This window comes from Gallinula chloropus (genome assembly GCF_964237585.1).
Source record: "Gallinula chloropus genome assembly, chromosome: 4".
Classification (NCBI taxonomy): domain Eukaryota; kingdom Metazoa; phylum Chordata; class Aves; order Gruiformes; family Rallidae; genus Gallinula; species Gallinula chloropus.
This window is the reverse complement of record NC_140088.1, coordinates 9682106-9754194: the sequence shown is the minus strand read 5'-3', so window position 1 is coordinate 9754194 and position 72089 is coordinate 9682106. Positions and strand designations below refer to the sequence as shown.

Sequence of the window (72089 nt, the reverse complement as noted above, 5' to 3'; positions counted from 1 at the left end):
CCACATTATCCCTGGTCATACTCTTACTATTCATATACCTAAAAAAACCCTTTTTGTTATCCTTTATGTCCCTTGCCAGTTTCATTTCCAGGTGGGCTTTAGCCTTCCTAGTCGTGTCCCTACAGGCCCTGACAACATCCCTATATTCTTCCCAGGTGTTCAGCCCCTTTTTCCACAATTCATAGACCTTCTGCTTCCCTTTGAGGTTACCCATGAGCTCCCTGCTCATCCACACAGGTCTTCTGCCACTCTTTCTTGATTTCTTACTCAAAGGGATGCACTGATCCTGGGCTTGGAAGAAGCGCTGTTTGAATGCTATCCAGCTCTCACCAGTCCCCTTACCTTCAACAGCGTAGCTCACGGGATAGCTCCTATTAGGTTGCAGGAGAGATCAAAGTTAGCTCTTCTAAAATTCAGGGTAGCTATCCTACTTTATGGCTTGCTTCTTCCACTCAGGATCTTGAACTCTACCATTTCATGGTCACTTTGTCCCAAGCTGCCCCCGACCTTCACTTCCTTAATGAGCCCATCCTTGTTGGTTAAAACAAGGTCCAGTAACTGCCCTCCCCTTGTAGGTTCCTGCACCATCTGTAGTAGGAAATTGTCTTCTACACATTGCAGAAATTGTCTGGACTGCATATGACTGGTCCTGTTGCTTGCCCAGCAAATATCTGGGTAATTGAAGTCCTCCATAAGGACCAGTGCCTGAGATCTTGAGGCTACTTCTAGCTGCTTGTTCTCCTAACCTGCTCTGAACACCTCATCCTACTAGTAGGGATAGAGGAAAATATTATTTGAGCTCCCCCTCCCTCAAATAAGTGCCCTAGGTCCCGGAAGTCCCTTTTGATAGCTCACAAGCTACACTTCGTGATCGCATCACTGCCTGCTTGAACTATTAATAATGGGTAGTAATCAGAGGCTCTCACCAGCCCTGGAAGCCTTCTGGTGATGTCTCTGACCTGGGCTCCAGGAGGCAGCACACCTCCCTGCGTGTAAGGTCAGGTCTGCATATGGGGTCCTCCATCCCCCAGAGGAGGGAATCTCCTACCACAATTACCCTTTCCTAACAGAGACAGTCTCAAGGTGTGCGGTCGATCGCCTCACTCTAGGAACTCGCTTCCTCTGAGGCAGAGGGGCTGCCTTCGTGTCTTCACTTACCTCCTCCTCAACTTCCAGGCCCCCAAACCTATTGCTTAGGGGAACCTGGGGAAATGGGGTAGGCAGGCAGAGGGAACTACGACAGTGAGCCGGGACTGTCTTCCAGCCCTCCTCGGGGTTCAGGTCACTGTCTTCTGCCTGACCAGGACAGGGCAGGGGGACCATCACCAGTGAACAGGTAGGAGGTCTGGGACCTGGTGGCTGTGATACTTTGAATATCCCTTTGAGTAGATTCCTCTACTGCTCTGATGGTAATTCTGTTGCACTTGCTTTGGCTTTGCTTGAGCAATTTTGGAACTCTCAGGCAGACAGAAGACATGAGAAACTCTGAGCTATTGTTGTGTGGAGCATATGACTATAGAAGAGGGAAGGAACATCAAACTAAGGAAGAGGAATGCAAGGATCCTCAGATAAGAATGAAGCCAAGGACAGTATTTCACAGCAGCTGGGGCACAAGGGGCAGATAGCAAGAAATTAGTCAAAACTAGATAACCATAAGAGAAGAAACAAGCCACCTGGATTAATCCACACTGCGCATGCTTTGAGAAGTTGTTCATGGAAAAGGACATTTTCAAACCACTAGGAACCACCAAAGGACCACCATAGACCCTCACATAAGACACCCCAAGGACTTAAAACACAAGCACAATGAAATGAATATGCCTGTACCAGAATGATACAAGCTTTTGCTTCACAACTAAGGGTATGCACATTAGACTGGAGTGATCCCCTGTGCATCCAGCACTGCAATAAAGAACTTCTGCTTTCTAAAACTCCTAAATTGAGTCTTACAGACTTTCTTAACCAAGTTTTCTGTTAACAGCTGGAGAGAGCCTGGGTCTGGGTGTCAGGTGCTGCAGAGATTCCCAGTTTGATAGTCAAATGACTAGGGAAATATACATCTGGACCTGGTATTGGAGAAACCACATGGGTAGAAGGGGGTGAGGTGGGACATCTGCTAGTGGTGCCATCTGGTGGGTGTTGCACTGGGGACACCTGCTCAGCATTCTCACCGCTGGACCCCGGGCCCAGGGACTGCAGCAGCCCAGCTACAGCAGACAGCAAAAGAGCTTGCCTAGACCCCAAGACCTGCTGGACCCAGCTTCCTTTTGATGCAGTCCGTGGCAGCATCATTCAGATGTCAAAACACCAGTGGTAACATCAAGGACAGAACTTTAGTTGGGAAAATCTGTGGTACTGTAGCAAATATAATTGTGTCCAAGTGGGTTTCCCATCAGGTATGGGTAAAAATGCAGGTCAGTGATGGAGCTTTGCCGTGGGGTAGCTTAGGTACATTGAGAACAAGCTGCAAGAGTAATTTTTAAAGGGGAAAAAAGAAGAGTGTATTTCTCAGGGGAAGGAAAAAAAAAACCCAAACAACGTTTTGTGTCCTCAGGCAAGTACTCCAAAAGCAGCTTTCTGGAAGAGACTCCCTGGCCTCACGGCAGCGAGGGCTGGGGGTGAACTCCTGCTGCAGAGACCCTGCACTCCTCAGGCCAGCGGTTACCGATGAGGGCAGGGCAGGTTCCCGCACGTTATCCCCTGGCCACAGCCCCGTACAGGGCTCTGCTTCTGCGCGGCGGCGGCGCCGCTCTCCCCGGCGTCCCGGAAGCCAGACAGCCCCGTAAAACACCAGCACCGGGAGCTCTGGCCTCCTCCAGCAAGAGTGAAGCGGCAGCGCTCGGCACCGCCGCAGCTCCCCACCCCTCGCAGGGCCCGGCCCGGCACCACAGAGCCGCCCGCGGGCCCGCCGCTGAACTGCAGCCGGAGCGCGGCGGACCAGCCCCTCCAGTCAAGTACCGATCTCCAGGAGCGCACGTCGGCTCCTGCTAAGCCGGCGTGCCGGGCAAAGGTGGCCGCGCGCCGATGCAACGGATGGCGAGGGAGGCGATGGGCGGGGCGGGGCGGGGCGGGGCGGGGCGGGGGGCTGGCTCTCCGCTTCCGGAAGGGCGGCGGATGTTTGGGTTTGAATTGCCTGTCCGTTACGGCGGGAGGTTCGCTGCCGGGGCGGCCGTCGGAGCGCGTCTTTAGCGGGGCTGTCTTCGGGGTGAGTAACACCTGAAGTAGGGCGAGGCTTCGCCCTGCGGCCTCTAGCGTCGGGCTTGGCTGGGCGCGGGGTAAGGAGGCGAGTGCGAGGAGGGACGGGTGGCGCGCCGAGTTCCCGAGGGGTCGGTTAACGGCGCCGTGGCAGAGCGGCGGGAGCCCCTGCTTCTCCGTGAGGACAGCCGCGGCTCCATAGCCCGTGCTTTGGGAAGCAAGCTCCCGCCTCTTGGCTGAGGGCAGAAGACAGGGGAATAACTGTTTCAAGAGGAAACCTTCACGTCGCGCTTCTGGGAGAGAAAACTAGCGGGAGGGACAACAGTGTCCCGGGGGGACCGGCCGCGGGAGGAAGGCGGGACTGGGTGGCCTTTGCCAATAATGGGGCCACGGCTGCCGTGCCTGCTAATTGCGTTTCGTGGTTGAGCCCCAGTAAGCCTTGGGACAGTTAGGTGACCACGTGAGTCTCATGGTGAGTGGCTGCCGAGGGATGGGTTACTGTCAGGGCACCGCGTCGTGATCCTCCCCCTCTACTCTGCCCTGGTCAGGCCCCACCTGGAGTATTGTATCCAGTTCTGGGCTCCCTGGTATAAAAAAGACGGGAATCTCCTGGAGAAAGTCCAGAGAAGGGCTACGAATATGATTAAAGGAGTGGAACATCTCCCCTGTGGGGGTAGGCTGAAAGAACTGAGGCTGTTCAGCCTTGAGAAAAGAAGGCTAAGAGGGTATCTTATTAATGTTTATAAATATCTGAAGTGTGGGATACATGGGGAAATGGCCAGCCCCTTTTCAATGGTCTGTGGAGACCGGACAAGGGGCAGTGGTTTCAAGTTGGAGCATAGGAAGTTCTGCACCAATATGCAGAAGAACTTTTACACAGTGAGGATGACAGAGCACTGGTACAGGCTGCCCAGGGAGATTGTGGAGTCTCCTCTGGAGATGTTCAAGACCCGTGTGGACGCCTACCTGTGCGACCTGTCCTAAGGGAGCCTGCTTTGGCAGGGAGGTTGGACCCGATGATCTCTTGAGGTCCATTCCAACCCCTACAATTCTGTTATTCTGTGATAAGCCTCGAGGTGAACTGGAAACCTGGTCAGATGTAAATTCAAGCCCCCCCAGCAGGAACGGGTGGAATCCGGGAGGGGTCCGTGCAGCCGGAGCCGGAGAAAACGTGTGCCGGAATGCATCCTTGCCTCTTGGGATTGGCCTGGCGGGTTTGTTTTGGGGTTTTTCTGTTTGTTTCTTTAGGCATTCTCTAGTTAAAAAAAGTACTTTAAAGCACCTGATGTTCTGGACCAGTACAGAGGTACAGAACTTGGCAAAACCGAAGTACCGCTCTAGGGATTTACTTTTTTTTCATCTGTCTAGGCAAAGTAGATACAAGTTGCTTACAGTTCGACTTTTATAAACGTTGGGTGATGATGTGTTCTTGTCTTGCAAAGAGGCCTATTGGGAATCGCTTTGTTCGTGTGGAAAGCCCTGTAGGATTTATGCATGCAGCCTCAACTGTTGTTCTCGCATGTTCTTTAACTTGCAAATTTGAATTCCGGGATTCATTTCCCTGTTGTAAGGGTTTAAAAGTGAGGGGAGGGTACAGATTTGTTTTGTTTTGCTGGAGCCGGGGGAAAGTGCTTTTTCTTGTTTTCCAGGCACATACGTGCTTTCCCCACCCGGTAGGGCTTTTTACAGCCCAGCAAGGTGAAAATCTGGTCCTCTGTGGTCACGCGTAGATTGTTGTGTTACCCTAGTGGGTTGCGGGCTGGGAAACCGTGCGTCCTTGGGAAACCCCGAGGAGAAGGGGCCGTGTCTGCTCCCACCCCACCTGTGGTAATGTAGGTGGATGGAAGTGTGGTTCTGGGGAAACTGCGACAAATTATTTCATGTGTGGTCTTGAGAGCCTCTTGGCTTCTTCTGGTTCCGGCTTTGTTTACTTTATGCTTGTTTTCCTTCTAAGCCGTTTTCTGGCAAAGGGCTCTTGTGTAGCAACTGCTCCGGTTCCCTTTCCTACGCGTAGAGCAGTTGCCTTGTGTCGGCGACTTGTGCTTTATTTGCAGTAGCTTGGATCAGCCTGGAGTTTGCTCCTTTAACGTCTACCTGGCACTCGTCTGCAGTTGCCAAAACTCGAGGAGTGACGGAGGGTCTTGTGTTTGTTGGCGGCTGCCGCCGGCTCGCTTCGGCGTGCGGGAAGGAAGCTGTCCGCCTGCCTCAGGTCAGGCGTGGGTCTGCAGGCAGGCACCCGTGCCTCTTGTTCTGCAGAACTCGCGCAGTGCTGTCTTCGCCTGCCTAAGAGGTCTGAGTGATAGGTTTCCAACAGAGTTCAGCTTTGCCCTAGAGAAACGATGATCGCCTCAGACCTTCGGCGAGGAAACGTGGTTTATTTTTTCCGGGGTGGGCTAGGATGCGTGGCGTGGCACGCAGTAAAGGCCAGCTCCCGTAGATCCATGCCAGTGCATCTTGATCTAACCTGCTGGGACATGGGAGGTTTGAAAGAACCGTGTGTTAGGTCAGTGTTTCTAAATAAATTGCTCTTCACTTCAGAATGTAAAATAAGTAGTTCTAAACGGTGCAAATCATCCCATTCCCCCCTTATGCATGTCCTTGCCGATTTTCACTTTTTATCTTGGATCAGGATTTCTTTTACTACTTCATAGTTATGTTGTTATCCTACCTGGCTAATTTTTTCTTGCAAGTTCCTCATGTTAATACAATCTTGAGCAGGAGGCACTGGTTTCTGAACACTTGGGTCCTTCTTTCCAAGCGCCCACCTCTCACGCTGAATTACAATATTTGTGTATTCTTTATACCCTTTTTAATTAACTGAGTTGGGGGGTTAATTTAAAATAAAACATCAAAGTGGAATGTAATGGTGATTGTTAATGCATTAGATGTATTTAACATCTTTTTCATTATAGACAGCCAGAACAACGCATTAGGATGAGTAAGACCAATCATTTTAACACTGAAAGTTCAGGTAAGTAAGGTAGTTATTATAGAAATCTTAAATCTGGATATATAATGCAAATTGTAACTTCCTTGCTTTAGGCTCAAAGAACAGGTGGATTTTCAGTATTCAAATTGCGTTGGAAACACTTGTCTCAGGGAATGAAAAAGAAATAACTTGTAAACTTACTTGGATTTGTTTGCTGTAATTGGAATGTTTAAAAGTAGTCTTTTCTGCAGACTTTCCTACGAAAGTCACCTGCCAAATAGTACTCAGCTGTGTTTTGAGATACATCCTTCAAGACTTTCTTAGGCTGAAGCAGTACCTCTGTTCTGTCACTTGTATGACTGTTCTACTGAACACGTATCTGATACTACTGAAAACGTATCTCTTAGATCTGTTGAGAATTGAAGAGATTAAATGTCTCTGGAATTCTGTTAGTGGGCTAGGAACTGTAGAAAAGGGGAATTACTTGAGATTTTAGCTGATTCCAGTGCCTCAAATCCTTGAAGGTTTTCAACTGGCATATGTTTAAAAACACTGTTGGTGTATGACAGTCAGAATACCATTCATATGCTTCTCATAAAGATTATCACATAGGTATACAAGTAACATAGAGCAACAGTTTAATTGCCTCATGGATTCTAATATGGTGATGTCTTTATGTACAATACTAAAATCAATTAGATTGCATATTTCACTTGCATCTGGATGTTGGCCATTTGATAATTATATTTGAAGTATTCTTCCCAAATCACCCACTTTGGAGCATAGTTGGCTTGTGAATTTGGCTTAGATGATAGCCCTCTCTGCAATCAGCAGTCAAGTGGATCTAGTGTTTTCTTTTTAGGAACTATAGAAGGAATAAATAGTACCCTTTTTCATATTTACTGTGGAATTCAACACACTCTCAAAATCTAGTCACCTTTATCTGGTAATCTACTTTAAGAGCATGTGGTTGAGAGATCAAAGTTAGTACTCAACAGCTGATCCATAGCGAATCCAGTATATTCACTGTGTTTATAAACATGATTCTATATTTCAGTCTGTGTTCTCTGTGGACGGACAGATGACTGCCCTGAGAAGTATGGGGAAAAAAGGACTTATGTGGAATACAATCTCACTGTTCATAATTACTGTTTGGTAAGTATGTGGTATTGACCTTAAAGCTTATCTGTTTTAACAGGAGGGAAAAAAAATGCAGCAAGTATTAAATAGTAACAAACTGTCCAAATAGTTGTGGTAACAGTTTTGTTGTCAGCTTTAACTTGTAGCCTTGATAGCTTGTACTTCTCAGGAGCAGCAGATGAAATAAATCCCAGCAAGCCTTTATTCAAAGCTAAATTTTGTTCATGATCCGTTTAAATTAGTTAATTCTTCCAGCCTATCATAGCAATGAATGTACGTGTTAAGAGAAAGGGAACACATTGCCCCTTCATAATCACTTCTGTAAATGAAGAGTAGTTTCAAAATTTGAAATATGAAAGTTCCACCTCTTGTGGAAAAAGTAAAGGAAAGTCGTCCCTTTTTTTCATTTTTTGTTCTTGTTTGGCAGTGAATTATTCCCTGACATTACGTAGGATGTGGTAATAACTTAAAAATACATACCTTAGCATTCATATATAGCTACAGTATTCCTAGGTAGTAAAAACTTATTTCAGCAAAGCTATGGATATAAAATAAACCACAGCTGAATATCTTACCACATTTGACATTTTCCAAGGTGTGTAGTCTTAAAGATTTACTTAAGCTACCTTTCAAACTTAATTTTTGCAGGTCTTTAAAATGCTTTGACTACTTTAGAAATAAAATCAGATTGTGTTTCATTTTCTCAACTGGGTTTTGATTGCAGGCAGCTTAATAGGTTGGAGAGTGAATTTTCACTGGGCAGAGTGGCAGTTTTCTGAGGTTGCATAAAGATAGATGGGGGTTTTTTTCTTACATTTTGAGCAGCTGGAATGAAATTTAGATCTGTTTGTGATAGTTTTGTCCTGCATAAGGCCATATGAAATGAAGGGAAGAATCCTTTCCTGATGGAGCAGAACAGCTAGAGAAGGGTATGCTTGTAATGCTGAGCCTTAGGGTTCATGAGGTATTTTACTGTGGTGAGCTGCCTGCATTCATCTTCTAGGTTTTGGTCTCTGCTTCTTTTTAAAAAATAAAAATAACCCATGATTTAACTTAAATGTAGTTAATATGATGTAAGAAAAGGGTTGTTCTAAGAAGATGGCGTTTAGTGGTGCTCTTAATTTTCTTCGTGAAATCTCATATGTTCCTATTTGATTTTGGTATAAAAACACATTTATTAGATTAAAACATTGATAGAACTAGTTAGAAAAAGATGCTGTGTTGAAATTATAAAATAACTATAAAATGAGACTGTAAAGAGTGTAGGAAGTTGTGAAACTGGTTATCTGAAGTTTGTGATGTAATTAGAAACTAAAGTAAATTATCATCAGGCTCTTCTGACTTGCCTAGTTACTGTATTCTGTTTTTACTTAATTCTTTAAAGTGAATTACTTTTCCTCTTAGGTTGCACTTCAGTACAGGTACTTCCTACTGTGCTTCATTATCTCCACAGCACAATTGTCATTCATATTACATAAACTAATTTTAGTTCCCCTGAAGCTTTAAATGCTGAAAGTAATTGTTTGGCAATTATCTGAATAGTCGGTATACTTCAAGATGGAAGGTAAAATACACCTTATCAGGATTTTTTTGGTGTTACATAAGACTTTGATTTTACAAAATATTTGTTACTCATGAATATTCTTATTTCATCCTATCAGACAAAAATGTATGGATGCTTTGGATCAGGTTTTTAACTATGAAAATGTTTGCACACGAGCTTTGCATACACTTTTCTCTTGACAAATGCATTGTAGGTAACTTTAAATCTTTAGGTAATTGAATGTTTTAAAATAATTTGCTTTCATAGTTGATGTCAAGTGGCATTTGGCAGAGAGGAGAAGAAGATGAAGGTGTAGATGGATTCTTAATCACGGATATTAGAAAAGAAGTAAATAGAGCTGCAAAACTGGTAAGAATTAAATCTTTGGAATATACAAGGGGAAAAAAAGTGCACTTAGTATTACCTGTGGGGCTTGTTTTGTTTTCTTTCTCCAATGGGCAGTGTGTCACAATTGCAGTCTATTGGCCATTATTCTTTCTTACACACTTCATGATTTTTCTAGTGGATTACTTCCTGTAATTTTACTTGGACCTTAGATGTCAATATTCCGTTATGTCTAAAATAAATCATTCCTAGAAATGTAATATCTGCAAGAAGAAGGGTGCTTCAATTGGATGTGTAGTTCCCAAATGCAAGCGGAGTTACCATTTTCCCTGTGGGATACAAAAGGAGTGTATTTTTCAGTTCATGGAAGACTTCAGGTGAGTTGCTTCTCCATTTTCAATGCATTATATTTGTACAGGGGGTGATTTGTTTTTTCATGGGTTGTCATTGCATGGACATTTAATTATAAATGACATCAAGGTTATCTATGAAAAAAATACTAGATTTGTGGAAAACGTGAAGGCCAAGCAGTTATATTGCATACATAGTGTCTATAAACTAAATTATCCACACTTTTAAAGTGGATAATTAAAAATTTGATGCTTCTGAAAGTAGTTAAATTGTTTATAAAATTGTTCATTAAATCATAAACTCTGAAATAAGCTGCAAAATGGTGTTTTGGGTTTTCTTTGTCTTATCCTGTGCCTTTGAAATGGTGATGGTTTGGCTTCCTGTCAAAACACACTGTATGCCATTCCGTTGTGTTTTCAAAGCACAAGACTTCTGGATTTGCCTTTTGGAGATAGACTGTAGAAGAAATGTGGTTAATTTCAAGCATTTAAAAAACATTTTGTCTTCTTTTGCTATCATCTGTCCATCATTGTGGCTGTTGTCGAAATACTATTGAGTGCATTTGATAACAGCATTATTTTGCCTACTGTAAGCTGAGGTTTGGGGGGATTAATTCAAGTCTGGCAGGCACTTCTTAAATAAATGACTCCTATTAAACCAAGCATATATAAAAATAAAGTGGTTTCAACAAGGCTTCTTCTAGAGCAGCATTTCTTGGCTGTCTTACATGAAAATGTGTTAAATTATAAAACTTACCATGCTACCTGGACTCTGCAGAATCAATGTGCAAGCTCAAAATTTTTTTTCTAATGTCATACAACATTAAAATATAAGAAGAACTTGAGGTTCTGAGGACAGTAATAGTGTTCTTTTGGCCCAAATAAGTTTTGGGAGATGACGGCTATATGATCTCTGTAACTTAATGTGTGTTATGGTTTAATAATGATAGCAAAGTACCACACAGCTGCTTGCTCATTACTCCCAGCAGTATGGGAAGAGAATTGTTAGGGTTACAGTGAGAAAATTTGTGGGATGAGGTAGTGTAATAGATAAAGCAACAGCTGCTTATCAGAGCAAAGCAAATTCCCTGCTTCCCATGGGCAGGCATATGTTCAGCCACATCCAGGAAAGCAGGGATACATCATGGGTAGCAGTTATTTGGGAAGACAAATGCCATAACTCCAAACTTCTCTCCTTCCTCCTTCTTTCTCTCAGTTTTTATTGCTGAGCTTGACATTATGGTATGGGATATCTCTTTAGTCAGCTGGGGTAAGTATCCCAGCTATGTTCTCACGCCTACTCACTGGTGGTGTGAGACACATAAAGAGCCTTGACTGTGTGTAAGCACTGCTCAGAAATAATGAAAACACCCTGTGTTATCAAGACTGTATTCAGCACAAGTGCAAACCACAGCACCGCACAAGCTACTGTGAAAACAATTAGATCTGTCCCTACCAAAACCAGTATGGGCCTGCCTTTTTAGCTTGTTGCACAGCATTTAGTTATGAAAAGCAGATATAATACATTTTGCCATCTTCAAATCTTACGTGGAAGTGTTTTATATGTTGTTTTGACAAAGGAACCTTAAATTATTATTTTTAGATCTTACTGTTGGGAGCATAAACCAGTCCAAAAGCTTCCAAATAAAGAATGTAGAGGAACTTCACAGTGTACAATATGCCTGGATCTGGTTGAACAGCTTCCAGCGTACAATGTATTGAAAAGTCCTTGCTGTAAAAATGCTTGGTTTCATCGAGAATGCTTGCAGGTAACACCAGGTTCTCCCGTTCTTTTCTCTTTGCATCCACAGAGATGGCATTTCTGTTATGCTTTAAAATAATGGAATAGTTGTGTAAAATTGCTTAGGGTTAATATTGGCAGCATGTGTGGAAACAGAGTAGGCTTGAATGACAGTGCTAAAATTGTATTTTCGAAACTAGTGTGTTACGGGGGGTGGGGGAGTGCGATGCAAGAAGGAGGTTGGTGTTAATCTTACCACCTTGCCCTCCCCAATGTTTCTACATGTGTGATACACTTGATGCCTTTAGCTATTTTCAGGAACTGGAGTCCAACCTAGGTAGTCACCTTCTTGCAAGTAATTATGTTCAGAATCTAAATGCTAAGAAGTTGTGGATCCACCAACCATTCTCCAAGTCCAGAGCTGAAAAGAGTTAATAAGGTTCTTTCTGTAAACTCCTCCTAAATCTGCAGAGTTTGACTTAAAAGGATTGTGCTTTTTGTGTGTGAACCTTATTCTAGCACGTGAGCTCTTGTCCTTCAAAAGAAAATACCATTTGCTTCAAGTGTGGCATCATGATTTATGTCAGCTTTAAATGTCAGGACAGTATCCCTGAGTGCAATGGTTAGAGATACTAAGGCATTATTTAGTGGTATCCTAAGGATGGTAGTAAGTCAATAATTGGTTTGGTTTTTTGTTGTGTTTTTTTCCCTTGATGCAGTATCAAGCTTTGAGTGCTGGGATATTTTTCTTTAGGTGCACAGTATGTAATAACAAGGACAAATTTCAGAAAGAAATGTTGAGAATGGGCATACACATTCCAGAAAAGTAAGTTTGTAAATAATCACTCTTCTATTAAAACTTTGATAGGGTGTTAAAACATTTATTATTTATTCTGTAGACCTGTATCAATATGTGAAGCCTTTGTTCTCCTTCAGTGGAAGAATGGTTTGAGTAGCCTGTTACCTTTTTAGTAATGTGTAAAAACTGTCAAAGGCGAAATTAGTCATTCACAAATATAAAACAGAATGCTCTGAACGGTATTTTTTAATGCCATGGTTCAAACAGGGACCTAATCAAAACACTTAAATAAAACAATTTCACATCAACACAGAGGTTGCTGAGAAGTGTGTTTTCTGTGCCAAAGTTCTGTCCAAACAGTGTAATTGACTGTCTACTCAGCCATACAGCTTCCATATTCTGCAAGGCATTGCTAAGCATCTATTAAGGACAAGAACTGCCTCTGAAAAACAGTTCGAGTTTTAGAAATTTCCACCATTTGATGGAGCTCAAAATTAGACAGGATGTTCTAAGGATGATGTTTCTTTAGTAGAAATATTCTTTAATAATATTAGTCCCCTCAGAGACCACCATTAATTCCTTTCAGAGACAGAAGCTCAAGATTTTAGAGAGGAAGAAGAGTCAAAATACCCAATGAGCTTTGCCACACTGGCTGGACTGAAAAATTGAGTTACTTGTCATGAGGCCATTTTCAATGGTAATTTGAGTAGACCGCCAAAACAAATATCCTTATCCGCTGTGAAAGAGAAAGCAGAGTAATATAAAACAGAACAAATATGCTGTGGTCATATGAAAAATAATAAATACTTTAGTTAAAGCAATTGTACAGAAGAAAAAGTATGTGTTTTACAGTATTATTTTTCTTCCTAGACTTGTTTCTTCCTCTCTAGTTTAGCGGTTGCTTAAAATGTTACATGACTGAAAAATCTTCGTGTCGTTGTTATGTTCATCTTTGCCAGAGTGACCAATTTAAAGCATCAGAAATGCAGTTGTAATGGATCTGCTTTGTTTATAGGGATGCATCTTGGGAACTTGAAGAGAATGCATATCAAGACTTACTGCATCATTATCAACACTGTGATACTAAAACATGTCTCTGCAAGAAAGGAAGAGACTACAGTGAACCCAATAGGTATGATGCTTTTGCAGGAAGGTATAACCTAGGATGGAGCAGTTCTTTGGTGTTTTTCTGTTTGAATTCTCTAATACTTTTCAGTATCAGGTTTTACGTCAAGCCAAGATGCAATGTCCAAATAAAATGGCTTTGTTTACTCCCTATAATCCTAATGCTTCCATGTTATTTTTATCTAATCAGGTTATAAAAGCCAAGAAAACAAAAAAAAATCAATTAATGGTTATCTTGTCCTTGTTCACATTTGATACGAAGCTGAAGTAGAATTTCTACATCCACATGTAGAATAGTATGTGCCTAAACTAGTCTTGTGGATCTCTTATTCAAAGTTTAATTCAACAATTTAATCGTTACTAGAGTACTTAATATCTTTACAAGAGATCTAGTAACGTACTAGACAAGAAGTTAATTTTCTTCATTCTTATTTGTTTTATCTGTGAGCTTCTGAACTGTGTATCTTCCACTAGGATGAGTATACTCACAACTCTCAGAGCCTCTACTTAACAGTCTTTTGCTTCTGTAGCACCATGGTAGGCTACTCCTTGTAGACATTACCTTTGCTTTTCACAGATTTGGCCAAACATTGCTTGGTTCATTCGTGGTATATATGCACTTCAGGATTTACTTTGCTTTTAAGAGTTGTACCTTAGGCTTCCAATATTTGAACTAGTATCAGTCACATCATAGTATTGTAAGTTTAAGCAAAAGTGGAGAAATCTAGCAGATACTTAACCAGTCATTAATAAACAGTCTTATTCAGAATATGTAAAAATAATCAGATGTGCTGCTTTTTAAAATTTTCCGTTTGGAAAAGCTGAATGGTGGATTGTCATAAAATACAGAGGATGTTGCTGACCTGCAACATGAGGAGAAAATACTGGCTGCAAGCTATTGGCTTACAGGCAGGGAAGCACACTCATAACCTCTTTCATAGAGAGAGGTGCTGGAACATGGGTAGCTTTATTCTTGTTGCAGCCAGAAACTGCGAGGGCCTCTTAGGTCTGAAGACAATTCCCCTTGATTATACCCAGTCTTACCAGATTGGTAAAATTATACTTTGCTAGTTTAGTGTCTGACTTATACTTACTGCTGAATATTCTTTAACTAGCCTCGTTCATCTAATTCTAAATACATAAGTCTTTAATTTTAGTAAATGGGAAATAAAGCGTTGTCAGTCTTGTGGTTCCCGTGGAACTCATTTGGCCTGTTCATCTATGAAGTCATGGGAGCAAAACTGGGAGTGTGTGGAATGCAGGAGTATCTTTGCAAAATCAGGTAAAGTTATGGATGTGGCAATGGCTTCTTAAAAATATGCATTTCGGTAGTATTTTAAGCTAGCAATTTCACTAAATTGATATAATTTAATCATACAGGGAGCTACAGCAAACAGAAAAAGCGTTCTCTGCCTGCCTCTGAAAAGACAGATGAGACAAACTTCTTTCTGGAAGAGCCATCTCCAAAGTGTCCTCGGCAGTCACCTGGATCTCAACGCAGTTTTCTCCTCCAGTGTGTAATTTTTGATTTTCAAGCAGAAACTGATTGTAACATGAAATAGTATTTAAACAGGAGGCAATAATGACTTTTCTATAGGAAAAACTTCTTGCACTGAATTGCAAGTTGAATAAAATCCGAGTGAATGAAACTTTAAGCCATAAACTTAGGAATGGTTATTCACATTTGGTGGCACGTAAACCACGTTTTAGTTTGACAAAATTAGGTTCTTCTAAAAGAAATCTTAAACAATTTAGAGGTAACTTCGAATGTACAAATGGAAAAACGTAATCTTACTAGTCATGTTCCTTGTTAATAGTGTGCTAAAAATCTAGTTACAGGGATGTTTATATAAATGATGTTTTCCTCTGTTGTATTAAAAACTTACCAAGTCTGTAGAAAGTAGTATTTTTAGATTTTACTTACTGTGTCAGTAGGCACTTCCATTTCATGTATAGGATGCAAGAAAAAAATGGATCCTAAAATGGACATATAAAATACAGAATTATTTTCAAAATTGGAGGTCAGGCACTGATAGACTTAAAGTAAATGAACATACAAGTGACATTCAATTCTGAAATAGGGAGTTATTATATTGCTACTTTCAAGTGCTCATGCATTCTTCAGTCATTTCTCTGATTTGTGTATAGATCACCAAAGATGATGTGCCAGAACAACTCCTCACCCTGCTCACACCGGGAACTTGTATCATCCAACAGAGTGTCCTTATCTCCACACATGTCAAATAGGAAATGGTCCCTGAGGAAAAGGTATTTTCTTCTGTTTTTCTTATGTTGAAGAGTAATCCAGCACATGGATTTATATCATATTTCCTACAGAACATGGTGTGGCTATATATATTTATGTGTGCATATCTAGTCTCGCTGGCAAAATGGAATAAGCGTACTGAAGAGCTGAAGTTGTAACTTGATAAAGGCCTCTGCTATCTCTAGATGTTAGAGAGGAATGAGGAGAAATTAATTACACGTGTTGAGACTCTTCAGATTAGGTAGTGTGGGGATCAAAAACCAGAAACACTATTTGTACTTAGAGTAACATGGCTACCATTCTTTAGGAAAGGGGGAATAAAAGGAATTCAAACTACTTTCTTCAAACTAGACATATCCTGAATTTTCAGTGTCTTTGCATTTTTACTGTAAGAATAGTTAGAGATTATGCCCAAATCAGTGGTTAAATAACATGTTTTAAATACATAGTATTCTGTATAAGGATACAAAATGCTTTGTCTTGTTGTGAATACTTAATTTTTAAATTCTGTCTGTAATGCAGTAAAAATTCTGATGAGGGAATTAGTTATCATAGGTAAGGTATTCAAAGTTGTTTTGATTTCAAGTTAAACAAAGAGGTCTTATTTTTTAGACTGGGGTCTTATTTTTTAAATTAGAACTGCAACATTTATCAATACTCAATTTTTTTTAGCGTAACAAAGATTAAATATTAGTGAATAGTTGACAGTGGTTGCAAAACATCTCTTTAACACAAACATAGTAAGCTCTTCAGTTTTTCACTTGTTTCACACTGTTCAGGCATAGAATGATTGTGTGGGAATTATTTTGTCCTCCGTTGGTGTAATTAAATAAGAAAATAACTTCACTTTATGCCAAAGTCAATATTTCTACCTCCTTTTTTTTCGAGTTCTTATTGGTACTTTAAACTATGCTATTACAGAGTTAACATTTGAAGAATCTACACCAAATATTTTACTGATATAACTTAGGTAATACTTAAAGTACTAAATTCATTACAGAGGTATTTTTCTTTAGGTTTTAGGATGCTTCCTATGTAACTCTTGCTAATTATGAATCTCAGATTTAATCTGAAAATAAATGCAATTCTGTTGTAGGGAATTAAGAAAGCAACAAAGAGAAGTTTCTAATATATTGAAGGAGTTAAATCTACAAGTTAGTTCAAAAACTACAAGACTTAACATCAATGCAGAAAATATCTGGAATAGTGCTTTAAAAGGATTTAGACAGCGCAAATTCAGTCCTACAAACAGCATTGAAATAAAGTTCACAAACTGCAAAAATAGACCAACAAAAGATACTTCTGCTGCATCAAAACACCGTTTCTTCCAATTATTAATGCTTCACCTTCAGGACTCATCTCTGTTTGAGGGCTCTTCTGCAAAGAACTTGTCCCTTGATTTTCAAGGTAATGAAATACGTTGTTCAAAAACGCATTATGAACTATGTAACATGAAAGCTTTTTAAATCTTCAGCCACTATGATGTCAATTCAGAATTACAGTCCTGATGGATATAAACTGGTTTTTGAATTTTTTTGTTTTTCAGTTCTAAAGGGGGGGTGGGGTGCAGATTTTTAACAAAAAAATTTAGTGTAGTTGGAAAAGTTGATGACAATGAAGGAAAAAAAAAAACCCAGCATAGTTATACTTTGAAATCTAATATATTCTCTGCAAATAAATTTCTATCTATTTATATGTATATTCTCTATTACTTTCTTTCCCTCAAATATCTAGAATGTTCTCTTACAGCATGCTCCCTAAAGAGTGCCAAATTAGCTTCTTTAAGTTCTTAGGCTTCAGAATTGAATGTGCATTGGGTACAAAGTGGAGGAGGATGTTGGATCTCCTCCCAAACCTTGATGGTGTTTGAAGATTTGGGAGTAAGAGAGTATGATAAAAATACTGGTAGTATTGGTTCAACCAGCAGGAGATAGAAAGCCTTATTTGTTGCATCTCCCAGTGTAAGAAGGAATTGCATTATGAGATTTTTCTATGAAAAAAATAAGGATTAAGCATTATTTTAAGTCACATATAGTGATTTTTTTTATTCTCCCTCTTTGCAGCTGTAAAAGAGAATCTTTATTTTGAAGCTGGTAAAATGATTGCGGTTTCTCTGGTTCATGGTGGCCCATCTCCTGGTTTCTTTTCCAAAACACTGTTCAATTGCCTTGTGTATGGTCCAGAGAATGTAAAGCCAGCTTTGGAAGATGTTGCTGATGTTGATGTAGCACAAACAATAAGAATGGTAAATAAACCTAAACTTACTGGCAAATTCTTGTTCAAAACTCTATTTGGAGATAAAGATGATGTTGAATATAACTTTAGTTCAAATTCAAAAGCTTATATATATACACACATACACATGTAATAAACAAATTCCTATGTTTTGTCTTCTGATACAGATAAAATATGCAAATAGTCTGTCTGGTCTACAGTCTTCCATACATGACTCTTATGAATTCCTTGCTGCTGCTGGATGTTTAAGACCTATAACAGCTTTGTGTGATAAGAATATGCTGGTGAATGACATACTTGTCTATCACGTAATCAAGAGAATTATTTCACCCTTAGAAAGGTTTGTTTTGAGTTTTCAGAATTCCTGGATTTTTTTCTCCCTAAAATGCTGAATAATGTAGCAGACAACAGAAGCCACGTGAAGGCTGTTTTTAAGACATCTCATGTTGCCTAGGGACAAAGAATTTAAACTGTTTTCTAAAGGAATATTTGTAAGAAAGAAATTCAGTGTGTACTCACATAAAAATGAAAATAATCTGTGCTCACACAGTCAAGTACCAGCAAATTCCTGTATATCGCTGGTATTTCTTTCACCTGCCCAAAAAGATCCACAGAAGCATGTAGATATTAAAATGAGAATTAAATCAATTTTCCAAGATTAAAATAAAATGGGATGACTTTGCACCTTATTGATAAGACTTAGGAGACTGCAGATGGGGCAACTTCGTTGTGACAATTTTTATCTTTATAAAATGCAGAGTGCAGTTGTTTACCTACTGGCATACTGATGCATGCTTCCTCTGTTGTTTTTTCTTCCTCCTCCTAGCTTTAGGCAAGGTTTGAAAACTCTTGGTGTGCTAGAGAAAATGCAGATGTATCCAGATGCATTCTCTAGTATATTGTGCCACAAACCCGAAAGACTGTCAGCAGAAACTATTTGTGATCTCTTTACAATCCACTCCTCATCAGATGTAAATGAAGTTGAATGTGCTGATTTTTGGATGGGTTATTTGCAAGATGTGGAAAGTAAGTAATTTTTTTTTTCCTTTTTCCATGTTTAGGGTCTTTAGCAGCTGGTATACATGTGGGGGTTTGATTTTTAAGAGTTTGGTGGGGTAAATAAATGAAGGTTTTGAGATCACTGTCAGTTCCTAATTGTTCCTTCCCCTTTCTTACTGACTGTAATTCCTGTAACTTGCCCAATTTTAATCAGACTTGAGAAGGGTAAAATTTGAAAGACAGGTACTAGATCTCCTGTGATTTAAAAAAAAACCAAACCAAAACACTAAAAAAACACCCCTTAGTGGTACAGAAATATCCTTTACTCTGCTCTTCAGCTTTGCTGTGAATTTCTTACTAGGTAGTGTCTCAAAGATAGAAAACAGTGGTCTGTTCTTGTTGAAGAGGGGGTTTTTTATCTGTTCACTTAAATTTTTTCAGAACTAATCCCAGTATTTTTCTTTTTTTTTTTTATTTGGCCATATAACTGCATATTTATAGAGCATACTGATCTGAGGTTTCCTGAATTTAGCGTTTCTTTCCTCTGACACTTAAGACATGGGATAATGGTTTATGGGTAACGGGCAATAAATGATACGACCTAATCCTGTGGGGTTTTTTTAGGTGGTGAGTCTACAGTAACATTGGAGGATATTCTGCTCTTCGTAACAGGCTCTTTTTCTATACCACCCATTGGATTTGATCCTGAACCTACTATTAAATTTTTACATATAAGGTATCCCATTGGAAACAGACTCCTTAATTGCTTAGAGCTCCCTATAACAAAGACATACAAGCAGTTTAAAAATAAAATGGAGTTCACTATCAGAAACACACTAAAACTTGAAGGAGAATAAAAAAGAGACTATATTTGCTATGAAAGTGGATGTTGGAACCTACGCTTTTCTGTGGGGACATCTCTGCAAGTTGCTACCACGTTTTTTGGAGACCATGCTCCTGGCCTTTTCCTGCTTATCCTGCAAATCTATACTAAAAGTAGTCATTTTCTAAGATGGAAAACAATTTCCAAATGAAAATATGCTTGTATCTGTTGAATCATCCTCCTGTTTCAAGTTGGCTTTGAGCCAGGACTCTCTTGCAGAAGTACTTTAAATGTCTACTTGTGCTGTAGACAGGTATGAAATGTTACCAAACTGTAACATTGTAGCTGTTGCCCACAGGTAAGTATGTTGATTGTCTTACATACTTCAGTAACTTATTTATCAATGTCAAATCAGGTACATTTTGAAGATAACTGCTGTAGAGCTTTATCTTAGCTAAAACCATGATGCAGTTGTTCAGTTGTTCTATTTGTGTTTTTCAGTAATTGCTTTTGTATTGATGATTCATACAAGCCTATAGTAGCTAGGAAACTTGGGAGTTTTCAGGTCATTGTGGTCAGGGCATTAAATTCACTGAATTCTATTAAGGTCTAGAGAGAGCCTGCGCAAAATAAGGTGCAAGAACAAAATCTGATTGAACTTGAGTTTGTTGTTAATCTTAGACATTTGCACATGTTTCTGCATTCTACTGTTATACCTTAGCTCTTAGTTATGCATCTAGCCAAAATAGTAAAAACTAGAAGTAAATCTAGACTATGCAATAAGTGGTCTTTCAAAGTTAAATATGAGTTAGACAATGTTATTGCGTATAGCGGTATAAGACTTTGTTGCTTACTATAATGTGTCACTTGGTCTTCCATGGAAGTCAGTATTTTCACAGGAATGTGCACTAAAACTATTTGTTAAACTAAAGGCAGTCTGCCATTAAGCTTATCAGTGCCTGATGCTTTTCTAGCTTTTAGGCTTTATTCTTCCTCTTCAGGTGTAGGTGTTTTTATATGGTTGAAGTTGCTCAGAAATGTTTCAGTTCTGCAGTATTTGTATAAATACCATGAGGCCATAAAAGATATGTAGTGATATTCCTACATAGTAACACTTCAATGTTGAGGATACCAAAACTATGTCACTAAAAAGACATTTAAGTACTATTTGTATAAATGTATGCAGGTGTCTCTTGAAATGTTTGGCCACATAGATTACATACGAAACATAGGTTGCCCTATACATGTATATAGATAGGTGCCTGTATATATCTCTGTCCACATTCTTCAAAATACTGAAAACTAATGTAGCTTGTTTTGAATGGACAATATAAGCAGAATTCCTTTTGAATGTCTTGGTAAGAAAATAAATTATAAATGGATAGGTGCTTCTGAAAAATAATACTCCAGAATAATCTGGTTTTAGGTTCTGGTTTATGGTTCATTGCAAGTATTCCTCTAATTAACATGTTGTATTATTAAATGCTACTTTAGTGAACCCATGAACTGTTGAAGTGGCAGTCAAGACTCACTAAATTTGAGACCATGCTCTAAAGGGTTAAAGGACAAGAGGTGATGGGTATTTGGATTACACAGTTCATTTAAATGTATGCAGCTGTTTTGAAATCTATCAAACTACTACAGTTTCTTGATATCTTGGGAAGTGGGCTAGTCTTTTATTCATACAGACCTATTTCTATCACTGCGTAAGAAAAGCACACATGCCAATACTTAAGTTTTTTAATACTATTTTAAAGTCTCTAAACTATTGTAAGGCTTAGATCAGCCATTTCTCACGACTTTCTAATAGCTAAAGTAGTCTAATCTCTCAAAGCCAGGTCACTAGAAATTTAATAATATTTAAAATTTAGACAGGGCTAATGATGTGCTGTTTTTGAGCCAAAAGCGTGTTACAGTCCCCCTTAAAAATCAATCTGTGAGCTCTTGGAGAATGTCATTTGACTGGCTTACCAAGTATTTTCTCATTGTCTGTTTTTTTTCTCAATAATATTCCACACTTGTCTCTGCATAATTTTTGATTGTCATACTTCCAATAACTTTATATTCTTAACATTCAGAATGGTTTACTACCATTAGAAGGAAGGTGATTTGTTGCAAATTTGTTTGCATAATAAGGATGCTCATACTTTCTAAAATACAGCAATGAGTCTCCTGCAGATAGACTACTAGACTTCAAAAACGAGTGGTGTACCCAGTGCAGAATTCCTTCCTGCCCACTTAGACATAAATGTCTTCTCTAATACTATCTTTATTTGTAGGAAGTACAGAACTTACAGAAGTAGCAGACAGTGTGGATAACTTTAAAGGACAATTCTTGGGCTTCTAGTATCTGCAGTAGCAAGGGAAATAGTTTAGAACTTGGAGCTAAATAAACTGCATCTTAAAACCTTCAATGGAAAAAAGACTAATAACATAATGTGAATATAAGACTTCAAAAAGTATCTGAGATGAAAATAGGGGTCACACCTTTTCTTGCTTATTAGTTTTGAATCCAGCAGGTTTTGTATAAAAGTAGAACTAACCTATTAGTTAGAAGGGAAATCTTATGTTAACTTTAAATTCTGCTATACAATACTGTGTCAAAAGTTGGAATTTTTAAAGTCCGCTAGTCTTTAATTTTGCTTGAAAAGATTATTCTTACACAGAACTTGTTCCCGTTTTCAAATACTGATGGGTACACATTCAGGACAAGTTCTCTTCTTCCTTTCTTGTTGGCTTGATGAGCTCTATAGGCATTCTAATATAATCCTTGACATATTCAAGTTGTACTGCTAAATGCTACTATGAAGAAGAACTTCCTCTCTTGTGCTCATTTTCAGCACTTCTGAATATAGACCAATATTAAATTTACTCCAACTGTGCATTAAAATTCCACTGAATAAGCTGACTTCCAATCCATCAAAACAAAGATCTCTTCTATCTGGAAACTGTAAGAGCAATTTCCATAGCTGTAATGACCATCAGGTATTTAACTAACTGATACGGTGGGTCACTGAAGTGCAGTATTATTGGGTAGTTTTCATTTAAAATCTTTAACCTGAGTCACATCTGGAAATTGGGTAAATGAGTGGTGCTTTCAGTAACACAAGGACAATTAGTACACAACTGCTAATGTATATGTAATTAAATTTATTTTTATACAAATTACATCTTTCGTAAGATTTGTCAGGACCGCAAGAGAAGTATTGCAGTCCTCTGTGTTGAGCCAAAGACCTTCACCCTGCTGTTTCCACATCAAACCCTAGGCTTCCATCTGGAATTAGCACATGAATTAAGCTATTTATTTTCTAGGGTGATCATTTTCTAGTAAACTTGTAAAATAGTATTAGTGGGTTTAGTATGGTCTCCTTAAAAAAGCACAAACAAAAAAAAAATCCTGAAGTATTTTACATCTATGTTTAAAAAAAATATTTCTGCAACTTGCAAAGTCACTTTCTGTGACTTTCTGGTGACTTTGACACCCAGGCAAAGGGCATTTACTGAAAAAGCTGTTAGCATTTTTAGTTGCTTTATGAGACAAAATTAGTATCTGTTTATACTTCATCTAAATCATCGTGTACAGTAGCTTTGACTTTTTTCATTAAGATGTTCAATCTTGGGTTTGGAAGACTTGAGGATTTTGAGAAGTACGTTTAAAATGTAGAGCAGAGTTTTAGTCACTAATTCACGCATAATCTGCATGTGCATTTTGAAAATAGTATTGAAAAAGTCTCATCAAATGGAAAGAAATGCAACTCAGGCTACAAAATATGCTTTTAAAGTTTATCTTGATTCTGTATTATATGGTAAAGCATTTTAAAGCTGAAACTTTTTTTTACTTAAGGGACTTGCTCGTTGGATGAAATTGCAAATGTCAAATTATATTTGTACAGAAAATCTAATGTTTGTAAAAGAAAAAAAAACAACCCCATGCAAACCTGTGACTTCATATTGTGTAAGCAATGAGGCTTTAAAATGTATGCTAATTAGAATAGTATGGAAGAAAGTGTAATTTTGTAAATACTTTTAGCTGTAACTTGAACTTCAGATTAAGTGCCTGGAATGTTGCATCTTCAGGCAACATTATACCTAACAGGTGTGGCATCAGTGTTGAAATAATCAGTAATTGTGGGAAATAACTGTCATGTGTATGTTCAAAGTGCAATAAATGGTTAAATTTCTCATGAAATAAGTATGTACCTTTTTTTTTTTTGGTGGTTTAATAGGGTTTATATTCACCTCTAGCATGCTCCCTTCTTGCCCAAGCCTAAGGGAGGATTGCTGCTGTGAGGACCAGAGGAAGGCTGTGTGTTTCTGTATGCTACCTTTCCTTTTCTGTAACTCAAATTTGATTTGGGGCTTACTCAGCTGTTTATCTACATGAAAAGGGCCCCTGGTTCAAGAAGTGCCTCACACCGCCCCTGCTTGCGTGTAAGCTGTTTTCCAGGCAGTGTTTAGTTACATCCTCTTGAAAAGTCTTAATGCGACTTTTTGCTCAGTCTAATGCGGCAGGTGCAAAGTACGGGAACAAACTACATCACAAGATGCACATCTTAATTGCCACTCCCCGAGATCGGGGCTACCTCTGAGCGGCGAGGGCGGAGAGCTGAGCCTAGGAAGCGAAAGCCCCGCAGGCGGCAGAGCCGGTCTAAGGCCGGCTGGGACCTGCCTCCTCACGCCGTACAGGCCGCCACGTCGTCCGACGGTTGCGTACGCGGCGGTAGGCGGGGCGCCGCGCCACGGCCGTGTGGCGGGGCAGGAAAATGGCGGCCGGTATCCGGGAGAAGCAGACAGGTAAGCGGCTTCTCGCGGGCTCTGGCGCGCAGCGCGGTAGCTTGTCCTGCCCGAGGCAGGGAGCAAGGTCGGCCTCACGCTGCAGCCGAGGATGCCTGAATCACAGAATCAGAAGGTTGGAAAAGAGCTTGTGAGACCTGCCTGCCTGCCTCCCCTCCCCAGCTCCGCGCTTTCAGCGGGGCCCCGGGGCGGGATGTGGGCGTCTCCGCGCCGCCTCGTCTCCATCGGGGGATTCGCGCCCTCTCACCCGGCTTGGGTCTTCCGGCAACGGATCGGCGGCTTTCTCTTTCCTCGTACTCCGGTGGCCGCTGAGGTGCCGCTCAGCTGCCGCTGTAGCAGCGGGCCTGGTGGAGCGGAGCTCAGGGGACCTCTGGCCGCAGCTGTTGCCGAGGGGGCCCGACCCTGCCGTGGGGCACGGAGCTGTGGGTGCGCCCGGCCGTGGCGGCGATGTGCCCAGGCCTGAGGGACGGGGGCCGTAGGTGCCGCCGTGGTGTGGAAATCGCCCCGGGGGAGGAGCTTGCGCCGACCCGGGATGTGAGTGGTACCATCTTCCCGTGGCCGTGGGCAGCCGGTTGTGCTTTCCCACCGTTTCAGCCTGCTTTCTGCCCGTGGCAGGGATCAATGGGAAATAGTTTAGCGGTGCAGAAATAAAGCTTCTGTTGTGGTGTCCCTATGCAGGCAATTGCATGGGCCTTGAAGCATGTACTGACCCTCAAGAGGTTGAGAATAAAATATCATCAGTATGCAGGAGGTATTTAGTGCGTTAAAGGGTTTATTATTCACCCCTTCCTTACACCTTACTACAAGCTTTGTCTCTGCCTTGATGCTGCTGCTTTGTGGAGCCTTGAGCCACCTGTTTGGACATAGTCCTAAAGCACAGCCCATGTCACCTCCATCATCCTTTCCATCCCTTTCTTGCTGAAGTTTTTGTGAGTAGTTTGAGCTGTAATCTTGTTGCCTTGTCCTTGATAACTGCAGTATCTTTCTGGTGACATAGAAGATTGCTATGTCAGATAGAAATGTCTAAAATAATCTGACTCAAAATCTCAGTCTGAGTCTGTGTGGACCTTAAATATTTATTTGTATTCTCTATCATATTTTTGTACCAGAAGTTGACTTCCTGTAACCATTCCTGTGGCTATCTGCCATTAATAGTGATATTTAATGTTCCTTTTCAATCCGTTACTTTTATGCCTTTCTGATAAAGCTGACTGTCTTGGAGCCCTTATTCCACACAGCTTTGTTCTTTGCTGTTGTGCTTCACCTTGTTATTTATTTCACTTAGCTTTTACCACTGAACCCACGTTGTCTTTCGTCAGGGAAGTCATTTGCAAGGAAGTAGATTGAACAACTAAAAGATACTCAGAAAAAGGAAAAGACTTCTTGTCATTTAGTCTTTGTATTGCTATGTATGTGCACCATCTGTTGTGACCTTTATCCTGGTTCATAACCAGTCAAAGTATATAATTGTGCAAGCAGAGTAAAACCCTGATCCTTGCCCCAGAGAGTATTCAGCCTAAATGTAAATGTTAATATAACAAAAAAGAAACCGAGGCACTTGCTGAATGTTTGTCATGACTCTCACAGCACAGCACTAGTCTGATCACCATCTTGTGAGGAGAAACTTTTTCACTGTGAGGGTGATGGAGCACTGGAACAGACTGACCAGACAGGCTGTGGTGTCTCCTTCCCTGGAGATACTCAAAAACCAACATGGATGTGTTTCTGTGTGATTTAGTTTGGATGATTCTGCTGTGACAGGGGGGTTGGACTAGATGGGTCCTTCAGGGTCCCTTCCAACTCCTAACATTCTGTGATTCCTTAGCAGAGAGCTTATTCCAAGTTTTAATTTAAATGTTTAGTACCAAAGTGCATCACAATGCAGCTTTACGCAGAAATGCACGTATGGCTGAAATCTGCATTGCTGGCAGTGAGGGAGAGAAGGCTCAGAAGCAGTCTGTAATCACCTTTCAGGATTGCTTGGTGTTAAAAAAAAAAAATAGAGAAAAAAAGTATTAAGCAAGTAGAAGTCTGGATTCCAGGCTGACCCAGCTAGCTAGTTTGCTTTCTCCAGTGGTCAAGTTTCACTGTTGGTAATATGGTTTGAAAAGGCAAGGTGTAGGAGGAGGAAGGATGAAAATGGAAACATTGCTTGGGCCTGAATGAATGGTGTTAGGAAAGCCAAAGTACAGATGGAGGTGAGACTTGCAATGGAAGTCAAGAGCAACGAGAAGAGCTTCTGCTCTGATGTTATTAGTGAAAACATTAATAACAAAACAAGTTGAATCATTGCTAAATGCAGACAGGCATTTAGTCGTGGTAGACACAGATAAGCCTGAGGTACCCAGTGCCTTCTTTGCATCAGTCTTCACCAATAAATTCTTCCAGTGTCACTCTGGAGTTAGTCATAGACTGAATCCTCTTTGAAAACATTTCTCATCATCTGAAGAAGGCAGGCATGGATATATGTATAGTAAATCATGCCTGACCCACCGGATTGCCTTCAGTGATAAAATGACTGGATTTGTAGGCAGCAGGAGAACAGAGTATGTCATTTACCTCGACATCAGCAAGGGTTTTGAGGTTGTGTTCTTGTACCCGAGTTACTATGTTATGGGCTGGAATTGTGGAGACCTTGGTAAGTAAAAAATGGTTGGACGGTCAGGCTCAAAGGATTGTGATCAATCAGACATACTATACCTGGAGGCTGGTAGCAACTGGAGCACCACATGACTGTATCCTGCTTAAAGTCTCTATCAGTGACCTGGAGGAAGTGTCAAAGTACAGGTGACAGCGAACTAGGGGAATCAGTTAAGATACTGGAGGGCAGAGCTGACCCTTGGAGGGACCTAGATGGGCAAGAGGGGCCAGAAGTGACCTTATGAAATTGCAATGGCAAATGTCAATTCCCACACCTGGAAAGGTGGAACCCCTTGCCACGTACAGGTGACAGTGCAGGACACTGTCAGAAGAGAGTATCTCTGCTGAAAAGGTGTGTGAGGACTCTTGGAGGAACAGCCCAGTGTTCCTCCACACAGCAGCATCCTGAGACATTCATACAAGCACAGCCAGTAGATCGAGGGGAGTGATTATCCCCTCCTGCTCAGCCCCAGGAGACCACATCTAGGTACTGTGTCCAGTTTGTGGCTACCAGTACAGAGAAGATGTTTATCCAGATGTTTGTTCAGCAGAGAACTACCAAGATGGTCTAGAGCACTTGCCTTGTGAGGTGAGGATGCAGGAGTGGGGCTTGTTCGGTCTGGGGAAAGGTGCTCAATGAAAGCTCATTCATTTTCCAGAGAGTTTTCCTGATGCAAATCGGATATTTATGTACCCCTTGAAGCTGGAATTTCTTCCCATGTTGTCAAAACGTGCATCGGTTTTAGTCAGGTGAAATCAAGATACTTTTGGACTTGTGTGTATACTGCTGTTTCCCTGGGGTAGGAAAAGCCAGTCGGTGGAATAAAGCAAACGAGTCCCTACCATGCAGAATACACCTTCAGGAAAATACTGGAATACTTTTTAAGGCAAACCGAATACAGCCTGTATAACTGGAGAGATTCTTTCTTCCTGTTTTGGAACATGGTTCTTTCCCTTTTGCAGTGTCTTCCAGAGCCCATAAATTCTAGCTGGTATGTGCTACTTGTCAGTCAAAGCTACATAAAAATAATGAAATTGTGACTTGTTGCATTTATATTTTATGATGGTTTTCCTCTCAGATGGAATGTACAATAAAATTCTGGTAATGAGTTAATCTCTCTTGCTGAAGGATAAAGAGAGTAAAGCATTTTTCTGCATTATTTTCCAGTGGCTTTGAAACGTATGCTGAACTTCAATGTTCCTCCTGTTAAAAACAGCACAGGAGAACCAGTGTGGAAGGTAAGAACTATTTGAAGAGGAACAGCAGAATTTTATAGCACTCAAAAATAAGTTCAGGTTTACAGATTTTAACTAGCTGGAGTATCTTTATGTTCTTAACTTGTTCACAGTATTTTTCCTGTGTGTTATGAATATACAGTACCAAATGTCAGAATTGCTGGGGAAAATACATATTTGCAATACCGGCTGCTTGAAGGCTCAATGATTGATTGTTCAGGCAGTATTTTCATGAGCAACCAAGGGGGGCATTTTTAAAATATACTTAGGTCTTACTGATGCCTGTTGGAAGAAATTTACGTTCACCTCACAGGTGAACTCACAGAGCCAAAAAGAAGCCTGTAAAAAGGGAAGAATTCTTGCTAACATTAAATTTAGGACAAGATGAACTCAAGCTACATTTAGTAGCTTTAAAAAGTAATTTGTGAGAAGTTTTTGCATATATTCTGTCCCTTCATCCATTCTCATCCATTGTGTTCTTTTTTTTTTGTTTTTGCTAGTTCCTTTTTTTCCCTCCGTGCTTCTCCTTTTGTTTCCTCCCCAATGCAGCCAGAGAATGTCTGCACTTACAGTAACAAATTTTTGACAGTAGATTCCTGTTTGACTGATGTTTTTTAGGACAGAGAAGTAATGAATTTCTTTCCTTTTGTCACTGAGTTTCTTTAAAATATTTTTGTGTGGTTTTTTGTTTTGCTTTAGTAAGCAGGAATGTAACTCCATGATAAATTAATGATGTGTTTATAAATCGGTAAAATTTAACACTTTTCAGATTAGGACAGTATCTCCTTAAACCTGAATTTCTGTATCAACAGTATTCTACTGTATCCAATTTTTGCAGCACTTTGTAAAAGACATGTATCTGTTTCAGGTTCTCATTTATGACAGATTTGGCCAAGATATAATCTCACCTTTGCTGTCAGTGAAAGAGCTGAGAGATATGGGGATCACTTTGCATCTGTAAGTAAAAAACCTCAGCTTTTTTTTTTTTAATAAAAAGATCTTTGTTTAATATTCCCTAAAATCACAAACAAAACATTGAAAATTATTTAATGAATAACTACTGAAATAAAGGTTATACCCTGACTTGTTTCTAAACTCAGGTGATATTATTCAGCATCAGGGAGTGGAAAGATCAGTGCAAACACTGTTTAGTAGAGGAGACCCCAGCTCAAAAATAAGAACTACCCAGTACGTGTTTTTGGGAATTTGTCTGTATAAGGCCCTCTTGTTTTCATATATCTTTAAATTATTTTGGCACAGACTGTTTCATGGGACTGTGCATATTTGCTTGTCTTTTTGCACATCAGTTTTAGTTGTGTCTTGTCAAAGATGCGGAATCTTTAATTGTTAAAGAGATTTCCCATTTCTCTTTCTCTAGAGAGCATTTATTTAGTTCGTTGTCGTTCATTAACTGTGGTAGTAGTCATGGAGGATCTTTGAAGACACTTTTTTTTTTCCAAAAGTTAATTGACTTTTATTAAGTGAAAGCTAGAAATGCTTGTTTTAATGAGCAGGAAAGGCAAGTTTAATAGTGTGAGATATGCAGATTTCTTTATCATGTCAACAATTAACAACTGGTATACGAACCTTGTGGATGCAGTATTTTACCTTCTTCTGAATGGATTCATCTATTTTTGAAGATTTACAAAGCCTTTTCTGAAGTTTTGAATAAAGTTTGGAGACCTCTATAAGTCCATTCAGGCAAAATTACACAAATGCAAATTTGTTATTTTTTCAGGTTTTGTTCTTGCTAAAATCTAGCTAAATATAATGAGAAATTGTAGGAAATTAAATATGTCTATACAAAGAAGTCATTTAACTTTTATAATTTTCGCAGATTTGAGGAGGAACACATTAAAGGTGTATGTTTTCTTTCAGGCTTTTGCATTCAGATCGGGATGCTATTCCAGATGTTCCAGCTGTTTACTTTGTAATGCCAACAGAGGAAAATATTGACAGAATGTGCCAGGTAACTTGCATGCTCTGTATTTCAAATGAGTGGATGCACCAGAGTGTGTGAAGTAATGTTGCGCTCACTGGAGTGTGACCATTCTGTATCTAGTTCTCATGCGTGTCTGAATGAACACCTTTGCTTGCATTTTGTATATATTTGTACCTATTTGTCATAAAAATATTACCCAAAATTTTTGACATCCAAAACTTCAACTTTCCAGAAAGCAGAAGGGTAAATATGGCTTCTGTGTCTCAGAGAGAGACTTCTGGGACTGGAAAGCCAAGAGGCAGTGGGTGCAGATTAAAATACAGACAATTCAATTTAAAAATAAGAAAAAGCTCTTTTAATGAGGGTGATTGAATACTGGAACAGATTGCCTGAAGAGTTTGTGGATTCTCCATCTCTGGAGATGTTCAGAACCCAGCTGGATGCAATCCTGCGCCTCTTGCTCTGTTTGACTCTGCTTTGAGTCAGGGGCTGGGACGAGGCTAACCTCAGTTTTTCACATTCTCTGGAAGAATGTGATGAAAGGTGGACATCTCCAAAGGAAGCAAGAAGAGTAAAGGGTATTTTAGTCAGTGGTAAGGTGTGGAGTAGTAGTTGCCGTCTCGTAGCTTAAATTTAATAACCTGGTTTTTGCAGTTCTGTGTTAGGTTACTTATATCTCGTTAGGTGCTCAAAACACTGCATACAGGGCTCTCTGAACAGACAGCTAAGCACTTCCAAAATTTAGTTTGACTGCGGATAAATGGAACATCAGAGAGCAAAGTAAGAATGTTTTTCAGTTAGAAATATGTTAGTACTTATTCAGGAAAAAGGTTGTGTTTTTCCTTCCTTTTAGGATCTTCGAAACCAGCTTTACGAATCCTATTATTTAAACTTTATTTCTGCCATTTCAAGAAGTAAACTGGAAGATATTGCAAATGCTGCCATAGGTGCTAATGCAGTAACTCAAGTTGCTAAGGTAAGAAAATCCCCCAATCTCTCATGCTAACAATACTACCGTTACAGGTGTTACTGCATTCTAATGTGGCCACTTCAGTGCCATACACCACCTTTTCTGACTGAATCATGAACCAAATACATGTTTAGCTAGATTTAGTGTCAGGCATAGATTTACTGAAGGGAAAAAAGGGAATCTACAATCATTGCAGTAATGCAGCTTCATCAGAAGTCCAAGTGCTGCAAGACCTTTGTGCTAAATGATGAGAGGGGAAATAGAGTGTTTTCAGATTAATCTCAATCTCATGAGCTCAATGAATGCATCCAGTGCATGTATCTAGTGGAGTGGGGGTGTTAGCTCCTAAATGCAGTGAAAAGTGCTGATGTGAGTACAGTTGTCATTTTAAATAGTGTACTGTAGAGGTGGATGTTTCACACATACATGCTGTTATTTGTATGCTCCTATACCTTTATGATTTACAGGCAGGTGTCAGGTACGTACCCTCTTATTTTTGTTGTATGCCTGTACCAAAAAAGTGCAAATCATTAATTCTTTTCATATATTCTTTAATACATTCACTTTTCCTCACTACTGTTAGGGTGTACTACTGGCATGAGAGAAAGATGCTGTTGTGAAATGAAAACTACTAGTATTGTTTAAGCCTTAGGTCTTCAGGAGGAATAAATTGGTGTAGTACTCGTGAACTAAGTTTCTCAAATCTGTTTTTCTGTTGTCATGTCCCATTAACAGTGTATGCTATAGAGAGCTTTAATTTTTTCCTGAATGTACAGGTTTGCTACAGAAAGATTCGAATTCTTAAGCTGTACTCTCTCATTATGTAGATACTATAAAAAGCGAATCTATAATAATATAGTGTCCTTCGTATCTGCTTTTTCAATGATGATTGGCTACTATAAACATGTCCGCAGAAGGACTTGGAAGTTGGACTGTTTTCTTTCACCCCTTTTCAGGTGCTCTGAAGTTTTTATGTTATCACTCAATTCCTAATGCAGGCTTTTTAATTCATACATTATATGTTGCATTTCTTTATTTTCATAAATAATTCTGTAAAAGGTTCAAAAAGAAGAAGCAACAAATCACAGATGAGTTTTAGTTTGTTTCAGGGGGACTTCACTCTGGACTGTTCTGACTGTTATTCCTTGATTTCTAGGTGTTTGATCAATATCTTAATTTTATTACTTTAGAAGACGACATGTTCGTATTGTGTAACCAAAACAAGGATCTTGTTTCATATCGTGGTATGTAAATTTTGTATAAAGATTATACCAAAATGTCTAAAGTTGAAGTTTACTTTTGAAGTTGTAGCTAACATCAGGCAATGGTTTTGTTTTGCCTTGATCTGCTCAGAATTCAGGATAATCTGTTAGATGTGTAGTTTAAAGTCACAAAGAAAGCAGTTCTTAGATAATAATTTCAACCTCTTTACAACATGGATACTTAATATTGAGAAATAACTATATATTTTTAAATAACAAATATAGTAAACCAAAACTTCAGTACAGACATATGAGTAGTAGGGCTTTTTGTACCTGGAAAAATATAGGAGAAAAAATCATATTGTTCACCCATGTAGATAGACATTGTGGGTGGCTGCTGAGTCTAGGCACCGCTGTTTAATCATAATCCCTTCTGCAGTTCTTAAGGAGTAAAATAATTTGGTTTTGTGTGAATGATCTGTTGGAAGGTTACTCCAAGGAATGCAGAGCAAGAAAGGTGCAGATTACTAGAACATCAAAAATGAGTACTATAAGCATACTAATGAGGAGGGAATGATATTTTAAAATTGAGAAAGGCAAGGGAGTGAAAATAAAGTAATTTCACCCCTGAAACTGAAGATCATAAGCTGGAGATGATAGCCCCAGTTAATTTCAAAGCTTTGTCATTACATAAGAATAGAGATATTTGGAACAGTTGGCCTTTCTTGCTGCTGATACTTCAGAATCTTTAACTCAGAATAAAAAAAAATGGTGAGGGTGCACTTCTATGGCTGCTGTCAATCTGGCAGCCTAGTAAAAAGTTTGACCTACTAAGTATAGTTGCTGATAGATATTGCTAAATTAATCCATCAGTTCTTAGAGGGCAAAAGCTGGGGGGAAAAAACACCTTTAAAGTTAGAAAAGATTATGCCCACACATAAATTTGAGATGGAAGGTTTATTAATAATACGAGCGTTGAAGTTAATCACAGAATCACAAGGTTGGAAAAGACCTTTAAGATCATCAAATCCAACTCTTCCTGTCCTAAGGTAAACCATATCCCTAAGTACCTCATCTACCCTTTTTTTAAACACATTCAGGGAAGGTGGCTGAACCACCTCCCTGGGCAGCCTGTTCCAGGCCCTGACAACTCTTTCAGTAAAATTTTTTTTTCTAATATCTGATCTGAACCTGCCCTGGCACAACTTCATGCCATTTCCCCTTGACCTACCTCCCGTCACCTGATTGAAGAGACCATCACCCACCTCTCTACAACCTCTCTTTCAGGTAGTTGTAGGTGGTGATAAGGTCTCCCCTCAGCCTCCTCTTCTCCAAGCTAAACAGCCCCAGCTCCCTCAGCCGCTCCTCATAGGATTTGCCCTTCAGCCCCTTTACCAGCCTGGTTGCCCTTCTCTGGACTCACTGGAAGACCTCAATGTCCTTCTTATGTTGCGGAGCCCAGAACTGGACACAGTACTCAAGGTGCAGCCTCACCAATGCCAAGTACAGGGGCACAATCACTTCCTTAGACCTACTGGCCACACTATTTCTGATACAAGCCAGGATGCCATTGGCTTTCTTGGCCACCTGGGCACACTGCTGACTCATACTCAGTCTGCAGTCAACCAACACCCTAGGTCCTTTTCTGTCTAACAGCTCTGCAACCAGTCTCCCCCAAGCCTGTAGCACTGCATGGGGTTGTTATGTCCCATGTGCAGCACTCTACACTTGGCCTTGTTAAACTTCATCCCATTGGTCTCAGCCCATCGGTCCAGTCTGTTCAGATCCCTCTCCCTCCCTACTCTTAGGCAGAACAACACTTCCTCCCAGCTTAGGGTCATCTGCAAACTTACTGAGGAAACATTCAATCCCTTCACTGACATCATTGATAAAGATGTTGAACAAAACTGGACCCAGTACTGAGCCCTGGGGACGCCACTTGTAGACTGGCCTCCAGCTGTATTTTGTTCCATTCACCACCACCCTTTGGGCCCGGCCATCCAGCCAGTTTTTAACCCAGCTGAGGGTCCACCTGTTAAGGCCAGTGGCAGCCAGTTTCTCAATCAGAATGCTGTGAGAAACCATGTCAAAGGCTTTACTGAAGTCCAGGTAGACCACATCCACAGACTTCACCTTGCCCATTAAATGGGTCACCTTGTCATAGAAGGTGATCAGGTTAGTTTGACAGGATCTACCTTTTGTAAACCCATGTTGACTAGGCCTGATCCAGTGGCCATCACACATATGCTGCATGATAGCTCCCAAGATGACCCTCTCCATGATCTTCCTCGGGACTGAGGTCAGTCTGACAGGCCTGTAGTTCCCCAGATCCTCCTTCCAACCCTTCTTAAAATTTCTGAAGAAAGAGCATAAGGCAGGTGATTATATGAGAAATTTTTAAAGGTAAAATAAAACAAAGGAGTATGAGATTTATAGCATGAGTCCTGATATAGCGCTTGACTTCAGACCTGTGATAAGATTAAGTTTGATGTTTGCTGTTGGCTGTTACATTCTTGTCACTGTTAATTATTTTATAGAAACATTGCTGCACAACTCTTGTTCTGACCTAAATTTGTGAGGGAAATCTTTCTATTTGTAGTGTGAAATGGTTTAGAACTTGGGAATGATCCCTAACCTAGAGACTGACCGTAAATTTATTTTTAAAAAAAAGAGGAGAACTGTTACTTCCTGTATGTCTGTTACAGGAGATGGAATTTCGAATTTTTAAATACAGATAGCAGCATGCTGACGTTCTCTTTAAAATACACAAATAATTCTTTAGAATTTTATGTTATAGAAATGGTTTTCAAATTCTGTTTCATAACATGGTTTTCTGCATTTTTAAGAATGCAGAAGTTATACTATACTTTGCTGGTAATAATTAGAGAAGATTTTGTAGTGTATGACCTTATTCAGTGAGCAGTAATGAAGTTCTCCCGAGTTTTTGCTCAAAGTAAAACAACAACAAAAAAGATAAGAATAAGCAAGGCATTTCACAGTTTTATTTCTTCTGCAACAAAAGCTGTTAGCTATTAACAGTCATTGGGTAAGAAGAGGATCGCTTTCTCAGTATTGAAGTGGCATTAACTATTCTTAACTCTTTTCCACATTGCTTTAGCCATTAACCGACCAGATATAACAGACACAGAAATGGAAACCATAATGGACACTATTGTTGATAGCCTGTTCTGTTTTTTTGTTACACTTGGTAAGTTTTCATATTCCGCATGTTTTACTTTTAGAAAAGATCCATATTTAATGACATACCGAGAAGTTTAGTGATTTTACATACAAAATCAAAGGCAGAATTAGATCCATGACAGAAGTCTTCATAGTTCATGGGGTGGGTTAATGATCTTCTCAAAGTATTGCTGTGCATCACTGCAAAAGACAATAGAGGCTGTCATGCATGGAAATTAAGTCTTAATCTTCAGTATCAATGGAAGAATAATACTGAAATGCAAAGGTTTGGGTGTTGCGAGTTCCTGTGTCCAAAATCCAGATGTTGGAAAATAATTTATATCCAGGGAAGTGTAGAGAGACGCACACCAATATGGTTAAAAATACAGTTAAAAGTAATCAGTTCACTTTATTCAAGCCAGTAGCTGCTTATATACATCTGAGGGTTACATAACTAGGAGCCAAAATAGGGGGGGGAAAGGCCATCTGCACTGTATCAGGTCTTTATCACCACAGTGGAATTTCGAAGTACCATGAGATCTCATTACAGGTTCTCATTCCCAACCTTTTCAGTCCCTTGTTTGTGAATTCTAAAGGCTGTTTTGCAAGCACATGTAGCTGTGGCCTTGATCAACTAGCCAAGCTCCCACAATTCCCTCTTTTTCTTTTTGCACAAGCAAAACAGCCGAATTAAGGGCTTTGTTAATTAGTTGTTTAAGTATTTGAATCAAATAAGGTACTGTGATGAGCATAGACAATATTATCAGTAGGATGACAAATCCAGCCTTAGTAACATCTCTGAACCAACCAGCAATTCCCAAGGTGTTAAACCATCTGTACAGCCACCTACTCTCATACTTCAGCTTCACCATTTGTTGCCACAATAAATCAATGCTCTTACGAATCAATTCCGAGTGGTCTGATACAGCACATACCCTGAAAGGCCTTACACACACCCATGCCCATGTGGGAAAAGCAAGAAATCAACAGCAGCTCTGTTTTGCAAAGCAGCATGTCTCCCACTATCTACATCAGTAAGCAGGCCACTAAGAGCAAGAGATGTAGCATTGGTTTGTTTACTCAGCCAACAGCCTAAGTTTGTTAGTTTCTTTAATGCAGCAGCAGCTGCTACCCCAGGGGCTAGTGTTGGTTAGCCTGAGCCGAAGTTTTGCGGACTTAAGTTGGATCAATGTGATGAAGTGCTGAGCTCCTTCACTGAAACACACACAGAGCTTATGTAGGTTTCTATATCAGTATACCAGTTACATTACATTGCTATTGGTTAGATGCTCTTTTCATGTGTCTCACTATTGCTAATAAATGGTTGAGGCTACACAGTCACTTTGTCCCTTTTTAGGCAGTTGCTAACGTTCTTGCAGTTTGTTATCTCGTGGAATTACTGACAAGCTCCTGTTCTCAGACATCTGCTCTCCTGTTGACATGTCTCTGTTAGCTTCCCCAGGTCTGATTTTATGGTGGTCAGAAATAAATCTGGATAGGCCAAAAACACCATTCCTCTCAAAATGCATTACTACATTTGGGTACACTGTTTTAAAAAAATCCTAGTTTGCAAGGAAGATTAGTGGTGCTTTGAGTCTGGATTTGTAGCTCTCAAAAACCGAACCCAACCCCTGACACAAATCCTGCAAAGATCTAACTGAAATAACTCAACAAAGAGGAAGATTATGTTAAATTTACTTATTTTATTGTGAGTTTTCTTGATGCTTAGCTCATAGATTTTTCATTGTGATGACATTTAATCTAAGTTCTCACAGAAATCACTTGGTGTGAGATAGCATTCCTATGAGGGGAGCTCAGGATCACTCTGGGGATTGCAGTCTGTTCAAGAGAAATTCCCTTGAACCTGTTCTGTTCTTTCAAGTGTCATCACAATACAAATTAAATTGCTTAATTACTCAGTAACTCAAACTCTGGGTATTGGAATTTTCATATTTAGATAAGTAAGAAACAGTCACTAAAGATTTTGAAGTCTGAAAGCCAATGGAAAATGTACTTTTGAAAAAAGCATTACCCTGCAGCGTTATTACAGATATGTTGTGATGGTGATGTGATAGGGCTTATTATTACAGTTTTCAAGAGACTTCTAATTTTTTGAAACTAGTTTTTAATGCTTCTGTATGAAGTAGTTTGCCCCCTCCAGAGCACATTAGCTGTCTTTCTACTATACACTGTACTTGTCATAAATTCCTGTGTGAGATATTCACTTACTTTTGTAAAACTTTATTAAACACTGCTATCTAGTATGCTTTGTTTCATAGATAAAGACAGCACAAGACAAATTTAATGTAAGTTGTATTGTCCACTTGAAAAATTTTATCTTGGAACATTACTCAAAATTTGTTTTATGAAATTTATACTTACAATCTGAAAATTGCAATGCAAGTAGAAGTCAATGTATCTCTTATTAGGAGCTATTCCTATAATCAGATGCTCAAGAGGAACTGCAGCTGAAATGGTGGCAGTGGTAAGAAGCTATTTTCTAAACAAGTATCATTGTTTTAAAACTTTCTTAAAACCTTGTTTACTTTTCTCAATACTCAGTCTAGTGTCATTGTATCCTTTTCTTTATGAAGGAAATAAAACTAGAAAGGAGCTATACCAGTTCTTTCTGATTTCAATTCCATGGAACTCATGTGTGGAAATGATAATATTATAGAGTCAGCTGATGAGAAATTTAAACATGAATAATCATTCCTAATCTAGAGTTTATTGAGATTTTCTGGTGGGCATTATAATTACAGCTACAAGCTATACCTACTCAGTTTCAAAATCGGCTGCCTGCACCGGGTTTTTCTGTATGTCTTTATCTTACTGGGAAACCCTCTAAGTACAAGGCATCAAACGCAACTGACTTCGAAATTGATCATGAGTAGGGGTGAAATTACCAAACTAAATCACAACTAAAAGTCACTACAGCACTGTCTTCGTTAGGAGTCACTGTGCTTCATTTCTTCCATCTTCCTCACATCGTTGTCAATGAAGCCATAGTGCTGATTAAACCTAAGTATTCAGTGTGCGTGTATTCATATTTAGGATAATCTCCTTTTTATGAACACGCAGTATGGCAGTGTCTGACAGCCCAATTTGCTGTTTCTGCTCTAGCTCTCTCTTGGTGCCTCCTACTGGTATTTTCTTTGGGCATTTTCTAGGAAGAGGGTGCTAATTGCATCATAGGAGATTAGTGGGCCTAAAGGAAACATCTTCTGTGTACTCTTGGGTATAGATACACATGCTGGAGGAATAAAATAGAAGTAAGATATTTCTTTCTTTCCTGTGTGCAGTGGTCCTAGACTTCTTGCAGCTAAGATGTTCAGAAACTATAAAAACAGCACAATAAATCTTTACGTGTTGATAATTTTTGATGTTTTATTAAAAGCTGGTTTTTTTCCTTCCCTGCCCTCCAGAAATTAGATAAAAAGCTCAGAGAGAATCTAAGAGATGCCAGAAACAGTCTTTTTACAGGTGACACACTTGGAGCTGGCCAGTTCAGGTATGGTGTTAGTAATAACTATATGTTCTTATTTTACATATATCAGTTGCCTGAAATATCTCATTAGGATAAGTGACCACTGTACTGAAAACTGTATTTACAAGAATTTGGTCCAAATTATGTATTAAAAGAATTTATGTGCTCTTAAAGGAATTTTCCAGTTGATTAGCACAACTGGTTTGAAAACTTCAGCCGTCACATTTACTGTAGGGTTAATGTACTTAAGAGAAATGGTTGCAACAACGTTCTGTAAATTTGCAGCCTTCTCATCCTCACTGTAAAGTTTCCATGTAGCCATAGCAAAGACATCTAGGCACGTCTGCTTTTTTTACAAAATTGAGTATTGTTGGATTTACCACAATACATCTCAGAAGTTCATGATTTTTTCTTTATGAACTTCATATACAAGCAAAGAGAAAAATGAATTGAAAAACCCTTGAAAGGGAGACTTTATATTTGAGTTTGATAATGGGGATTAAGGTCGAATATTATCCACTCAGTTGTTTGAAACTCAAATGTCTATCCACACAAAGATATATTAATGCCTAAAAGGACAGTTAATGTTTAGTGTTTTGACTTCTCAATATTTATGCACTGGTAATTTCATTTAGTGGGAAAAGAAAATCTTTTTATCATTACATACGAAGATAGTGATTAATGGAATTTCTCTCAGTCATCAGCCCCAGGTGGCTTGGGGAATTCTGCAGTAAGCAGTTTGGCTTTTAACTTGAAATATGTAGAAGGTGGCTGATACCCCTCAAGATGTTACTGGTATTTTCTAAACATGTTTTACAGAAGTACTAATCCAGTGTCATCTTTTCAGCTTCCAAAGGCCCCTATTGGTCCTTGTTGACAGAAACATAGATTTAGCAACTCCCCTACACCATACGTGGACATACCAAGCTTTAGTGCATGATGTTCTGGTAAGAATATAACTCTTTTTGTTACTACAACTATTTTTTTTTTCACTGAGTTTGTTATTAAGCTTAATATCAGCTTCTCTCTCAATCTGAAATTTGTCTGTTTTATTTGGAAGTTGTTGAGGAAAAAAACAACTTGAAAGCTTTTCTCTGGAATGTAATAACTTGGTTAAAAAGTTGAAATCTTGATTATCAAAAAATAGGTAATTCAGAAATCCTTCCTTTTTTTTCCAGTAGTTCAGTTTAATGATCTTTTATGTTATGTAAACTCCAAATTCCATTGAGTGCAATTCGCTTTTGAAAAATAAATCAGTTTAATGAGTTTTTAAACCGATTTCAGTATTTGGTGTCTACCTACTACTGTTTCTCTCCACGAGGTGGTGCAGATGTTCAGTATTGAGATAACAAGTGGTATATGATCCTACTGTGACGAATCCAAAATAGATTCTTTAATCCTTTTTAAAAAATTCAGATAGCCTTAAACCACTTTTATTTTCTCAAGTTTATTTTATATAGCCAGTAGTAGAAATGTATTTGAATGAAAGCAAATGCTCTTTACCTAAGATTTATGATAAATACATACATAACAGAAAATTGCTCAGCCTGAAGATAGGAGTACCTTAAGGCTTTTTGATATAACTTTGCAAAATATCTTGGTTTTATTATTGAGACTAGTAGGGGAATACTTAAGGTATGCACATATGTGTTTGTATGCAAAGTTGTTTGGGAACTGAATAGCCGTACACACAGTGTTATCCAAAAATTTGCCTTGTCACAATGAAAGCATTTTAGCACTAATGGGATGTTTTAGGACACTTTCAAGTTCTATTTTATGTAAACACTGCTTATGAAATATCCCTTGGTCTTAAATGTGCTTTTTACAAACAAACCATTTTTGGCCTGGTTTCTTTAGGAAAGGGGTGTATGAAAAAAACCACTGTATTTTCTCCAGTAACTGTTGAACTGGTTAGAGACTTGCAAATAGTAGTACTGAATTTCTACAGGTTTTTTCTGAAAATCAGTGACAGAGCAGGGGATGGAACCCAAAGTTAATTTTTTTACAGGTGTAAATGCTATTGTACAAGGTCTACACTTATTTCAGTTTGCCAACCAGTGATTCGAGGGATTGTTGGATATTTGTCTGTATTGCATCAAGCTCCAGTAGTTTCTCTGGAACAACTTGTTAAATGTTGCATCTAAATTTTTACTAAATTGGTAGAATTATGAATTTGTCTAGTGAAGTTGTAGCCAAGTGGCCTGTGACTCCACGTCAAGGGCAAAAGTTTTATTTCAGAACCAGTCAAGTTACCTTAAGGTAAGCATGCCAGGTTCTTCATGCACTGACCATAATATTCCATGAAATAACCACAGCAGCCTTTTAAAAGGCCATAAATTGTAAACATGAAAGTGTTACCAGAGTGATGATCATGTAAACTGTACTTTCAAAGAAATTTTATTTTCATTTAAGCTCTCACTTACAGTAGTCCAGAAATTCTGTGGGGTGTTGAACTAAATGCTAACCCAGCCACAAAGTTGTGTGCTGCATCCATTGAGATTATAATGGTGGTGTTTCTACACACAAACAGGCTTGTATGAAGAGACTCCCATTTCTGAATAAAAAAAACCTTTCAGGAGTGGATACAGAAAAATGGGAGGCATGGATAGAAAGCCCTATAAAGACAAAATGGGGAGGTGAAAGGAGGACCACTGATCAATAGGAATCATTTTGGTAAAACTCCTTGTAAATGCCAAAACAAACTTGGAAACACAGGTCACTGGTGAGTTAAATTGAGCCAAAACATGTACCTCCATTAAAAATCACAGCTGCATTTGCAATCAAATGGGGGTTTTTTGTTACGTTTTTATTGAACATACATACTTGAAAAATACTTTTTTGCTAAAGCATTAAACATGTCTTGTAAGATGAGGTTTGTGCTCATTGACTGCATGTGCTTCTTTTGAGTAGCTATTTGGTTTCGTGTCTATTCTGGCTAGGATCATTTCTAGTATTAAATTTTAAGTGTGAACTCTGCCAAGGGCTAACTAGAAACATTTTTAAATTTTATTAAACAGTTTGACTTACAGTGATCGAGTTCTGTAGACTGCGCAATAAAGTGGAGTTTTATTTCTGAAAAAAATACCTATTTTAAAAGATTTGTGGCAGATTTGGTATAATTGAAGATCTGAGTCTCTCTGTCATTATTTGCCAAGGAAAGAGCACCTTTGAAATTTTAAATGTTCTTGGAAAGGGTTCGAATAAAATCATCAAGTGGAGTAAGACTTGTTAGTCTGTGTCGGAAACCAAAAGGAATACATATGTGGAGCTGTCCATGTCAAAAGTAATGGGGGAAAGAAGCAGAAGAGGTACAGAGAAGCGTGCTGACGTTCTATGTGAGCATAATTGTGTGATCTAGCAGAAGGATGTAGTTTCAGGGTTCGTGCGTCTGTGGAAGAAGAAAGGCTACACAGAGAAATAACAGCTTTGTTGCAAGCTGTTGCTTTATCATGCATTATTTCAGTAGTGTTTAAAACGAGGGAAAGAACTGTGACGGTGTAGCTAAATTGTGGATATTCCTCTTGCTGATGTTATGGGCTTCTTTGCAGCTTTGATACATTTGCTCTAGTTGTGTAAGTGAAATTCAGCTTTCAACATGGATTTTGTCTGTGACACAGAAACTTCTGTTACTTCAAAGAGTTGGTCAGTTGTTAGAGCTCAGTTATTGCTAAATAATTTATTTTTCCATACAGAAAACAGTGTTCAGAGTTCAGTGTCAGAAGATTGCTTAATATTTGTTGCTTTGTTTGGTGTTTTTTCTAAAAGTGTGAGTAATTTTGGAGTTCTTACATTGCTGTTGTTACCTAGTTAGTTACTAAACTGTTTCCTGCCCTCTTAGGAAATTCTAATAAATAGCCGTGTTAATATTTTTTAGAAAATAGTCTAGAATGTAGAGTATAAAAATCTGATTAAATAATTAAACACATACTTACCTAAGATTCCTCTCATTTTTTAGGATTTCCATTTGAATAGAGTTAACTTGGAAGAATCCACAGGAACGGAAAGTTCACCAGCAGGTGCTAGACCGAAGAAAAAAAATAAGAAGTCCTATGATTTAACTGCATCAGATAAATTCTGGCAAAAGCATAAGGGCAGGTAAGCTATATAGGCACAGAGTTCATATTAATTTAGTCAATATAAAGTCTTAAGTATTATTCATACCATAATTATCTAAAAATATTGAAATCCGTGAATATATCTTAGAGAGTTTAAGTAAACCTACAGTAAGATGTCGTTGTCTCCAGTAATTTTATACTGCTACATAATTTGCATATTGATATTTATGAAAACATTTTCATTACTGTCTTGATCGTGCAACCTGTCTGTCCCTAGTGTTTCAATTTGTTGATTTAACTGAGTCTAATGCAGAGTATTGCATTAGTCCTTTTCCAGAGGTAGCTGAGTCTGTTCAACAAGAATTGGAATCCTACAGAGCACAAGAAGATGAAGTCAAACGACTTAAAAGTATTATGGTAAGTTTTATCACCTACACATGCTTTATGTAAAGCATAATAGGACTTGTAGAGATCAGCACCCCACTCGGTCACCTCACTCACAAAAACTGTCAGCACGTGCTGAGTTTTAGGCACAATACAGTCCTAAAAGTAGGACTAAGAGTATCTCATGAAAAGGTTCAATTTCTTGTGTTTCTCGGTATTACATTTATTTAGGTTCCATAATAACTGTAAAACACAATCCAGACATTAATACCATTATGCAGAAATTGGTTCTGAAGGTACTGACTGCATTTACCTGTGTGATCTCTGTATTTATTATGATTATTGTTATGCCTCTTCCCAAACCTGTCCCCAAAACCCAGGGCATAGAAGGGGAAGATGAAGGAGCAATAAGTATGCTTTCTGATAATACTGCAAAGCTGACTTCAGCTGTCAGGTGAGTAATCATTAATGCCTATTGTTTAATTATTTGGGAATAATTAGAACCATTTCTAATTCTTTCATTTCACTTTTAATGTCCTTTGAAATAAATAGCTTTAAAAGTAGGCTATTTAGCTCAGTAGTAGTGTAAATGCTTTGCAGTTCTGGCCAAGTCTAATGCAGTGTTGTAGACAAGTACTTGCCCGTGTAACTTCCAAAGCATGTGTGTGTGTGTAAACAGTCTCTACACGTGGCTTTGGAGTACTTACTCAGCAAAGCTGAATAATCTGTCATATTTTTCTTTTTTTTTTTTCTCCAGTTCTTTACACAGTCAGTACTAACCACCTTCCAGCTGTAAGGTCATTAATGGCCAATCGTTGTAGATAACATTTATTTTAAAATTGCTTAAAGGAGGAAACAAAGTACAGTTGCTTAAATTCAGGGTTCTTCAGGACATGCAGTCAATATTAAGTGCCTTCTCAGGCACTGACTGTCCAGGGTGCTTTTGGATGTGAAAGTATATAGAACCTGAGCAGCCTTTCACACACGCGATGCCCAAGTGCCAGCACTGAAAGTCATGTAGATCACCCCATGTTAAGCAACAGATGTTCTACAACGTAAAGTTAACCATTCAGTTTCCCATTTCACAAAAGAAGAAATTTCAGTCCTGGGTCCTGCATAGAGAATTGTGCTGTATGCAGAAGCACCAGTGACAAATTCCAGGACATCCAGAGGCTCTGCAATTTGACAGATACTATTATTTAATATCATCTGACATACATTATTTGGCAGATGTTGACACTTTCATATGTATCAGATATGAACTAAATGTTGATTATATAAGCTATGATTCTAGTAGATTATTTGCTTAGGTAAGCAGGGCATGTATCTGTTGTTGATCACAAGCTTTCAACAGGAATATTAAATTACCCACATTCTGTGTATTTTTTGCTAGTCAAGGTAAAAACCTGTTTTCTTACTTTACATGTGGAGAATGTCATTCTGTTATGACAATCATTACGTCTATATTTTGTCATGTTTTAGTTCTAATCCTACTTTCTAGGTTTAGATTTTAATTATCATTGAAGTTCACTTCTAACCTAAACTGTTCTGTGATTCTGTAATTTTTTTTTTACTGACTGTATATAATACACAATTTAACGAACTAGGCAACTCAGCAGGTTAGTTTGTATTTAATCTCTTCAGCTCTCTTCCAGAACTTCTGGAAAAGAAGAGGCTCATTGATCTTCATACAAATGTTGCAACAGCCGTTTTGGAGCATATAAAGGTATGATTGCTGTCCAGCTTCAGTTTTCTATCAGTAGTGCTTTTTACCTGGAGAAATACATTTGAGCAGGTGAAGTAAAATAAGAAAGTGAGTCTTCTCAATTGTGCTGCCATTTACAGCCATCATTGTATAACATTACTTGGTGTTGAAGGGTGAGAGGGAGCAGATTTTGAATGCTTCTTCATGGAAAGCCAAGCAAACATGTCCATTTTTTTCTTATCAGAATTTACTAGTATACTCTCATTTCTTTGTGATGGTCACAACATTTATTCTGGATTGAAACCTTTCTAAAATAAGTTATGGCTTCAGGATGAGCAATTTTCTGCTCTGTACGTATTTATCAGAAGAATTCTGTATTCTGTTCACCAACAAAAGTGATGCCCAGAGGTGTGGCAAGAATGCTGCTGGTTACTAAACTGGTCTTTCCAGCAGGATCTGGGTTTGATATCATGTGCATAATTTAAGCACATCAGAAGGATGCTTGTCCTCTCCTGTTTTTGTCTGATGCTCTTGTGTCAGAGAACTTGCAGATGGTTTCAGGAGCAAATAAAGGCTATGGTTACTACTATGAGGATAACTTGAAAGGTGGATGTGTTTACACAGCATGAGAATAGGAATTAATAGCTGAGGCTTTCAAAAACACTGATATTCTGCTTTTGAAATTGTTTCAAGCACCAAGTTTCACTGAAAATGGATGGTTAGAAAATTTTACCTCATGCTGTTTATATACCCATGGAAGGCAGTGTGTTTTGAAGCTATCCTTAACATCTGTAAAGTGCATACTAATCTGTTCTCAGTTATTGCTGCTACAGATTTTTTCGAAAAAAGTACTGTAATTGAATAATGGATTCATTCTGAATTTTAATCCATTTCATGTATTTAGAAAATTGGGGAGGACATAAAAGTATGTGTCTATGTTTGCACTAGTTTTTGTGCTTTTTCAGTATTAGACATGTCAATTTTCATACCTGGCAATTTAAAAGCAGTACATTAATACCACTGGAAAGGGACAATGTCACTATTTTATTTGATCCCCTGTCTGTAAATTCACTTTTCTAAGAAAGGTAGGATGATGGTATGAGATGGTAATGGCAGTCCTACACTAGTAGTATTTACATATTATTTGTTGGACAGAAGCCAGGTTTTGGAGCAGGGTGTGGAATGGCAGTAACATCAGTTTTGATTGCCAGTGTCCTTTGGCCATGGACTGGAGTCAGGTGCGCTTGTTTGATCTCCGTTAGGTGGTAGCAGCATGTTTTACGTTACCTAGAGGTGGAAGGAATAGCTGTCGGGGCCCTCTGCTACAGCACGCCACTAGCCCTGGGTAGTGCCTGGGTAATAAGCTAGTGAGGCACTATGCTTTTCTTCAGGTTACCACTGTATTTTCACTTTTTAAGTAATCTGGAAGCACAATCATGCTTTAAATTAGACTGTTTGCATTGTCCATTTTGGTTTTTTACTACATTAAGTATTTGGGCATTTTTCTCATATACAAGAATCTGCAAAGAATGCACCAAGACCTGCTTTAGATATACTAAGTGAATTTCATTTTTCTCGTGGTCTTATTTTAGTGTTCAGTTTACAGCTGCTTTCCACATTTTCTTGGATCATTTTCTAAGACACAGCAAGAGGAAACCAGAAATTAATCACATACTTAGGGGTTCTGGCAGTTTTTTGGCGTATCTGAGAGTTTAGTGAAATAATGGAAGGAATGCATCACTTTTTTTCATTAAGTGAACCATCAAGTATTTATTGTCAGTGCTTAGAACAATTGCATGCTTGTTTTACATTGGTTGTTTTTCCTCTGAAGAAGCTGGTGACTGAAGGACTTGTACCTAACAGATTTAGGACTAGAATTATAGGTATCTTTCTAGCTGCTTTAGAGTTCCAAGTAATGGTTATCTTTGCATGTCATTCTCATAGGAATACCAGGATTACAGAAGTGTGTTACACTGTGGCATATAAAAAGGTGTACACGTACACTTTTCTAAAATGATCACTTGGAGAGGGGGGTAGATCAGATACCGTCTTGCTAGAGTTCTGTACATACCAATATAAGTGGCAGATTTTTATGTGAATTGTTACCTATCTTGGATTATTTACAGTTGTTTGATTTAGGGTTTTTTTTAATTCCTACATAAATTTCTTATAATGTATCTCCAGTTTGGCTTGATTTCAAGGCCTGAGATCCGTTATTGGGATTTCCAGTAGCCTTTCAAATTTTCAAATTCCTGTTTTGTAAAGGAATTCCACTATTTTAACTACTCTGTTTTAAATTGTTACATTTTTCTCTTACCATGTGAACAGAAACATTATGTGTTTGTGAAATAGAGACATATGTCACAGTGGTCCAGGCTGGTTTTCTGTAGTTCACAACTGGTAATTGAGAAACTTTCCAGTAAAGTCAGCTTTTTCTGAGTTCAGTTACAGTGACCTTTCTGTCACCATTCTGTGCAGTTCAGTAGAAGGGAGCTGGCTGTGGCTGCCACTTTAGCCATCTTGCAGAGTTTCTATTTCTCTTGATAGGAGCACACTGAAATTGCCAGATAAACCTCACTCATTCTGGGGACTGGTATTTCTGGTTGTTTTCTCTCAGTACCTTTGAGAAGTTCCCTGCAGTAGTTTCATAGAAAAATTCTTTTCTCTTCTTCTCAAAAGAAGAACCTTTGTACTATCAGGAGGATAGGAGAGTCTCCTGCAAGCCCTTACAAAAATCACTCTCTAAGTGATTTCAGTGAGTTCTGCTTCTCTGCTTAAAAAAGAAGGAATTTTGTGCTTTGGTAGAGATTCCCAGGTGCTTCAATAGTTTTCCATAAAACCAGTTTTGGCTTATGAACAGCCTGTTTGTAGAGATGCTGACTTCAAAGCTTTCACAGATCTATTAAAAAAAAAAAAAAAAAGACTAAGCAAGCTGAAGTGTAGTGCTTTAAGAGATCTTACCCCTGAATTGGCAGCCAGAAGGGTCTCCTGAATGAGGTTGATGTGGAACAAGATGTCATAGCAGCAGTAGAGACAGAATAACTGTAAATGTAAATGCATCTTGATTTTATCATTGTCATTCCTCACCTTGCTTGCCACTTTGGCACCCACAAGAACCTCTTCTTAGCTGTCTTTTTAATTGAATCTGCAGGATTGTTTAGCTCCTGACCCCTAGCTTTTTCCTCTTTCAAAATATTAAGATGTTAACTCTAACTCTAAACAGAGTCGAAAGCTGGATGTGTATTTTGAATATGAGGAAAAAATAATGACCAAATCCACTCTGGATAAATCTCTTCTGGACATGATTTCTGACCCAGATGGTGAGTACTTTAAATCTGAACTTGTTATAAAATTTGTTAAGATGTATGACAAATCTGTACCAATGCTGGGATATCTGGCTTGGTACAGAGCTTATTGGCTAGCTGTGCAAGACTTGTACAGAAAACTTTTTAATTATTTTTAATAGCAGTCTAGAGCATTTAGTATGCCAATAATATTTATTGGCACCTTTGACAGCCCTACTCTGCGGGTCAAAATACTGCAACTTTTGTGCATTTCCAGTGTTTATTAGTATAGAGTGAAATTGTGTGGTCTCAACAGTACTGATTCTTTAAAGTGCTACTGCACGTTTTTTAACACATACCTCATGCAGAATGAGGATGGGTGTCTCATAGAATTCAGTGAGGTTATGGGGTTGTAATGTAGGTAGCTCTTGGTTGTGTTAGGAAAAGGATGAATGTGGAGAAAAAGGACGCAAGACCTAAATTGGCCAGTTCACTGAGAGAGTCAGCTGTGGCATGTCTGTTCTCATTGACTAAGAGCAATGTGTTCTGGCTTCTCTTTCGTAGACAGTTCAAACATAACAAAGCTTTACTCACTGGGTGATACCTGGATTCTATTTTAGCAGGAGTCACTAGGATTCGTTCTGTAGAAGGTTGAGACCAGATGGGTTCTCAGCGTTTCATAGTAGCATAGCATCAATCCTCATTTCAACCTGGAGTATGTCATAACCCTCTGACAGATTTCAGTATGACCTGATAAAAGTTGGCTGGAACAAAACAACCTGCAGAGCAAGATTGTAAAACTTAAGTTATGAGCATTGGCCTGTCTGCATATTGGCAAGTATATTGGCAAACCTCAAGCATTTAGAGACCCAGGGTTTCTGCTTTTTTCTCAGTATGCTCTTTAAGAAAATGTTTTGTTAGTGCATGCTTATGAGTGTAGTCCTGTAGCTACGTACTGGACATAATGTCTGCTTGGAGTTTGTACATTGATTCATATTTATAGAAAGAGTATATATAGATCTTGCTGACTTCTTAAAATAATCTTTTATTAGTGTTGGTGCTATCGAATCAAAAGGCAGTAGAAGAAAGAGTACACAGTTGGTAGAAGTCTGAGCTAAAATTTTACAGATCTCGTATTAGATAAAGTTTAGAAACTAACAGACTTGCAGAAAATCTAATGTCAGGCATCAACCTGTAATTCAGTATAGACATTCACAGTTAACATGAAGCTAGTAAGAATATATATGCCTGTACTTTTCCTAAGCATCAATACAGATGGGTCCATTTCCTTGTTCAGAATTAACTGTAAGGTACTATTTTCATTTCAGCTCTTAGGTTTGAGTGATCATAGATGTGAAAACAGAAGTGACTGTGCTACCTAGTGTTTCCTACTGCATCAAACTTGTCAACTGTATCCACATTTTCTATGCATTTTTAGATTGCAGTATAAGGAAATGGTTTTCCATTCCTGATGTGTATCAACACTCATGTTAGCAAAGTTCCTGGTTTTTATGCAAGAGAAAGATTAGATTTCCAAGCTTGAGTTTTCCTTCCTAAGTATTCAGGTGCATGTCCTAGGTTTAAGGTAGTTTATATAAACAAAAGGATTTGGGTTAAATCACAGCGATTATTTCCAGGGAAGGTATCATGTAAAGTGTGTGATTTACTGAGGAATACCATCAGAAAACATTTTGAAGGAATAATGTGTCAAGTCTTCCACTGTTTTGAGTGGTGAAGTACTTAATTGCATTATCTGTGGCGATACTTGTCTTGTGGACAATGGTATCTGCAGAGCTTTTCTCAGAAGCACGTAGACTTGACCACTATGCTGAACTAACTTACCTCTCAGTGCTATCAGCTACCTCCCAGTTCAGTGCATATTGTCGTATCCTGGAGTAGTGATAAAATGGATTTACTATTTTTGGTTTGCTGTACTAGCTGCTCAGTAATGCTAATGGCTGCCTGCTGGTTTTTGAGTGGAAAGTAAGATTGTTCTGAAGTTGGCTTACCAAGTTAAAACTCTCTTCAGAACATTTAGCCCTCCCCCTTTCTATGTTGTCACAGACCATAGGTGGGACAAAAAAGGTGAACATTTTACAGGTGACTGACCTAGGTCTTAGAGCTGTTTGTCACAGCTGTGTTTTACATCAGTGGTATGTCAAGAGTAAAGTATTTATGCAAAGCAAAGTGGTTTTCCTAAGATTTAGTAAAGTGTACACAGTACAATCACAGATTTTATTTTGGGTATTTTTTAGAATCTGTTACCTTTTAGTAAGACAAAATATCATTTACATTTGTGTGTAAGTGAGATCACTTACACTCCTGTGAGCATAAACCTTAGAGGAGTTTCATAGGCATGGTAAATAGGCCCAGCAAGGGACATGATGTCAAGTGCCAGCAGATACCAGTTGAAATTGAAACTTAATGATGAGCTATAAAGTGGTGAGAAACCAGGTTTCCAAGCAAATTGCAGAAACCAAAATCAGTTACACTGTACATTTACAATGTTTAAGTTTAAGTGTTTTGGGTTTTTTATTACTCCAACTCCCAAGAGGATGGCTAACTTGCAAGTTGCCTTTTGGTTCAGATAATAAAAAGTTTCTTCAGTTCTTCATCTTCTAGCTTTCTGGAATTCAGTAAAGGTTAATAAAACTTGTTTCCCAGCAAAAAATGCACCAAGTCATAAATGTTCGTTGTGGCAGTGCTTACTTTTAACTTCTGCCAAATTAAATACATGCTTACAAATAAACAAAAGTTGCAGATTAGATTAGATGATTCCCTGCTGACAAGATCCACATTCCATAGTGAGGGAAGAAGCCCCAAAACAAAAACCCAGGGAAAAAATAGTATTTTTTCTTATCCACAAATACAAGAAAGTTCATTTTAATAAAATATTGTACTGTATGTAAAAATATTGAGCTTTTTAAGTATTATGGATTATGACTTTGAAATATTTGTTTTGAGAAGCTGTACTTAGAAAATTTTAATTCAAAAGTATAGTTTTTACTAATAGTGATTCTCTTCTAGAAAAAAAGAGGGTGGTATTCAAAATTAGGTTCTAGTCTAAGGAACAGAGGGATGGCTGCACCATCATCTTGATTTGGCAGAGATTAATTTTGATTGGCATTGATAATGGTTCCCAAGAATTTGTAGCAGTGTTTTTCTCCAGTGAGTGGTGTGGCAAAAGATGATTCAGGAGGTAAAATCCTTCCTGAAGGCAAGTTGGAAGTTCAGGATTCTTTTCCTGACCAACAGTTCACGTAAGTGCTTTAGCAGCCCTGAAGTGTTTTGGTACAGTCAACCACAAAGCTACATAAACAACCTGTAGAGCTAAAAAATAACGTGCTGTGGCTTTTACTTCTATGATCTTTCTTTAGTCTTCTCTTTCATGGATCTATTCCCTGCCAATGCTTGCAGTCCCAGCATAAAATAAGACATAATGCCACTACATGACTGACTTAGTATGTGATATGAAGAATAATACTTGCTATAAGCAAAAGGGGAAGTATAAGTAAATGTTCAGAAAGAGTGAGCCAGTGTAACTCAGCTTCTAATAAAATTGCTAAATGTCTTTCTACCATTTTATACATTAAGCAAGGCCATGGTTATAGGTAACAATTATTGTCATAACTAGAGTATGAATGTACACAAATATTATTACTGAAGAGCAATTAACATAGCACCATAGTTACAATTGGTAGGTTTTTAACTTTATTCTTTTTCTTCACTGCAGCAGGAACTCCAGAAGACAAAATGCGGTTATTTCTTATCTATTACATAAGCTCAGCTCAGGCACCTTCAGAGGTACGTATGTTCTTCACAGCTTCCAACACCAAATTGTACCACACAGTTTTTCCATATTGTTTCAGCACTAGATAGGTATTTCTGCTTCTCTTTGAAGCAGAGTGCCCAGGAAATATTAAAACTTTAAATAAATTTAGTAGGATTATCGGGGAATCTGCCTACAAAGCTATAGCCACCATTTCAAAGGGTGTGAATCACTAGTAAGAAGGAAGATTATCTTTTGAAATATTTAGTTCAGTTCCTGCAAGAGACACATCTTTAGCATACTTTCTGTTATTCTGCTTCACTGCTCAATAGAAATAGATAAAAGAAAATGTTAATATGATTCTTTTCGCTCTGTCCTTGTATATTTGAGAAAAATTGGGTCAGTTGACTAGGGGATGAATAAAGGAGAAATGCCTCTTCTGCCAATATCTGAATAACTCATATTTGTTAATAATTCTTTTGAATCATCTTACGGTGATTAATTTCATGAAAGATCTTTATTGTACTGTAGAAATATTAATCACACAATCAGAATGTGTAAGGTTGGAGGGGACCTTTGAAGGTCATCTTGTCCTACCTCCTGCAGTAAGCAGTGACATCTTCACTAGATCAGGTCACTCAGAGCCCCATCAAGCCTGACATTGAATATGTCTCCATGGATGGGGCCTGTGTGGGTAAGAATCCACAGATAAAACAGAATAAGGTAGAAGGCACACATAAGATAGAATACTACCTTATGTGATAGTATTCTTGTATATTAAATTCTATTCTTTTTTATTATTTGCTGTTGTGGCATTTTAAAGAAACCAGCATTCTGTCAGGTTTTCTAAAGATGCTAATATAAAGGACTGTTTCCATATCTGAAAGTGCACAGCATTTAATTCCACTGATACTTGTAAGTTTGATGAGAGCTGCTCATAGCAAATTGCATTTTAAATTGTGTTTTCATACTTGGTAGGAAATGGGATTAAGACTCATGGTTACTTTTTAACTATCATAGAATGGTCTGGGTCGGAAGAGACCCCAAGGATCATAGATGTACAACTCATGGTTGCTTTTTAACTTTGGTTAACACTATCACTTTACAGGCCTTTACTAATTAGAGGAAGATATCTTGTCTTTCCACATAAAGAGTTAAGAGTACTTAAAACCTATTGCAATTCTTCACTTCATAATTTCAGGTTGATTTGGAGCAGTATAAAAAAGCATTGATGGATGCAGGCTGTAATCTTGCTCCTTTGAGCTACATAAAACAATGGAAGTAAGTCATTTCTTTTTTCTCCCATGTGAGGCTGTAACTGGGTAGTTTTACAGAACTCAGCGGTATTATCAAAGAATTGTGTGTTACTTCTCATACATCATAAATTATCCTTAAACATTCATTCTGGCATAGTTTTTGTTTGTCATTGTAATGCATGCAAGTCTTATTTTAAAACTAATCTCCAATAATGCTGGGACACTATCAACCATGACACATAGCAGTGTCCTTAATGATCCAAGACAGAAACAACTTACTGAATCAAATGAAAATTTACGCTAATTCAGATTCTTGAGGGTTTTTTGGTTCAGAACCAAAGAGCTGTGCTGCCTGTCAGTTATTGTAGTTTTACATGGTATCAAAATAAAGATTTGTCTTCTAACTCTAAAATCTAATTCCTTTCAGCTTCATAAGTATTGTACTTCTAGGCAGGAGGGATGCATGTAATAAATAGCTACTTTCTGAAAAGAGTTTGAGAAGCAGAAGGTTTTTCACTTTGCAGTGACCAGAGTGGAATGTTCTACAGCAGTATGTGCCATGACATAAGCATTTGATTTCTGTCCTTGCTTTCACAGGGCTTTCACTAAGATGGCTTCAGCTCCAACCAGCTATGGAAACGCTACGCCTAAACCTTTGGGGTATGCTTTTGATTAATTTTCTGTAAGCCTTTGGGTTCTTCTAGCTAATATACTAGTACTGAAAGTGTGATTGGTGCTGTACAAGTCCCAGAATAAAACATTTCCCTATTTGTAAAAAGTTTTAAGTTACAATTACAAGCAGTCATCTCCCATTAACACTATGTAGGACTTAGACACAGGAAAATAAAAGGATCTGTGACTGAATCCACCAAGTAACTTAATATGGTGATACCTGTACCTGCACATTAAATGTACAGGCTTCCATAGGAGAAGAATTCAGTACCTGGAAATAGATCTGTGACAGCTGTCATTTTGAGCCCTGTTTAGTCAATGGTAGAAGAACAACTGTGTGTATTCCAGACTGGTTCTTGCCAGGACTTGGAGACTGTCAGGGATGCAAGATCTCATGGACTGGCTGGCTGGCTGCTTGTTGGAAGGTGGTGTTATTTGCTTCAAGACATGAAAAGATAATGGCTGCACTGTCCCATACAGGATATGGGTCTTCTGTCTTCCTGCTTGAGAGGATCTGAATCCTCATTACCGACTTTACTAGCAGGAATGCTCTGTCACTGTCATAAGGAGACTGGTGCAGTGTGGTTAGAGAGAATTCCCGTGCTGTCTCACTTGGAAAAATTACTGTTTGATTGGTTGGAAATACTGAGCATCTCTGTCAACTCTGGTGATTAGGACACCCACTTGAAAGGAGTGCTCAAATCCTCCCACTGCTGAAGCTGTAACATAAACTCTTCAGTGGATTAAAGACTAGAACTCAAGACTCCTATTGATAGGTGAGGATCTAACTGATAGCTTATAGGTGCATTCCCATACACTGGATTACCATGGGCTTTGAAGAATGCCTTTTGTAACAGATTGTATGACTTGGTACCTAAATCCCACCAATTTATGTCAGTGTAAAGCCTAATGCAGATTAAAAAGAGGTCTTTTTTTTTTTCCAGTTTGTTTTCACGTGTTATGAATACAGGATCACAGTTTGTAATGGAAGGAGTGAAGAACTTGGTACTGAAGCAACAAGTAAGTTTAAAAAACAATATCAGATGATCACTGTGAACATTTAAAAAAACCTTTTGATACCTATGTCATTTTAATATAATTAGTTGTACAGTAAAAAAACCCAAGGTGGATGCACTTTTGTAGCTTCCAGTTTTTATACAAGTAACAAATAATATTCAGATTTGCTTTGAATATCTCCATTTGTAAAGAATTAAATTCCAGTGTGTGTAAGGCTGTTTTCAGCATTATAAAAAGAGCAGCTGCAGAGTATTCAAGGTAGACTGTACCTTCACGAACAAAAAACCCTGCCTCCTTTGCTTTACTCAGAACAGTATGTATTAAATGCATCAATTGCAGAGTGACTGAAAGGCAGAAGGTGTGCATCCTGCTCAGTTACAATTCAGACATTTCTAGCTTTCCTACATAAGTTACATACAGCAACCTTAATCTTCAGATACATTTGAAAATCAAAGTGCATACACGCTGACATGGTCACCTTCCAATATTAACTTCAGAAAATATTGCTGAGCATAACTTAGATGTGAATTTCAATGTACACTCCCCAAAAGGATGCAACACAAAAAAGACACTGGTTGTATAATTTGTTGTAGCTGTAAAATTATGATATGTTGATTCCAGAAACCTGCTTCCCTGTAGAGGACACATTATTTTCTCCAATATGTGATTTTGTCAGATGGCAATAAATATTAACACTTAAAAATCGTAATTGTGAAATGTTTGGACATTGGGATTTCAAAGAAAAAGATCAATTGTCATATTATTATTCTTAGTGGAAGAACCAGAATTTAATTCTGTGGGAATTTCCCTATGACTGGATATGATAAGTTGCATGTCGTGAAATGTAATTGAGGAAACTGTTTTAGAAGGAGGAGCTTTCCTGTATGTTATGTTTTATAGAGAGGTATTCAGATAAACTGGCACTTGTAACGATAGCCTCTTAATTATATTCTAAATGAGATTTCCTATTCTTCTTGTATTAAATGTTTTGTCATTTCTGTTAACATGCATGGCTTTACAAAGTCGGTATTACTCTTGACAAAATGGCTTGCTTTGTTTTGAGTTGTGAGCAAGAAGCCACAATGCCAGTGTTTTCAGGCTGGGGTTTTTTCTGGCTTTTAATTCATTCTCCAGGTGTTTTGGGCTAGCCAAATAAAATGCTGCTCCTCATATTTTTAAACTTGATGTAGGCCTGTGGTATTTCTGTTAAAGTTAACTTTTTATTTCTCATTTAGTCACTTGGGGATTTACATTTTTTTTTTTACAAAGTGTTTTTCAGTGTTATTTGTAGATCATCCTTTGGAATGTCCTTTTTTGATACATTCTGTCAACAAGACAGGTTTCCAATACCGTTGCTATGTAACTAAAGTGGTTTGACTGTTTAATACTTCAGACCTTTTGTCCAGCTAACATTGCCCATCTTAAGTAAGGAAAAGTAATCTTGAATCTCACCTCAGTTTATCCCTTTACAGTTCATCCAAACATTTGTTGCTGGGATTGCTTTTTTTACCCGTTTCTTTGGCAAAATGAGTTCTTTTTTAGAATTGCACCCTTAATTCTCATCTTCAGCTTTAGAATTCTTTCCTTAAAGTGCAAAGTTGTTTTTAATAAGAATTCATACATTCATCACATGTCTGCATACATTGGCAATACCTAAATACAACTCTGTTCCTACATTCACACTTTTTTAGCACTTTCTGTTTATACCCTAGCTAGATGCTCCTCAGATTTCTGTACAGAAAGGTAGTTTAAGAGATGATAAAAATGCTCAAGCTTTACAAAAAGTAAGAGGAAAACTCTTTAAAGGAGTTTTTCAAATGTTCTGAAAAATATTCCATAAATAATAGTGTTCCTGTAAAAAATTCTTAGTAAGCATTTCAGCATTCCTTTAATTTCACGTTTTACAGAATCTACCAGTCACACGTATATTGGACAACCTTATGGAGATGAAGTCAAATCCCGTGAGTATAATGTCATTCACATGGAAAGAGGTAGAACAAAGGAAATCTTGAGGCTGTTTTGGTCATGATAATGCACTTAAATGTGATCATGCTGTATATCAAAAATAGAACCATTTTCATAACTTTTTAATATGAATTTTTTGCATAAAAATAGATTCTAAGCAATGACAATTTATTACGTCTCATTGGAACTAGTGAGTTTGAGGTTTATTCTGAGCATCTATTACTCTTGTGCGATACCAAGTTTCTTTTGCTCATCAATTTCCTGAAGTTAAACTGTGGGCTGAAATTTTTGTTGAATCGAGGTGATTTGTTTAAATCTTAGCTAGGTAGTCAAGACATTTTCTAGAATTTACAGGTAAAAATAGCTCTAAGTCTTTTTATATGTAATGTACAGTGAAAGTAGTCTTTTTTTTCCTTTCTAAGTATTTTGTTCCTGCAGAACTCTGACATACCACCATCCTGTGCACAAACTTGTTCTGAAAAAAAATCACCTCTTAAAAGTTATTCAGAAGTCTTTAATATGTTTGACACATTGTATATTAAAATGGTCAACGTGCAAGTAATCCTTTTCTCAAACTGTATGTCATAGATAATATGCGTCATGATTGTTAGCAAAAAGTTTGTTTCTCATAAAGAATAAAGAAATGATGCTGGTTTTGGTGGGTCTGGATTGCTGTCCTGATTTGCAAGAGTTGGAACAGATGTACAGGGCTAATTCTGTCCAGCTCACCAGTAGAGGTCACTCGGGACGCTCAATACAGAAAATTGAAATCAAAACTAGATAACTTACAAGTAGGTGACAAATGTAACAATTCATTTTTTTTTAAACAAACACTAGCTTTCTCAGGCTACGCATTTAGGAGTTGATTTGGATAAGTTTACAAGTCTTGCTGACTCGCTATTGTCACATTTCACTTAGCAGAAAACAGCCATGATCACTTCAGTACTTTGGAGGTGACATTGCTCTTACTTGCCGTAGCAGAGATTGAGCCAGTCTGTCAGCTGGCAGCTTTGTGTTTCACTGCTGCGTCAGAGATCAGAATTCGTGGCCCAAACCACGGGAGGCCTACTCTTCAACTCATAGGGACATAGCCCTAGAGTGGTTCTAACCTGTAGGAAAGTTGTCAGCAACTTTTTGACTAGGTTTCAGCTGATAGCAGCAAGCCAGACAATCTTGTGGGGTTTGTTCAGACTTGCTCTACCATCAACAGAACTGAAATTGTATCTGGAAAAGGAAATAGGCCACTAGGGCCTTGGTTTGTGTTCTGATGTGTGAGGTCCTTTTCTGTTCCCCAGAATAGAAAAGTATTACACTGCAGGCAAAATACAAGGGGAGAGTGAGCCTGAAGTTTTTGCGGGGATTTTTTACAACACACGTACAAAAAAAATCTCCTTTATATTTCATTGACTCTTCTTAACCATAGTGATCAGTGTATGAAACGTACGTACAGGCGAAAGGTGTAATGCAAAACGAGAACAGGTTAATTACAATGAATATAAATAAATAATTTTCTAAATATAAAATCAATAGTAAATTAAATATACGAAATGCACGACTTGTACTACCAACATTTGCACATATTATTGTGAGTTGGAATGTTAAACCATTCAGAATGATATGCTGTGCAAAACTCCGTAGAGTTGTCTCTCTCTAAATCACTCTGCGTGTTGGTTGTCCCCGCTGCCTCTCCTAAGGGCAGCTACCAAGAAGGACAAATGAGTCTTCGCCTGTGCTTCCAAGTTTGTCAGAAGCAGGAACAGATAGAGCAGTTCTTACGCACAGTAATACCACCCTGTAATTATTCAGATTTGTCTGGATTCTTTAGCTATAGTTACTCTTCATCTTGACATATATAATTCAGAAATAGTCATTGATGTCCTTAAAGTAACCTATCTTTTTAATAGTAGCATTTATTGGTTGAAACAGGGTGAGTTTTTTTTAAGCAACTGTGTTTGGGATTATGTTTTCATAAAGGATATTCTGTTCATAATAGTTCCTTTGTTATCATACCACTAAACAGAGACTGATTAAAACCTTAAATAATCTTAATGCACCAAAAAATCGTATTGTCAAGTATACAGAAATTTTAACCTTTAGATGAGAAAATAACCACCACTTACTTTAGAAGTATGGAGGTTCTTTTAAGTATCTTCCACAAAATGGTTTGATTCTTGAGTAGAGACAATCTTTGATAAGCAAACCTTTAATATTTTTTTGAAGTCCCAAAGGTATTTAGCCTGTCAGTACAGCAAGTATAGTTGTGTTGACTTGAGAGGTAGGTAAATCTTACTTGTGATATATATAAGTGGATCTGTATTTTGGGTAATACCACCCCTCTCAGCAAATATGGTGTCTTTCAGGCGTAGGATATACTGTATGTTTACCTTCCATGCATTACAATGAAAAATCCTAAAAGCAGGGAATTTCCTTAGTCCAAAGTAGTGGCATTCACTTCTGTAGAAAAACAAATACAGGCTGAAAGTTGTGTGTTTCTGTGGGTCTTTTTCCATTTTAATTTCAAATCTTGAAATCTGTAAGTTTACAATTATAAAAGTATGAATTTTATACTTGAATTGCTTGGGTAAGTCCCACATTCAGTTGTGTGTAAGGAAACCATTATATGGTGTTTTTTGTTGGCAGACTAGCTATTTCTTAAATAAAATCCCTTCATCCTCAGAGCTGATTTCAGCAGGAGTGGTGCATTTGAACAATGAAAAAAGTATCTTACCATCACATCGATTTTACTTTAGTCACTTTCTGTGTCTACTGCTGCATTTTTTTCACCATGCAAGTAATACATTCAGGAGGAGGTGTTTGTAATACTGGTTTTTTTAACTGAATTCAGTTCTGTCATTAATCTGCAATTCATTGGAACAAGCTGGGAAGCTGCAGTTATCCAAGTTAAAGGTTTCTCAAATACCTTTCAGCTTTAATCTAGCAGCATCTATCCAATCCCAGCTCTCTCATTTCTTCAGTCACTATTCTGCCTTCAGGTATGAGACTGCCAAAATCATGAATGCTGGCTGGCTTTACAAATACAGTTGAAATTCTCAATGGAGCATAAAAAAGCATTTTACAGAATTTCAGTGTGAAATTAGACCTAAATTATTTTTTTTTAAGAAAAGCCAAACCTGAGGATAAGGCTTATTTTATGTAATTTTACTTAATTACATAAAAGTGTTTAATATCAGATTTATTTTCTGTGTGTGTAACCACCACATGTATACTGAATATTTTGTAGTATTAGAGATAGTTGTGCTCTAGTATAAATTCCTCAGATAATCTGTTTGCTACGCAAGAAGAATTATTTCTGCTTTACAAATTCCTCAAAACACAGAGACCTTGCATGTAAGCACCCAGATGAAATCAGCTGTAGTCCTGCATGCAGTTTATCCACAAATGAAACTACACACAGTACCTGGATGAAAATGTGGTATAGCAACAGAAGAAAGCCAAGTAGTTGTCAGAAGGAATTACTAAGAAGTTTTGTTTTTCATCCATAATAATTGGCAAAAATCCTGCTTGTTGCCAATAAAAATATTGGAAGTGCCTCAGGGGTTTGTGTGAAGAAAAAAAGAGTTTCTGGTATAGTTTAGACAGTCAGACTTTTCAAATTCTTGTGGAACTCATTTCTTCTTCAAGAGCTTAATTTTGGTTTAATAGTAGTCATAAATCATGAAATGAAAAGGGTAAGTTGCGTAACGGTAGCAGATTTTGATCTATCCTGTATTTAGCATTCACTGTCATACAAGTGTTTTGATTTATAGGATTTAATCAATAGCAGATCTCTGTAACCTGGAAAATTTCAGCATTTGTAACTAACCATGTGGTGTTCCTCTGAGGCTGGTAACACCTTCGTTTGTCTTTCTGCATACTGCCTTTCTGTTGGAATTTATTATGCAACAAATGTGGTTTTTGGAAGTGTGTAATGGTCAATTTGAGATGAATGAGAAACAAAAAGCTCAGCCCCCCCTTTAGAGCTCCCTCACCATTGTTCTGCACTGCTTCAGTCATGTACAAATACTCTAAATATTAGTGGGCACCACAGTTAATTTTGAATGATGTGACTGCTAAATGGGAGATGACACTGGTTTGAAAGATGTTTAATGTGATAGATACAAGCAGAAATTCATAAGCCAAAATTCCAGCCTTTTGAGATAAAAACATACTTTTTAATAGGAGACAGATGACTACCGGTATTTTGACCCCAAGATGCTACGAGGCAGTGACAGGTGAGTTTACAACTAGTTTTGCTTCTTTCCTTTGACCCTGTGAAAAGGCTAAGTTAAGAAATCTGGTTTTACTTTCCTTGCTGACTACAAGAAATAAATTTTAATCATTAATTCTAAATCAAGACGGTTGGAATTGAAGTAATTCACAATGGGAACTTGGATCAACCTGATCAATGCTTATGACACTGCAAAACAAAATATCTTTATTCCACTGATTGAACATGCAGCTAATATATACATTGGTTCTGTGGTTCTGTCATAGGAATGTACACTAATATTTAGCAATGATGAACATTAGAATCCTTTATAGTTGTTTCTTTGAAACTGTGTAGGTTTTTCACTGTTGAATTAAAGTCTTTGGATAGTGCACAAAAATCTCTTCATCACTTTTTAAATAGTTAAAGTTTGCATTTTAATACATTCCTTCTTTAGTAATGTAATAACTTTGCAAAAAAGAAATTAGAAATTGACTGCATTTGCTAGTGTATAGGCAGGTGCACATTTTATATTCATGTGCACATGAAGGGCAGCTTGGGTATAGTTTATCTGGCCAGTAAAAGAGAGGAAGGGGAATTATACTCAAAGTTTATAAATTTCTGTCTTTTGCTTTATGTCTTTGACCAATAACTGCTGCTGATAATCTCACCGTCCTAGAAACGGAGAAGGTATGTTAAAATGAAATACCTTCTAAAAATAATATTCATCTGAGCTGTAGAAAAACAATCAGCTAATTTGATTGCAGAGGTTTATTACAGGCTGAATATGGATAAAATAGGTCCCGGCTTGGGTTTAGTTATTTGCATTAAAATCTGTCTCTGTTTCCTCTGTTCCTGAAACATAAAAGTATATTTCTGACAGCGTAAGTAGTAATGGGAAACAAATTTCAGATAACAGATATGTTATATTGGAAAGTATTATCACAGGCTATCATTTCAAAGATACGCAGGTTTTGAAAGCAAAGAATAAAATTGGCAGCATTTTATGTTTCATTTTAATTGAAACTTTCATTGTTTTGTTATGCTTTTATAGCTTTTTTGGAGGCTTTTGTGCAAAAGTGACAAGATCTGGTTTATTAAACACAACAGGTTTTTGTCATGTTCATGTGCATTTTTACTCATGTTTCTTACGTTCCTTTAAATAATGTAAATATAACTATTTATAGCAGCTCCTAACTCTGCCGTTCTTTGCAGCTATAATCATCATCATAGGGAAGAACTTCATTTCTGGGTTTGGAGGTGTTCAGGCTTTTCACATAAACTCAAGTTATATTCCTTAAATCATGTTTGAATAAGTTAAATGTAGTTATAAAGGGGTTTGTCTAATTCTCCCCTCACATGGTGAGGTTAGCTGGCTGGACAAAATATTACTAGTTTAAAATAACAATATCAAATAGTCTAATTAGTAGAAGGATATTAAAAAGCAACTAAATTTTTTTGCTCATATGTTCCTATTGTAGGAAATGGTGACATTTCTACCCATTATTTTTAAATAGAGCCTTACTGTAATTCAGGCTTAGCAACACACTATCTTTGCATCCTGTGTGAAGCTGATACTAAGTATAAAGGAGCCTTGCCCTCAGAAGGGATGACACAGAACGTTTGTGGATTTCTCATGTCCTCTTCAAACGATGCAGGAATTGGGATAGCAGTTCTACCTATACGAGGAGGCTGTAGTGTACATGGCAGGTCAGAATAGCACGTTAGAGATTGACGTTTCCCCATTAACACCTGTTTTTCTGATTCGCTGGAATCTGTTGAGTTAGTTGTTGTTGGTTACAACACGATGCTTTTCGTCTGTGTTCGAACAGAAGACGTACTGATGGCCTGGGGCTGCAGGCCCATACAGGTGGTGGAATGAAGTGCTGGGGTGAGCAAAGGGCAGGAGAGCAGGCTTTCTCTTTGCTTTCCCCTCTCTTCCTGAAGGTTTGAGGTGAGGCAAGGAGGAGGTTTCTGCCCCTCTCCCTGCCGCTGGGGTTCTGTGCTTACAGGGAGGAGCGGAGCCTTTGTCACCCAGACTGGAACTCACCTCATTTTAACCCTGTTGCTGTGGCACCTTACAGTGCACACCCTCTGCCTATAGTGCTTTCTGAGATTTGGGAGCGTGATAAGTATCCATGCAGGCACAGGAACCTGGCTCACCTAGTTCAGAGCCCAGAAGGCAGGATTTGGAAGCGTCAGGAACTGTGCTAATGCTGAGGAAGCTTTTTGCTCATTGGATTTGCTCCCAGCTAACAGCACTAGAGTTAGAGCTTTAAAGCTCTAGAAGTGTTGTTATAAAACTGAGGATTTTGAACAGCAGTCTTAAAACTGATGAAGCAAAACTCCAGTTTACAAATGTATTTAATCCTGTAAAACAAATTATTTTCCATAGCAAATAATTTAAACAAAATACTTGGAAAATGAACACAGAAAGGCCGTTATTGTTCTATTTTATCTCTTTGTCTAGTATTGCGTAGTACTCCATAAATGTGTACATGAGACTTGTTTTGCATATTATCTTAACACCAAATTAAATTTTAAGCTGTAGTTTGTTTGTCTTTCTTTTTATAGCTCAGTTCCAAGAAACAAAAATCCATTCCAGGAGGTAAGTCACGTAGAAGTTATTTTTCAATGTTCATGTGTTAAAAAGAAATAAATCCTCACGTACCAGTCATTTTTGATGATCATGATTAAGAAAACGAGAAATCTTGTTGGCAAAACCCACTTAGACTATTATATCTAGTATTAATTATCATTAGCTGTTATTCTGAAGCAGTCTTTTCATCTTCAAAGGACGATGTAAGCATTAACTAGTACAGTAGGGAAAAAAGGCAGAAAATTATTCTGGAGGTAATTAAAGGGATTTATTAATATAATAATTGATTACTCCACAATTTAAACCCCCTTTCTTTGTACCAGGCCTTCAGGACACTCTGTAAGTTTAGTCCTTTCCCTGGCCTTTAACAGCAGGGTTGACCACTGATTTAAGCGATAGTATTTTAAACAGTGTCTGCAATTAAAGGATAAAAAAGCCAAGCAACAACTCTTTATACAAGTGCCAACAACTTTCAGTCTTCTTCAACATAAACATTTGCAAATAGTAAAAGTCCTGCTTACCTGATCTTATTACCAGGTTTTATAAGTAAATTTTTTTCCTTGGCAATATACAAATGTCTCAGATTTCTCTTCAGATGTCCTGATTATCCTCCTGAACAAACCAGATACCATGTGGTATTATATATGTTACTAGCAAAAAGGACAGTAGTAACATAAAGCCTATACAATGTTCATATAGCCCAGTCACACAGTTTCAGGTAGTGAATGTTAACAAAAGTGATGTGACACATTAAGTCTATTTGTTCTATTATTTAATTGTTCTCTTTTAAACATCGCCCCGGAAATACTGATGGCCTTTGCCTGTAATTGTGTAGATTATTACCAGTAGGGAGGGGGAGGGGGGGGAAATAATAAAAAAGTGTATTCCTTTGTAACAGAATTATTTTATTTGTGTCCCAAATTAATTCTTAAACATCCATGAAACTATTTTAACTGTTTATATGGACACAGGAGACATCTCCACACAAAGAAGTAACATGTTGAAACTGCATAGGTTTCAAATGCTTCTTAGTAGGAGAGAGTGAAATGTAAATGGCTTCCAGCTTGAGCATTCTGCATCCTACTAAAGCTTACCTTCTTTTAGGTAGGAAGTTAGTGGTTCTGTATCTGGTTATCACTAGACTGCAGTGAGATTAGGGTGGGTTTTGCTCTAGGTTTAACGATCTGATACATATTTTATTACTGAAATGTTAAGAATTTGACCACATACTCTGATTACGTATGTGTTGCCTTTCAGGCGATAGTGTTTGTAGTTGGAGGAGGCAACTATATTGAATATCAAAACCTTATTGACTACATAAAGGTATGTGCACTTCTGTTAGTTATAGTCAATAACTTACTGATAGAAACCTGTTTTAGCAGGATTTCTGTAACATTTAGTATTTAGAAGATTAAGTCTATGAAATTAGCATTAACATCAATATTCTATACAGAGTCAGAGAAAAAGTATAAGAAATCAGTAGAAAATGTGGATTGTTAATTCATACCAACAACAAATTACTGTTTCTGGTATTTTTTGCTCATCTTGCACTTTTGAATTGAGTAAATAAACTGCATTCTGCTTTATTTTGCCATCATACACATGACTGTGTTGAAAACTATAAAACTGTCAGCAGATTTAGCTAACTGAATTAACCAGTCTTCTGCGCTGCTACATCACATGCTGTCAGCTTGACTGCTCATATTGGTCAAGAGTCCTGTTACTAGTTTCCATTTGCTGTTGCAAAGTTTTCATAAATCTCCCAAAAGAGATACTACAGTACTTTTTCTTGTGTGCAACTTTGCAGTGTGAAGTCAGCTGAAAACAAGGCCTGCAGATAACAGTATCTTTAGGACAGTCTCACTGGAGCATGGTTTCTGTTGTTTCAGAAGATAACACAGTGCAAATACTATGCTGTCTGTCAAAGCAAAGGTCAGATTGGCATCAATATCAAAGCATTTATTAGTTACCTGCGTTTAGAAGTTTTCACTGATGAGTTAATGGAAGCTCATTTTTGACTCTTATGATCTCTAAACAGAGTTATCAAATGCACAAAGAAGAAAATGCGTAACCAGCTATGTAGTGCTGGTGTAATAGATGTAATTTCACTGGCTCCAGCTGGCCAGCCTAGCAGAACACAGATGTATACCAAAAATCATTGCATAGAGAAAAACTACATCATTATAGTTCTTGGGGGGGGGGGGGGGGGGCAGGGGTGGGATTTGCATTCTTCCCAGTAATAAAAAAATACAAAACAGAAACTTATGAGAATTTTGAAGTAGGTAAAAGCCATTTCAGAGCAGCAGCATGCTGTTCTTCCTAACTGATCTCAGCCTTGTTCTTGGAACGATCGTCCTGTCCAGTGGTGGACTGGACTTTTCACACAAAACAATAAGTGTGGAGCATTAGTCACTGAAAAACACTTCTGTGAAACAAGCACAAGAAGGTTTTTTTCCAGGTAAATCTTGAAGAAGGTAAAGTATGAACACACGTGCTGACAGGCAGCTGTTCTAGAACAGAGCCTGGTCTGGAGAGGGGAGAGGAGAGGAAGAGGACTGTAACTTACAGAAATTATTAAGGCTCAGCTTAGCACTTAACATTATTCTTGGTAACTAATTACAGCATTCAGTGGGGCATCTGCCTGTAGCAGGGAGCATTGTCAAACCTTTGGCAGGATCCTTAGTTTGACCAAAGCCATTTCAGGTGCCATATCAATTCAAAAGATGCTCAGCAACATGTGTATTTGTGATGTGTGTTTGTTACTTCCTACCAAAGTAAAACTATGAATGCCCTGGAGGCGAATACAATGTGCTGTAGCTGCAGACTGACAGAGCCGAGGTTTGCTCTGTGTGTGTACGTGTGTCTGTCCAGAGCTTTGGCGCAGTGACAAGCGCTCAGCCCTGCATACAAAGCAGCAGGAAGCTGGATTTCTGAAGTCTAAGAGGGCAAACAGGGCACAGGGTGAGCAGAGGGAGAAGACAGAAGGAACTGAAAACTACAGGAACAGGAATGTGAGACCTTATGGAGAGTCAGAAATTGGACAGTTTTTCTTCTTCTGGAACCCGTGGACAGAGATTTCCTCATGGTCAGTTGTCACAGCCAAAAGGTGCTGTATGTATCCCCAGTCAAACTGCATACTTGATGAGTGGGAGATAATATCCCAAGGGTGAAGGGTCCCTCACCTTTACTCTATTTTGGCTGTTGGCTCTTGAAAAAAAAAAAAAAAAAAAAAAAAAAAACAAGAAACTTTAGTGAAAGCCTTAATTGCACCTCCCACCCACCCAGAGACTGGTCTGGCTCTCCCAGGTGACACTTACAGGCTTATCCAACATAGTTTGCTTTTCCATGCGGTACACTTCCAGCGTGTGTTGTTTCAACAGATGTAGCTTGTTAATTATTCTAATAATCAGTCTTCTTCCAGAATTAAAGAAAGAAAAATCAACAGCTCTGTTCTTGCAAGCAGATACCACAAGGATTTGATTCACAGCTTTATTTTTCTAAGCACTATCTGTTTTGCCAGTTTGCCTCTGAAAGCACAGAGAAAGTATTTTAAAAGTTTCTAAAACAGGAAGCAATGTTCATTCAGCTTTGGCATTCTGGGGTTTTTTTTTTGTAGGAGAACTAAAAGGAACCCTCAAATCCAATTATTTGCAGTTCTGTCCTGGAATGGACCATCTCACATCTTCAAAAAGCAAATATTTATAATGTCAGAAAGGCAGATTGTGCCTTAAAAATAGAGATACTGGGCCAAGTTCAGCTCAACAGGCTGCAAATGTGTCATCAAAATTGAAAGTCATAGGGAGCCTCTGAGAGGAGACCAACATACCATTTTGTACAACAGAATTTAGCATGCCCTTCAGCTGCCTTTACTAGTAGATGGGCAGAATGGTACTGCTTGGTAATCTTTTCCAGCCCACCTGTGATAGACACTATCATTTATCACAAGAAATTAAAATTCAGCAGAGTTTTTCAGTAATTTTAAAATGCTGGACTTTGAAGAGTACTGAGGTCGTTTCTTCTCTTTTTAAACAGTTTTGGCTTGGCTGCGGTAGTTATTTGGAGATGTATCTCTCTCTGTTTGAATGGGCCGAGTAATTAATTTTTTTAGTGTTGGAGATTTATTTAAAATTACACTTCTAGAAGAACATAAATCACAGACTGAAGGTGTGTGTTAATGTATTTCAGAGTTGCCTGAAAAGCAGCAGTCCCATTTCACAATGATTTGTACAGTTTAAATTTTTCTTTGGCTGTTTTTTGTTTGTACTAGGCAGAAACAAACACTACTCAGTCACATTACTGAAAGGGCAATCTGACAAAATACTAGTTTAGATCAAACCCAAACCTGTTCAGGAATCAAGATGAAAAAAATAAAATGGCCTGATATACGGGAAGATGCAAACTCAAGGTCCTGCTTAGCAGTGAGACTAGCTTATTACCACAAACCCCTTAAAACTGATAAAGATGAGGACTTAACCAGGATTACCATGTGACCACCAGCCAAGGACTGTTAGAATTTGCTTCTTGCTGTTGAAACCACACAACTAGTAATGTGTATGAAACAAAATCGTTTTGCCAAGGCTTACCTTATTAAGAGCAAAATAAGAAGGTAAGTTTTACCTAACTAACATGGGGAAATGCAGAATAATTTAACAGTCAAAACCGATTTCTCAAGCCTGTGCTTGAACTTCGAAGAACTGTGGGATTAGCCCAACACTGGAAATAAACCCAATCTGAAACTAAGTATTAAGAATTTTCACTTCCAAAATGCTAACGCAGCAGCCTCACTGTCAAGGGAATACTGCTAAAGTGTTCACTGCAAACGAGGTTTATTATGCATCCAACTGAAATCAACGCTTTGTTTCAGATCCCTTTACATAAAAAATCATCACACAGAAATTGCTTAACGATCAAACTTTTCAGGCTCTAAGGCAAGAGAAACAGTAAAAATGTTGTTACTCACCTTAAGCAGTGCACACATATTTTAGAGGGTAGGGTGTGCTTAAGTAGGCTTGCTCCCTTCCCAAACCACTTGTAGATAGGTCACAGAACTCAGCGTTCTGGGCAGTTTAAACATGTAATATTCCCTGGTGGTTTTTTCCACTTTCTGCCTTTGGTCTCTCATTTTCCACTTCAATTTAATGACAGGTTTTATCCCTCTGGTGTAGGATGTCAACATCATCCAGTTTGAGGGTGTTTCAGCATACAATTAGTTTAAGCCACTTCTGCTACTCCGTTAAACACTTTATTTCTTTCTGTCCTTTTTTTTTGTAGAGTAAACAAGGCAAACATGTCCTGTATGGCTGCAGTGAGCTTTTTAATGCTACGCAGTTTATAAAGCAGGTAGGTACCTCTGATCACCTCTGTAATATTTATTACTTCTGTTACTGCTTGAGTTATTTAGCTGTACATCTCCCCGTGTATTTTAAAAAAAAAAAAACCCAACATTTATGGAAGATTAATACATGTTCCTGTTATTTATTTTCACTTGATTGAAATGAGGGTTTGGAGTCATTATTTTTAATAAGCTTTTCAAGGCCTGTGTTGTCAGTGTGAGGTCACAGATAATGCAAGCAGACAAGTTCATAGCAGTTACTCACAGTGGTCAGCAAATCGCAGCCCTTCAGTAGCTGTCACCACCTATGCCTTCGCTACCTACTGAGATGAGAATAAATTGTTATTCAAACCTACATTTTAGAGAACTAAATTAATTCCTGTCACATGTGAAGGAGAAGAATAGCACTTACCAGCTTAGAACTCTTCATTCAGCTTCGTTAACTTTTGTTGGTGACTTGACTGTGTACGCTGCACCTTGACCTCAGAGATTCATTCAGATCTTGAGATGTGAAGCGCAGGTCCTGTCCTCTGAGGGTGTATATCAAACACTGTTACCAGCAGACTTCTGGTTTAAAGAGGCAGCCTGAGCCGATAGGACAGAAGTATTTCCTGCATGAACTGGAGACTGGTTTGACCGAAAGGATGAGATTGGCAACCTAATGGTTTTCTGTCTCTTCATGTTTAGCTGTCCCAACTTGGCCAGAAATAAGACTGAAGCACCAATACCTGGATGGCAACGTGACAGAAAGAATTGCTCCAACATTCAGATTTCTTCATATCTATGACTTTGTCATTACATTAAAACTTAAACCCGCTTCATTAATATGATAACTTTTACAAAGAGATCTGTAATTAATAACTGTATATCAACGTTTCAGAAATAAACCTTAAAACCTGCTATATTTTTGGTGGGGGTCAGTTTCACATTACTGTGTTCTAAGTGGAGTGTTAGCTATGTGACAGAGCTGGCTGCAAAGCACAGTGTTTTCAAGTTCTTACGTATGGTTTCCGTTACAGCAAACAAAGCAATAGTTTAAAGAAAAGGTCAAGTCTGTCCTGAGGAGATGTGTTCGTGAAAGCCAGACTATCTTTACAATTTTGTTAAATAAAGGACAAAACTCCCTTTTATGACCACAGACAAACAGCCTTAGTGCAAGAGCACGACTGCTTCTTACCCTTTTCTTCTACGAACATCATTGTATTTGTAGTTAGATTTGTGCAGTCTTTGCTTGATGGTCCAAAGATGTACTTGAAGATACCTTCAGTACAAGTTTCTGCAACAGTAATTTAGCTTTTCTCATAAGGTTAAGAGAAAAATGCTTACCTGTGCAGCCAGTGTCAAACTGTAAAACTGTGAAATCTTTAATTCTTTTCTTCTGTACTTTTTTATGATAACCGCTTTGATTGTTATGTTTGGGAAGAAACCAAGTCACACTCAAAGAACAGCTTGTAACTGTTCTAGAAGGGCATGTTTAAAATACAGTTTTTAACAATTGCATTAGGTTGGAGCAGCTTAATAATTTAAAGAATCTCATAATATAATTAAGTTTTGCCAGTAATGATTGGTCTGAGGAGCACTTATGGAAATTCAGAGAAGGTAACTAAACTTCTTTATAAATGCCTGTCTCTGCCTCTAGAAATGTCCTCTCTGGAAGCAGCACCGCACAATCTAGACTATGTTACCAAAAAGTAATACTCTTATTTATTATCTCAGCTGAGACTTTTAAACTACTGCACACTACTACTACAGGCTTCTAACTTGGCCAAATCAATTAATAGATTTATTGTAGTGTTAATTATAGTTGTCAGATGTGAGCCCCGTGCCGCACTTCAATCAGCAAGGACTCACTGCATCAAAACACAGTTCATTATATTAATTCCCTATATATACTCTGTTTTTGTTAGTAAAAACAAGGTCAAAGTGCATTTGGAAAAGAAAATGCCATTTCAGGTGTTTATTGCTTCCTGTGGGAGTTCTTTCCAGGAGCTTGGAATAGTCCATCCTCAAGAAATCTGTGCTTCCCATGCCAAGAGTTTTAACCTTGCAGCTGACAATCAGCTTCTGCAAAACCTGCTGGCTGCTTTTTTCCAGATCTGGTGGCAGCCTGTGACACAGTGGACCCTGCTCACTTAAACCAGGAGCACTCCTAACTCCCAGCTTACAGAACTCACCATTTCAGTAAACTCTGTGGAGATGCCAGCGATTGTTTTGGGGCCTGTGTTCAACAGTCTCAAGTTGGACTCTTTACACTGCCCCTGGAGACAGGTTTCGCTTGTCCACAAGCTTTACAGTTGGACCTTTGGGGTGTTTTGTGAGCGTGCACTGGTCAAGTCAGGGTTTGGGTTTTTTTTTTTTAAGAAATTAATAAATACAATTTTAGCATTTCCAGAAAAAAATTTCTATTTCCTTGTCAAACTAGCTTTCTGGCTTTGTTGTATTAGTAGTCCTGACGCTCTCTGTTACCACTAAAATGTCAGATTTACCACTTTATCTCCATGGCAACATCCTCTTCATGCTTCTGACACAACCTGAGCTACGGCGTGCTGGTTCTTGGTACATGGCCCTTGTTCCTGAGTATCTCTTGTTGAATTCAGAATGTAAGCTGTGGCAGGAGCCACCACAGATAATCTAGAGACAAACACCATTAAAAGCAAGCTGCGATTCGTAGGAGCCTTAAAGGTCCTTGTGTTAAAGGAGAGGTTGTGCCTGGCCCAGTGAGCCTTTTATGTACAACCAGCAGCATTCATGGTTTTACTCAGTGTTTTAGCTGGCTGCATGGAGGACCAGGAAGTTGTGGAACTTTTCTAGGCTTTTCTTTGTAACAAACCTCAGGTAGAGCTGGCTAGCGGGACAGCACTCACGGCAGCTCCGGCTTTGCACCTCAGGACTGGGAATTCTTC

At 38.3% G+C, this 72089-nt stretch overlaps 2 protein-coding genes across 3 annotated transcripts; both read left to right on the top strand.

Moving 5' to 3' along the window:
• Window positions 1–7189: 7189 nt before the first annotated feature.
• G2E3 (G2/M-phase specific E3 ubiquitin protein ligase) lies at window positions 7190–19524 on the top strand (the record flags this gene model as incomplete). Its single annotated transcript, XM_084263813.1, has 14 exons — window positions 7190–7279; window positions 9075–9176; window positions 9405–9529; window positions 11106–11271; window positions 11963–12069; window positions 13058–13174; window positions 14325–14449; window positions 14548–14680; window positions 15316–15435; window positions 16530–16840; window positions 17497–17678; window positions 17836–18008; window positions 18495–18694; window positions 19292–19524. The coding sequence occupies exons 2-14, from the start codon at window positions 9078–9080 to the stop codon at window positions 19522–19524; spliced, it is 2091 nt and encodes a 696-aa protein (XP_084119939.1). The 5' UTR covers window positions 7190–7279; window positions 9075–9077.
• Window positions 19525–24243: 4719 nt separating this feature from the next.
• On the top strand, window positions 24244–70112 carry SCFD1 (sec1 family domain containing 1). Of its 2 annotated transcripts, XM_084262930.1 has the most exons (25): window positions 24244–24284; window positions 28093–28163; window positions 29029–29117; window positions 30039–30129; window positions 30956–31078; window positions 32229–32316; window positions 35393–35482; window positions 37884–37939; window positions 38880–38965; window positions 39789–39888; window positions 42897–43036; window positions 43323–43413; window positions 43761–43834; window positions 45025–45106; window positions 48309–48405; window positions 52103–52173; window positions 53340–53419; window positions 53992–54054; window positions 55011–55086; window positions 56991–57044; window positions 61228–61280; window positions 63830–63863; window positions 65112–65177; window positions 69126–69194; window positions 69874–70112. In XM_084262930.1, the coding sequence occupies exons 1-25, from the start codon at window positions 24254–24256 to the stop codon at window positions 69895–69897; spliced, it is 1899 nt and encodes a 632-aa protein (XP_084119056.1). In that variant the 5' UTR covers window positions 24244–24253; the 3' UTR covers window positions 69898–70112. The 2 variants fall into 2 exon arrangements, with proteins under 2 accessions (XP_084119056.1, XP_084119057.1); XM_084262931.1 differs by lacking the exons at window positions 24244–24284; window positions 28093–28163; window positions 29029–29117; window positions 69126–69194; window positions 69874–70112 and adding an exon at window positions 65662–65727 and having other exon boundaries at window positions 30093–30129.
• The last annotated feature ends 1977 nt before the right edge of the window (window positions 70113–72089 follow it).

What these genes read in the sequence shown, in the direction of transcription:
- SCFD1 (XM_084262930.1), top strand. Translation starts at nt 24,254, where the DNA reads ATGGCGGCCGGTATCCGGGAGAAGCAGACAG. An exon ending in TATCCGGGAGAAGCAGACAG is followed by an intron (nt 24,285 to 28,092) that starts GTAAGCGGCTTC and finishes ATTATTTTCCAG; the next exon opens with TGGCTTTGAAACGTATGCTG. An exon ending in GGATCTTGTTTCATATCGTG is followed by an intron (nt 32,317 to 35,392) that starts GTATGTAAATTT and finishes ACATTGCTTTAG; the next exon opens with CCATTAACCGACCAGATATA.